The sequence below is a fragment of the Ornithorhynchus anatinus genome, unplaced genomic scaffold, assembly GCF_004115215.2.
Source record: "Ornithorhynchus anatinus isolate Pmale09 unplaced genomic scaffold, mOrnAna1.pri.v4 scaffold_80_arrow_ctg1, whole genome shotgun sequence".
Lineage (NCBI taxonomy): Eukaryota > Metazoa > Chordata > Mammalia > Monotremata > Ornithorhynchidae > Ornithorhynchus > Ornithorhynchus anatinus.
The window spans coordinates 477,339-548,992 of NW_024396936.1; the positions used below are offsets into that span (position 1 = coordinate 477,339).

General features: G+C 46.6%; 2 protein-coding genes and 1 pseudogene across 2 annotated transcripts; 2 read left to right on the forward strand and 1 right to left on the reverse strand.

Annotated features, from left to right (window-relative positions):
- Positions 1-1,211: 1,211 nt before the first annotated feature.
- On the forward strand, positions 1,212-2,222 carry LOC114808967 (vomeronasal type-1 receptor 40-like). The gene has a single exon (XM_029057284.1). The coding sequence runs from the start codon at positions 1,212-1,214 to the stop codon at positions 2,220-2,222; it is 1,011 nt and encodes a 336-aa protein (XP_028913117.1).
- ORNANAV1R-PS3339 (vomeronasal 1 receptor ornAnaV1R-ps3339 pseudogene) lies at positions 10,641-11,304 on the reverse strand (annotated as a pseudogene).
- LOC100086511 (E3 ubiquitin-protein ligase TRIM58-like) lies at positions 26,591-29,623 on the forward strand. The gene is made up of 6 exons (XM_039911067.1): positions 26,591-26,647; positions 27,390-27,620; positions 28,662-28,684; positions 28,771-28,871; positions 29,150-29,190; positions 29,345-29,623. The coding sequence occupies exons 1-6, from the start codon at positions 26,591-26,593 to the stop codon at positions 29,621-29,623; spliced, it is 732 nt and encodes a 243-aa protein (XP_039767001.1).
- Positions 29,624-71,654: the final 42,031 nt, after the last annotated feature.

The following is a 71,654-nucleotide window of genomic DNA, read 5'->3' on the forward strand; positions in this document are numbered from 1 at the left end:
CCAGTGCCCATCTACCTCCTCATCAAACAAAAACTCAACACTGAATTTAAAGCACCCAACCACCTTGCCCCCATTACCTCACCTCACTACTCTCCTACTACAATCCAGTCCACACACTTTGCTCCTCTAAATGCCAACCTAATCACTCTACCTCCATCTCATCTATCTCAGCACTGACCTCTTGCCCACATCCAGCCTCTGGTCTGGAATGCCCTCCTTCCTCAAAACTGATAGCTAATTAATGTCCCCCCACTTCAAAGCCTTATTGAAGGCACAACTGAGCAACACACACACAGGGCCTTCCCTGATTAAGCCTCACTTTCCTATTCTCCCCCTCCCTTCTGCATTGCCCTGACTTGTTCCCTTTATTCATTCCCTGCTCCCAGTCCCACAACACTTATATACATATTTGTAACTAATTAATTTACTTATAGTAATGTCTCTCCCCATCTACACTGTAAGCTCACTGTGGGCAGGGAATGTGTCTGTTTATTGTTATATTGTACTTTCCCAAGGATTTAGTACAGTGCTTTGCACACAGTAAGTGCTTGATAAATATAATTGATTGAATGAATGAATGAATTTCCATTCTCCCCTTTGTGACAACAAAGACAGGAATGATTCTTACCTCTTTCATTCAATATTCATTCAGTAGTATTTATTGAGCACTTACTATGTGCAGAGCACTGTACTAAGCGCTTGGAATGAACAAGTCGGCAACAGATATAGTCCCTGCCGTTTGACGGGCTTACAGTCTAATCGGGGGAGACAGACAGACAAGAACAATGGCAATAAATAGAGTCAAGGGGAAGAACATCCCATAAAAACAATGGCAACTAAATAGAATCAAGATTCTACTCTTCCCAAGTAGAATCCAGGCCTGAGATTTGCACATGATGAAAACTCAATTCTCATAGGTTGAGAGCAAATCCATGTCACAGAGAGCACTGCGATTGTGGCCTTTACTTCTTTTGTACTCTCTTCCTAGTGTCTAGTACATCCTAGTGTTTAGTATAGTCTTCTACATCTAGTAGTAATTCAATAGTACTATTGATTGTTGGCTTTAGCTAGGCTTTTGGATATCAGGAATAACTATTTGGTCGACTGACCGAAATACAATGTTCCATACATCCTACTCCCCTTCATCTTCTGTTTCTTTCTGATGCTATCCAATTCTACCCATAGCTCTTCATCTGAGGGTAGTGATTGGAATGGACTTCAATGACAAGGTGCGGGGCATATGCTTCCTCTTCCAGACAGGAGTGGCAATTATAGGGAACTCTCTTCTCCTTGTCCTCCATGCCTGTGTATTCCTCCTGGGCCAAAGACCTAAGCCCACAGACCTGATCATTGCTCACCTGTCCCTGGTTCATGTCATGATGCTCCTCATTAGGGTGGTCACTGTCACCATGTCATCTCTGGGACTGGACTTAATCCAGACTAATGTTGGCTGCAAGATATTTGCCTACATGTACCGCATCACCCGAAGCCTCTCCTTCAGCACCACCTGCCTCCTCAGTGTGGTCCAGGCCATCACCATGAGCCCCAGCAGCTCCCTCTGGGCCCAGCTCAAGCCTCTAGCCCCAAAGTGTGTCCTGCCAGCCTGTACCTTCTTTTGCATCCTCAACTTGTTGACAGAGACCAACCTTCTCCTCCAATTGTGCTTAGCACATAATGGGACCAGCCGGGAAAGAAGATTCAATGATAACTACTGTTCCACTGTGCCCCTCAGCACTCCCCTCCTCTGGCTGTTTCTCACATTCAAATCTGTCCGTGACGTCTTCACCCTGGGGCTCATGAGTTGCTCTAGCGGCTACATGGTCCTTCTTCTCTACCAACACCGTCAGCAAACACTGCATCTCCACAGCTCCTACCTCTCCCCAAAAAGTTCACCGGAGAGAAGAGCCACTCAAACTATTTTGTTGCTGGTGAGCTTCTTTATTGCCTTTTACTGTGCAGACTTTGTCCTTTTCTTGTTCCTGGGCACCTCCCTGAGAAATGACTTTGTCCTATTGAGTGCAAACATGTTTGTGGTCAATGGCTTTGCTACAGTCAGTCCCCTGGTGTTACTCAGCAGTCACCCCTGGCTCTCTAAATTCTGGATTTCCCTAAATGAGAAGAAAATCCCCCCACCTTGGCCCAGTCCCTGCTGTGGTCCCTGCTTCCACCTGATGTTTGGGGTGTCCAGAAGAGATGTCAGTCTGCCCACTTTGCCAGTCTAGGTGTCAAAACTCATCCTGCTGCATCAGAACAGGGAGAAGAGGCAGCCACAGCTTAGCCACTAGCCCCAGCAGCTTCTCCTCTAATTAAACTTTGGAATATGTGAAGTAGATACCATCCTCCCCTCGACACCATCCTGGGGTTCAAGTCCTGTTCCTTTGTTTCAGGACAGGTAGAGGCAGCAACAGCACCCATATCTAAAGCAACACTTGATCAGAGCAAGTTGTGGCCCTTTAGACTGGCACTGCGTTACTAGGAAGCAGCCCAGGAACCCTGCTTTCAACAGTAATGCTCAGAACCTTTTTATCAGTGTGTACCCATCACAAATCACTCTGCTCCCCATTTTCTCAGATTGTGGGCACCCCTGTTGGTTAGGGACCATATATCCATTAGCATCCTTATCATTTCCCCAGAGCTTATTGGAGTGTTTAGCATAGAGTAGATGCTTAATAAATACTACTGAATGGCTGAGTGAAACTTCTTTACCTTCCAAAGGAGTCTTTGTAATGTAATAATTTGAGAAGAGACCTGTCTAGGAGCTGTACATGAGAATATCATATACATCTGTTGAAGGGCAAATCTGGCTCCAATTCTGAGTATAACCATGGTTTCATTAGGGGCTGGACCTGTTTTAGAAATTGGAAAGTGAACAAAATTAGGCTGAAGATGCTGAGCCTAGATGTCTGTTTTGGGCTGAATCCCCGGGCAGTGGCATTCCCATGCTGAGGAAGATGCTCAGATTTAGAGTGAAGAGGAAATATTTCATGAGTAGAAGCAGTTCAGCTTAGTTTGGGAGATAGCACAGGATTATGTTACTGCAGCATAGTAGGGCTGTCACTAAGACTGGGAACAAAAGGGAGATTGCCAAACCTCTTCCCTGTCCGCCTCCTTTGGTCTTATGCTCGAGCTGCTGAACGCTGCTGGTGAAGGTCTAAGCACCAAGCCACCCTTGTTCACTTTAAATTTATCCTTTCCTGCCTTAACTCTGCCCTCTCCTCTGCCAGGCAAAACTATTTCCTTCCCTCATTGACACCCATGCCTATCAACCCCGCCAACTGATCCAGACATTTAGTTTCCTCCTCAGGCCCCCATTCCTCCCCCTCATCCATCGCTCACCCCCATCGATTGGGCCACCTACTTCATTAGGAAAATTAACATCATCAGGTCTCACCTCCCAAAAGTCACTCCTCCCTTTCTCCATCCCCCCCTCCCGCCACTCTCAACTCCCTTCTCTACTTTCCCATCCTTCCCAGCAGTATCTTCAGAGAGCTCCCTCTTCTCAAGGGCCACCCCCGTCCACCTGCGCTTCAGACTCCATTCCCGTTCATCTTATAAAAACTAACGCTCCTTCCCTCCTCCCCTCCTTAACTCTCATCTTGAACCACTCACTCTACAATGCCTTCTTCCCCTCTGCCTTCAAACATGCCTATATCTCCCCATCCTAAAAAAGACTCTCTCGACCAAACTCTGTCCTCTCCCTGACTTTTCCGTCACTGTGGATGGCACTACCATCTCTCCTGTCTCACAACCCCGCAACCTTGGTATCATCCTTGACTCTGCTCTCTCATTCACCCCACACATCCAATCAGTTACCAAAACCTGCCGGTCTCACCTTCACAGCATCACCATGATCCACCCTTTCCTCTCCATCCAAACTGCTACTTGGTTAGTACAATCTCTCATAATATCCTGTCTGGATTATTGCATCAGCCTCCTCTCTGATCTTCCATCCTCCTGTCTCTCCCTGCTTCAGTTTATACGTTGCTCTGCTACCCGGATTATCTTTCTACAGAAACGCTCTGGGCATGTCATTCCCCTCCTCAAAAACCTCCAGTGGTTGCCTATTAACCTTCACATGAAGCAAAAACTCCTCACTCTTGGTTTCAAAGTTCTCCATCACCTGGTCCCCTCCTACCTCACCTTCCTTCTCTCCATCTACAGCAAACCCTGTACACTCTGCTCCTCAGTGGCTAACCTCCTCACTGTGCCTCTTTCTCACCTATCCCGCTGTCGATCCCTGGCCCACATCCTACCACTGACCTGGAATGCCCTCTCTCCTCCCATCCACCAAACTAATTCTCTTTCCCTCTTCAAAGTCCTACTGAGAGCTCACCTCCTCCAGGAGGCCTTCCCAGACTGAGTCCTCTCTTTTCCTCTGCCCCTCCTCCCCTCCGCATTCCTCCTACTCCATCCCTCTGCTCTACCCCATTCCCCTCCCCACAGCACTTGTATATTTGTATATATGATTTATTACCCTACTCGTTTTATTAAAGATGTCTATATATCTACGATTCTATATATCTATTTTGATGGTATTGATGCCTGACTATTTGTTTTGTTTTACTATTTGTCTCCTCATTTTAGACTGTATTTGGGCAGGGATGGTCTCTATCTCATGCTGAATTGTACATTCCAAGCATTTAGTACGGTGCCCTGCATACAGTAAGCACTCAATAAATACAATTGATTGATTGAATGAATGAATGAATGAATGAATAGGACCTGCAGAAAGGAGCAAACTTCAAATCAATCAAGCGTAAATTCAGGTGGACCCCCTTAATACACAGAGCATTCAATCACTGGCAAAAACAGCCAAGGAAGTGGTAAAGGCTCTCTAACCCAAGACCTCCTGAAGAAAAGAATAGGCACTTTGATCATTTCATTATTGTCCTGTCCAGAAGTAGGGGGTCAGCCCTGATGATCTCCCCAAGTCTTTTCCTAATAATAATAATAATAATAATTATGTTATTTGTTAAGCACTTGCTATGTGCCAAGTGCATAGTTATAGTGCTGGGGTAAAATACAAGGTAGTCAGGTTGTCCCACATGGGCCTCGCAGCCTTAATCCCCGTTTCACAGATGAAGTAACTGAGTCACAGAAAAGTTAGGTGGCTTGGCCAAAATCTGCCAGCAGACAAGGATCCGGGATTAGTACCTCTGTCCTCTGACTTCAAAGCCCGTGCTCTTTCCAGTAAACATAATCATCATTACTCATCATGGTATTTGTTGAATGCTTCTTATGTGCCAAGCACTGTTCTTAGCGCTGAGGTAGATACAAGGTAATCAGGTTGTCTCACTACACCACGCTGCTTAAAGGTTCTACGGGATTCTGAGATTCAAAGACTTTTCCAGACCCTGTTTGACCTTAAAGAGGATTTTTCTTCCCCCCGCCCCCCGACCCCCTCCCCACCACGCCAAGGTTCAAAAATATCTTGGAAAAGTGGCTACGGAAATCTTGTGGTCTCCGTGTATTTTTGTTTCTCCAAGAAAGGAGAGCTGCCTTTCTAGGTGAGGGATGGAAGGGTTGGGTAGGAACAGAGAGAGAGTGAGATAAGCGGTGTGGCTATGAGAAGCAGCATGGCTTATTGGAAAAAGCACTAGGCCATGCTGCTTCTCCCACCGTAATTCGATGGTTGTCACCTCATTATTTCATTATGGTCCAAATGTCTTTGGGGCAGAGAACGCGTCTTGTGCTGCTGCTGTACTTTCTGGGGATACACGTTTTCTTGCCTCTGCTCTCCCGTGCAGTCGAATAAAGTCCCTGACATCCTGAAGGAAGAAAGCTACCCTGTAGGGGACCTAGTGGCAAAAGACTTATCTTATGGACCAGTCCCATTTTACCCGAATAATGTGGGATGTTGAGAACAGGGCGACTCTGTGGCATCCATAAAGAGGCATCTTACAACCCGTGTGTCTTTTCCTTCCGGTGGGTGACACAAGGAAAGCGGCAGGACATTGGAGAGCTGCCTTTCTTGGTGAAGGGAGGAAGGGTTGGGGTGGGACACAGAGAGAGAGTTAGAGAGGGAGAGAGAGAGAGAAAGAAAAGTAGCGTGGCTTAGTGGAAGGAGCACGGGTTTAGGAGTCAGAGGACATGGGTTCTAATTCAGGGTCTGCCACTTGTCGGCTATGTGACCTTGGGCAAGTCACTCAACTTCTCTGTGCCTCATTTACCTCATCTGTAAAATGGGGATTAGGACTGTGAGCCCCACGTGGGACAGCCCGATTACCTTGCATCTACCCCAGCACTTAGAACAGTGCTTGGAACATAGTGAGCGCTTAACAAATGCCATGATTATTATTATTATTATTATTAAAGAGAGTGAGAGAGAAGAGCCCGACATCTCTGAGGAATTCTATCTGGTTCCTATGGAAGACTAGGCTAGATTTCTCTTTCCCAGAGGATAATAATCCAAGGGCATTCATTATCCATCCATCCATCAACATGGAGAAATCAAAATCATTTCAGCTTGCAATGGGCATTCCCGCAAAATTCCAGTATGATCGATATGACCCACTACGCCTCCAGAACCCCAGATACTGTGAAGAGCATCTCCCTCACTCCACTGCCACTTGGGCCAGGTCAAGGGCCATGGTGCCCGCCACGCTGGGGGAGCGTGTCAGCCTCAGACGGGGGTAGCCCAGCGGTGGAAGACATCTCTCCAACAGGTGGGTCGAGTCAGTGGATCTCCTGCATGTATCCTTGGAGAGAGCCTCCGGGAGAGTCGGGGATGGTCCCGTCGGGAAGCTTACGGAGCAGAGCAGACTCCTACTGGGTCCCGCTCTTGGGGATTCTACTCTTTCTCTAGCAAGAATGTCCATCAGCAGAGGGGGCCTCCTGGAACCCCAGCCCATCTCCTGGCTCCTTGCCAGAGATCACCACCCCCAAATGATGCACGCGCATCCACACATGACCTATAGCAGTTTCCCAGGGGGAAAGGACTCAGTGGGGTGGGATATGGGGGTGAACATGAGCAATAGCATAGCCGTTACCGGACTCTCTCTTTCTCCCTCTCTCTCTTTCCCTCCTTCTCTGTGTCCCTGTCTCTTTGTCCAGAAATCTCATTGCTTTGGAAACCACCAATCCCGAGTCCTGCAGGTGATAATCGGACACAGCTCCGAGAAGTGAATACGTTTCCTTGGGCGAAGAAGCAAAAGCTATAATCTTCGCAGAGTCCTTTCATTGAGGTCAGAGGAAGGGACTGGTCCATGCTTTGCCAGGATCCCCATTTCCCAACCGTCCCTGCACGCCCGCAATCCCCTGCCTCTGGGGCTCAGGGACAAAAGGCAGGGGAGACTGGAAGGTTACCCAAACAATATTGGTATTTGTTAAGCGCTTACTATGTGCAGAGCACTGTTCTAAGTGCTGGGGTAGATACAGGGTCATCAGGTTGCCCACGTGAGGCTCACAGTCTAAATGCCCATTTTACAGATGAGGTAACTGAGGCACAGAGAAGTTAAGTGACTTGCCCACAGTCACACAGCTGACAAATTGGCAGAGCAGGGATTCGAACCCATGACCTTTGACTCCCAAGCCCGGGCTCTTTCCACTGAGCAATGCATTTTGGGAATAAAACATTTTGAGAAGATTAGAGATTCGCATTGCTCAAAGAATCCCAGATGTAGAAGTAGTAATGCCAGGTCATTTGCTCCAGCTTGACAGCCCTGCCATTACCTTATCCAGAATGGATATTTGTCTAAAGTTTCATTAATATTTTCTAGGTCAGGGACAAGACTGTGATACTTGATATGGCCAGTGGAACACCAAATGATGGTAAAGCTGAGATGGCTTTCATATTCATTCATTCACTCATTCAATCATATTCATTGAGCACTTACTATTTGCAGAGCACTGTACTAAGCACTCAGGAGAGTACAATACAACAATAAACAGACATATTCCCTGCCCACAATGAACTTACAGACTAGAGCGGTGGAAATAGACATCAATCCAAATATATTACAGATATGTACATAAGTACTGTGGGGCTGGGAGCAAGGAAGAAAAAGACAGCAAGTCAGGGCAGTGCAGAAGAGAGTGGAAGAAGAGGAAAAGGGGGACTTAGTCTGGGAAAGCCTTGGAGGAGACATGCCTTCAGTTAGGCTTTGAAGGTGGGAAAGGTAATTGTCTGTTGGATTTGAGGAGGAGGACTTTCTAGGCCAGAGGCAGGATGCAGGTTAGAGGTCTGCAGTGAGATAGGTGAGAAGTAAGATGGGTGAGAAAGGTGAAATAGCGAGGTAAAGTGAGACTGTTAGCATTAGAGGAGTGTAGCATGCGGGCTAGGTTGTGGTAGGACAGTAGCAAGGTGAGGTAGGAGGGGTCAAGGTAGTGGACTGCTTTAAAGGAGTTTTTGTTTGATGCGGAGGTGGACAGGCAATTACTGGAGTTTTTTGAGGAGTGGGGTGGCATGTCCTGAACGTTTTGATAGAAAAATGATCCAGGCAGCAAAATGAAGTATGGACTGGAGTAGGGAGAGACAGGAGACTGGGAGGTCAGCAAGGATGAGTGATTACATTAACAAGGTAGCAGTTTGGATGGAGAGGAAAGAGTGGATTTTAGCAATGTTGTGAAGGTGGGACTGACAGGATTTAGTGATGGACTGAATATGTGGGTTGAATGAGAGATCTGAATTCATCTGACAGCTGAATTTTATCTACCTGAGGAAATCTAGTTTACATCAGGTTTTAAGGAGGTTGGTAGCAGGGTCCTGTTTGGAGGATGAATTCAGTTCCAGAAGAGAATGATCATGGGTCAGGATCCCTGAATCCTGTTAATAAAAATTCAGACCAAAGATTTGGAAATGATCCTAGGATCCTAGGATTTTCTGTTATGCTTGTTTTACTCTATCAATCAATGGCATTTTTTGAAAGCTTACTGTGTGCAGACCACTGAGCAAAGCACTTGAGAGAGGACAATTCAACAGTGTTAGTAGACACTTTCTCTGCCCTAAAGCAGCTTACTGTTTGGAGCTTGCAGTCTATTCAGAAATGGGAATACTTCCTTCCTGTTTAGCCAGTTTCTTTTTGCTTAGCTAACTCAACTGATAGAGTTCCAAGGACATCCCAAAACTCTTACCTCGGAAACAAGCAGAGAAGCAGCATGGCTTAGGGGATAGAGCAGGGGCCTGAGTGTCAGAAGGTCATGGGTTCTAATTCTAACTCTGCCACATATCTGCTGTGTGACCTTAGGTAAGTCACTTCACTTCTCAGGGTCTCACTTACCTCATCTGCAAAACAGGGATTAAGAGTGTGAGTCTTATGTGAAACAGGGACTGTGCTTAAGCTAACTTGTATCTACCCCAGTACTTAGAACAGTGCTTAGCACATAGTAAGTGCTTAACAAGAACCATAATTCTCCTTCTTATTATTATTCAGTATTGATGTCTGGAGCTAAGAGACACTGGGTAATGTGTCCAAGTAAAATCAAGAAACCATTTTAAAGTGAATGGAGCTCTCTCTACCTCTTCAACCTATTTCCTGTTTGGTTTGCTAAGTGCTTTGCGTCCAGAGAGACCAGAGTGAGATGATGAAAATGTTTGCTTTCAACAGAGAAGCTGGGTTGCCTAAGCTCAGTGAGATGGGTCAAAGAAGGAGTAATTGTGTATGTTTATAGACATAGAAGTGGCCCAGAGAAATCCTAATGGAGCCCACAAGAAACTTGACATTCAGATTGATTTTGAAAATGGTCTGAAAGGCTGAAATATATCCCATTTCAGTCTTTATTTTCAATTTGGATAATTTTGACACTTGGACTTTGTCTCTTTCATTAGCCAAACAATTTTCCCACCAGGCATCTCATTTGGTCCTCACTTTCAGGTAGATATAGATCAACAGGGATCATTATCCCTTCTGCCATATGAGGAAGACAAAACAAGAGGTGCCAAGTGAGCTGGTCAAAGTATGATACAGCTGGTCAAAGGCAGGAGCCAAACCAGTACTAGGATTCAAGTAGCCTGTCTCGGGGCCTTGCTTTTTGCCACTGACATATAGACAGGATCCCTGGCCCCTGAGGGGCTCACAAACTACAAATAAAGAAGAAAAAAGAGGAAAAGGAGAGGCGAGGGGGGCTGGAGGAAGACACGTAAGGAGGGGTGAACAGAAATACAAATGACAAAGCAGACTACAAACATAAAAAGAGCAGCAGGATTTGAGACTCCATTTGAGACAACGCAGACCAAGAGTTAACAGAAGTCATAGCTTTCAGCTACAGAGGTGACCTTCTCAGTGTTCTAAAAGGTGAGAGGAACTCATGCTTTCATTAGTTAAGGAGGCCTTATGGTGCTGGGGTAGGGGTCAGTGATAGCCCTCGAGTCTGAGGAGCCAAGGCTGATCGCTGAGGAGAACCAAGGTGCAAGAGAAGTCAAAACACAAGGCCAGAAATGTGCCAAAATCAAACAACTTCAAGTCATCCAAATCATAGATATCCATATACATGGAATGTCATAAATCCAGGGCATTTGGGGATAATTTTGCCTTTATAAATAATAAACACAGTACTACAGTTGATGTTATTATAATAATCTTGGATTGTTAGCTCCTGGAGGACCAGGGATCCTGGTTAATTCCCATATCTACATTTTTTCCCTGTGCTTACAACAATGCTCTGCACATAGTGAGCACTTAATAACTACTATTACTACTACAAAAGGGAAACAGCAGTTGAATCACTGGGGAGGCTTTGTGGCTTAGCCTGGATCTATGAACATAGTGGTCTTGCTTGCAATGTTGTTGTAGAACTATCACTGGTAGCCACTGGACCAGATAATGACAAACAGGAAGAAGGCATCTTGGAATGTTTTGGCATTTATAATTGTGACAGTGTTTAAACCAGTTACTGGGTAACAATTTGCTGCTGACACTGTTGGTGGCATTCTTGAGGCTTTATTTATTTGACGTTTATAATATCTATGAAAAAGGGGAATGAAGGCAAAATAGATTTGGAGATGCTGGGTTTGAGATGGGCCCTGTGGGAATTGCTGGAACTGATGGTAATGGCCAGGAGCAAACTCAGGAGATAAGTAGAACAGATGGAAAAGCCAATGACAATTCTTGTGATAACAGGATGTTCTGCTCCCCCAGCCACATCAAACTATTCTCTCACCTAAAGGCCATAATAACCCCAAAGGTAGCCTGAATGAGAAGCATCAATGTGCTGGCTGTAGTGGGTTAAAATCACATCTATGGACTTCTGGTGAGATTAGAAAACAAAGACATTGACATTCAGAATAAACAGTACTAAATTCTCCAAGAGCCCGATCCCAAACTGACACTGGAAGAAAATGTAGAAAACCAAGTTATTCAAAATCATGTTCTTGATATCTTCAGAACTGAAGACTTTGGTGTACCTTATAAAGATTAACACAGTGGGGTTCATTAGAGTTGCAACCTCAAGTGAAATAATTTGAGGTATAATAATAATAATAGTATTAGTTAAGTGTTTACTATGTGCCAAGCACTGTTCCCAGCACTTGGGGTAGATACAAGGTAATCAAGTTGTCCGACTTGGGTTTACAGTCTTAATCCCCATTTTATAGATGAGGTAACTGAGGCAAAGAGAAGTGAAATGACTTGCCCAAGGCCATTACAGCAGACAAGTTGAGTTGCCAGGATTAGAACCCATTACTTTCTGATTCCTAGGCCCCTGCTCTATTCATTACACCATGATGCTTCTCTGTATTTAAGGACGGGGTTAGACTGCTTCTGTCATCAACACAGACCAGTCCACTTAGGTTCGTTTCTAGTAGAACAGTGGAAAATAATTGGTCCTGCCAGTTGTTGTTCTATGGAAGAGCCATTTAATAAACCTTCCAAGAAAATCTCAAGTTGCAGTGTTTTGGTTTGTAAGCCTTTACAACTGCCTCTCTATTTTGTCAGTAACCAAAACCTCACAATGTGGAGATGAAATACTTGCACTGATAGTTGATCTACCCTAGTTATTGGACCAAAGTTCTGACAGAAATTCATGGTCCTGGAGGCTGCACATCAACCAAGCAATCAATCAGTGGAAGCAGCATGACCTACTGGCAAGAGCACAGGCTTAGGAGTTAGAGGACGTGGGTTCTAATTCCGGCTCTGACACTTGTCTTCTGGGTGACCTTGGGCAAGTCATTCACTTCTTTGTGCCTCAGTTACCTCATCTGTAAAATAGGGATTAAGACTGTGAGCCCCACATAGAACAACTTGACTACCTTGTATCTACAGTGTACAGTATCTACAGAACAGTGCTTGGCAAACACTGAATGGATACCATAATTAATATTATTATTATTTATTGAGTGCTTACAGTGTGCAGAGCACTGTAGTAAGAGCTTTGGAGAGTACAGTATAACAGAGATGGTAGTCACATCTCTGCCCACCATCAGCTTACAGTATAGAGGAGACAGACATGAATATAAATAAATAAATTATAAAATGTTCATAAAGTGCTGTGGGGCTGAGAGTGGGGTGAATATGAAGTGCCCAAAGGGTACATACATATCCATATCCATTTTTCACCAAAAAAGAAAATGGGCCAGTCTCATTACCTGGCATTTTGAATGTCCTAAATCCGGGACATTTGGGAATAATTTTGCTTTCTAGGAAATGCAGTTCTCTAATTGAGATTTTCCTACCTTCCCTCAATCCCTTGGCTCCATTTCCAAAAGAAGCCGCATAATGCAACACCTAATCCTATCAATCAGTCAGTCAGTCAATGGTATTTACTGAGTGGTAAATAGATACAGAGCACTGTACTTAATGGATGCAGAGCACAGAGTTGGTAGACAACACTCCTGCCCATGAGGAATTAGGGAGAATGGCAGGGTGTAAGCATATGTACAAAAGTGCTGTGGGGCTGAGGTAACTATCAAACTGCTTAAGGGGAACACAGCCAAGTGCACTGTCAGTGTAGAGGGAAGGGTGGAAAAACAAGAGCTTATTCAGGAAAGGCCGCTTGAAGGATATGTGATTTTAGGAGGGTTTTGAAGGTAGGAAGAGTGATGGCCTGTTGGATATGAAGTGGGAGGAAGTTGTAGGCCTTAGAGAGGACATGGGCAAGGAGTCGGTGGTGGGATAGATGGAGGTACAGAGAACATGTTGGTGTTAGTGGGGCAAACTATGCCTGTGGGGTTTTGTAAGACATTAGTGAGGTAAGACAGGAGGGAGAGAACTTATTGAGCTCTTTCAAGCTGATGGTAAATAATAAACATTCCAAGAAAATCTCAAGTTGCAGTGTTTTGGTTTGTAAACCTTTACAATTGTCTCACTGTTTTGTCAGTAACCAAAGACTCACAATGTGGAGATGAAATACTTGCACTGATAGTTTATCTACCCTAGTTATTGGACCAAAGTCTTGACAGAAATTCATGGTCCTGGAGGCTGCACATCAATCAAGCAATTAATCAGTGGAAACAGCATGACCTATTGGCAAGAGCACAGGCTTGGGAGTCAGAGAACGTGGATTCTAATTCTGGTTCTTGGAAGCTTTATTAATCAAGCTGATGGCTGCTTGACGCAACCTCCATGAAGCCATCTTCCCACCCAAAACCTGTCCTCCCCCTGATTTTTCCATCACTGTAGATGGCACCACCACCCTTCCTGTCTCACAAGCCCATAACCCTGGCATTATCCTTAACTTCTCTCTCTCATTCAACCCACACATTCAATCCATAACTGAATCCTGTTGGTCCCACCTTCACAACATCGCCAAAATCCTCCCTTTCTTCTCCATCCAAACTGCTACCATGTAAATACAATCACTCATCCTATCCTCCCTAGATTACTGCATCAGCCTCCTTGCTGACCTCCCAGTCTCCTGTCTCTACCTACTCCAGTCCATACTTCACTCTGCTGCCCGGATCATTTTTCTACAAAAACATCCAGGACATGTCACCCCACTCCTCAAAAAAACTCCAGTGATTGCCCATCCACCTCCACATCAAACAAAATTTCCTTACCATTGGCTTTAAAATACTCCACCACTTTGCCCCTTCCTAGGTCACCTCTCTACTCTCCTTTTACAACTCAGCGGACATGCTTCACTCTAGTGCTAAGCTTCTCACTGTTCCTCGTTCTAACCTATTTTGCTGCCAACCTCTAGCCCACGCCCTGCTTCTGCCCTGGAACACCCTCTCTCCTCAAATCTGAGAAGGCACGTCTTCTCCGAGAGGCCTTCCCACACTAAGCCCCCTTTCCTCTTCTCCCACTTCTTTCTGCAACACAATGACTTGCTCTTTGTTCTTCCCTCCTCGTGACCCCACAATACTTATGTACATATCTGTAATTTATTTATTTGTATTGATGTCTGTCGCCCCCGTCTAGACTGTAAGTTTGTTGTGGGCAGGGAATGTGTCTGTTCATTGTTGTATTGTACTTCTTCCAAACACTTAGTACAGTGCTCTTCACACAGTAAGCACTCAATGAATATGATTGAATAAATTGAATGAGTGAATAATAATAGTTATGGTATTTGTTAAGCACTTACTAAGTGCCAAGCACTGTTCTGAGCGCTGAACTTTGTCTATGCCCTTACTTTACCCCAAGTACTCTAACCTTTGGGGTTGGCTTTTGAGAGGTATTGTTATCATATTCTAAAATGATCTAGAAGAGAGAGTCGGCAATAAAATGCCCAAGGTGGTAAAATGCACAAAATTCTTCTCGATGATGAAATACAATGGACAGGCAGGCACACTAAGTACTTACAAGGTGTCAAAATTATTACCATGAGAAAATTTTAAACTAAGAAAGTAACGAAGAATAGCAGAAAGGTACATTTTGTTCCCCTTGCCGTCTTCAGGTTTGGGCTCCGTGGCAGAGATCTAAAAGCCAGGCTGTTTCTAACACGGAGCCCCGCACCAAAAGTCTCTGCTTCTGTGGCGGTTTTCCCTGCTGCTCCTTTCTTTTCCCGACTTCAAACCACAGGCACAGTTGAGTTCCGCCTCGGTGAGGGAGGGAGATTCAGGCTTCAGTGTTACCGCCCTAGTCCAAGGTGTCCCAGCAGCACACAGAGGGAGCTCCCACTTGCCGCCGCCACCCAGCCTCTCTTATCTGCTGCGATCATAGAGGGCCTGAACCCCTCTGAACCCCTGAGCCCCTCTGTATCACCTCCGTGGGCTGCAGCAGGGGTTTCTGTGTCTGCCCGCAGCACCCTCCACCCTTTACTGGGCCTGGGGCCTGACTCTCCTGTGTGACCGGCTCCAGAGGCCCAGGACCACTGCTCCTTCCCCACCCAACCCCCTGACACACCCCAACGTTGAGGGTCCCAGCACTAGCACTATTATTTGTTACTTTCTTAGTTTAACATTTTTTCATGGTCATAATTTTGACACCTTTCAGCATTTACTCGTTGTGCATACTTGACCATTGTATTTCAGCATCTAGAAGAGTTTAGCGCATTTTACCAACTTGGGCATTTCATTGCCCACTCTCTCTTCTAGATCATTTTAGAACACGGAGGTCATTTTAGAACACGGAGGCTCCCAGAGCCCAGGAGTTCAGAGTATAGAGAGTGCCTTAGTTTAACTAGCAGTAGTAAAGTATGTGAATTGTGTTTAGTTGACCCTGCCTCCATTTAGTCCTGTAGATAGGGAGATTTGGTTTGATGTTGACACCTGATAAATGGTCACTTCTTAGGGTGTCAAATAGAAGTTCTTATTTCAGTTTGTTGCAATTTTATTGTTACTGAAGTCAAGAGTTAGGGAATGCATTTGTCCAAGTGAATGTGATATCCTCTTATTTGTCACATCCTCAAAATAATCTCTAGATTTCCTCCAACATTTTAATTTCCATTTTCCAATACTTTATTTATGCAACTCCTACTTGAGAAAGCCAGCAATGCTTTACAAACAGCCTGCAATGACTGGTATTTTAATGTGCAATGCCCAGGGGGAAAATATGCCAGAGAGAAAAGTTATAAAATATAATAGAAAGGATTGTAAAAATGGGTTTTAACTAGGGTCACTCACACTTCCGACTCCCCAGCCAGCCTTTACCTCACTGTCCAAGAGGCTGCTTCAGTGGAAGGGTTGGATTCAAGAGAGAAGTCAACACTTTCCTCCCCTTCTTCTGTTTGTTTACCTTGACGGTGTTTAGTCACACAGTGCAACGTCGTGAACCAAGAGCCACCTCCGCCCCATTTCCTGGTCCGGATCTTGTATATAGGAATATATTTATAATTCTATTCTATTGATGATATGTATATACCTATAATTGTATTTATATTGATGCTATTGATGCTTGTTTACTTGCTTTGTTTTGTTGTCTGTCTTCCCCTTTCTAGACTGTGAGTCCATTGTTGAGTAGGGGCTGTCTCTATGGGTTGCCCAGTTGTACTTTCCAAGCGCTTAGTAGTGTGCTCCTCACATAGTAAGAACTCAATACATATGATTTAATGAATGAATGAATTGAATGAGTTCAGGAGCCCAGGGCAGCTCCTGAACCAGCTGCCTCTGGCAGGACATCTCCAACCCCTGCCTTATCACAGTTTGGGATTGACTCTAGCAGCCCATGTTTCCCCAGTGCTTTGGTATTTTGGGGGCACCCCTGCTTCCCTCTCCCCTACCATATCGCTCCAAGATGGCAATTTGGGCCAAGAGTTGGAGATCAACTGACAGTTGAAGGAGGGACTAAGAGGGATGAATGGATACCATTGGAGACCAAGGTATGCCGATTTCCTGCTCCACCACCCACCAGAAGCCCTGGAATATGACTGACAGCCCAAGGAGATTTATATATATATATGTATATATATATGTACATAGTGGTATTTGTTAAGGGCTTACTATGTGCCAGGCACTGCATTAAGTGCTGGGGTGGATACAAGCAAATTGGGTTGGACACAATCCTTGTCCCATGTGGTGCTCACAGTCTCAACCCTCTTTTTACAGATTAGGCAACTGAAAGACTATCAAAAGGAAATAAATCAGCATGTGGTTTATTAATTAGAGTAGGGCCTTTGACTGCATGGATCATGGGAAACTCTGGAGCACATTAGGGAAAATGGGCATACCGGACCACTTAATTGCAGTAATAGGGAATTTGTATGACTAACAGGAGGCTACAATAAAAACAGAATGTGGAGAAACAGATTGGTTTCCCATTAGTAAGGGTGTAAGACAAGGATGTAGCTTATCCCCTTATCTGTTCATCCTTGACACCGAATACCTAATGAAAGAAGCCGGATTGAATGAAGATGAATGGGGAGTAAACATTGGAGGGAGGAATATAAACAACCTTCATTATGCTGATGATACAACTCTACTAGCAGAAAGTGAAGAAGACTTGAAGGGCTTATTATTAAAATGTAAGGAACAGAGCAAAAAGTGGGGCCTATATTTGAATATAAAGAAAACAAAGATCATGGCAACTGGAAGTTTTAACACATTTGTAGTGGACAGAGAGAAGATTGAAATAGTTGAGAATTTTCCTCTCCTGGGATAGATAATCAATAATAAAGGAACTAGTAGCTAAGAAATACACTGAAGATTAGTGTTAGGAAGACTTGCTATGAAGAGTCTGAAAAAAGTTATGGAATGTGCTAATGTAGCTATTGCCACAAAAACACAAATTGTCAACTCTGTGGTGTTTCCAGTGACAATGTATGGCTCTGAAAGCTCGACAGTAAAAAAGCAGGATGGAAAGAACATCACTTCTTTTGAAATGTGGTACTGGAGAAAGCTTATACGAATACAATGGACTGCCCAAAAAACAAACAAGGGATTTTGGAGCAAATTAAACCAAAGTGGTCTTTGGAAGGCCAAATGACTCGACTTAGAGTAGCATATTTTGGACACATAATCAAGGTGACTAATTCTCTGGAGAAGACACTAATGCTAGGAATAGTCCAGGGAAAATGTGGAAGAGGCAGACCAGCAGCTAGATGGATAGAGATCATAACAATGATAACAGAAGAACCATTAGAAATGTTGTGGATTATGGCAGCAGACAGGACCTTCTGGAGAAAGTATATCCATGGAGTCACTATGAATCAGAAATGACTCGATGGCACTTAGTAACTGAGGCACAGAGAAGTTGTTATATAGGTCACACGGTAAACAAGTGGTGGAGTTGGGATTAGAACCCATAACCTTCTGAGTCCCAGACCTGTGCTCTATCCATTACACCAGGGTTCACTCCCATGGGCTCCTCTTCGGGAGGGCCAAGAAGCACCAGGATTGGGATTATGTAAATGAAAGGGTGTGTTAAAACCTTGGCTGTATAAACAGCTAGTGCTCAGTACATGGACCCCTCAGTGCCTGATCAGGTGGTTGTGTGCTGAGCTGCCCTGGGAGGGAGTGGAATTGAATTGCCTGATTTCGGTTCACTATGCTAAACCTCACTGGGTATGGTAGCACATTTCAAAACGATCAAATGCAAAGTGATGCATCCAGGGGAAAAATGTTACCCAGATTATATGTAATTGCAGGCATTGAGGTCTAGTCACTACTCATTTAAGATCATTCCATAATCAACTGGTCCCAAGAAAGAGTTATCAAAGTCAATTCTAATTTTTAAGTCACAAAGACAGTGTACCATGGGAATTTAAGCATGAACACAATATTAGATATCATAAAAAAGAGAGGTTTTATATAGTTCTCCCTCTATAGAACCACAGTAAACTAAGGACAAATCCAGTTATGGAAGGAAACTAGAGAAACAGCATGGACTATTGCATTAGAGCATGGGTATGAGAGTCAGAAGGACCTGTGTTCTAAGCCTGGCTCTGCCAGGTGTCTGCTGGCTGACCTTGGTCAAGTCATTTAGCTTCTCTGTGCCTTAAGTAACTCCTATGTAAAATGAAGATTGAGATTGTGAGTCCCATGTGGGACATAGACTGTGTCCGACCTGATTAGCTTGTATCCATCTCAGCGCTTAGCAAAGTGCCTGGCATATAGTAACCACTTAAATACATTTTTTTTTAAAAAAAAAGGAAGAGAAAATCATTTAGAAAGTCAGTGAGATCAAGAATCAATGTGTGAAACTAGAGAAAACTTTCATAAGAGTTGACATAAACTATCTGCAACCCCTTGATCAGTGGAAAAGGAGTGAAAAAATGCCTGGGGGTGAGCAGAAATAGTAATGGACATTTGAAGAGCTAACCCATGTGTTTTCCTTTGGTTCATTTATTTTTCAATTCTTAGCTGCCAGAAATATGCAGAGTAAATGCCGTGTATCAATATCTAGATATTCTCTTTGATTTTCTTAGTTCACAAACTTTTATGAACTAGAGGCTAAGTGCCCCTCATTTAACTCTATCTCCTCAGTCCCTGAGCCAATTGGAGCACTTTCAGAAGAGAGGATGATGGGGTAACAAAGATCTGGTTGCCTTGGTGTCCAGGCCTGGACAAATTTCATCCTTAAGATGATAACATCCATTCATTCTTTTGGCCACGCTATGATGTAGGCAAAGATCAAAGGTGGACTCAGGATGGCACCTTTTTATTTGTTATGTAGAAGATGGCTTCCATGATCAAGACCTAGTCTTTGTATTCTGGATTAAAGCCATATTAAACATGAGGAGTGGGTAGGGTTCAGAAAACACTCCAAAGGCAACTACAGGCCACAGGTGAGAATATGACTGGTATCAGAATCTTGCTAAACTGATATGCCCTGTGAGAGGCTTTACCTTCAAGGCATAAGATGGTGGCAATGATTCACGAAAACAATTTTGGGGTACACTAGCTAGCAACACCCTTGCCCTAGTAGAGAAGTCTGAGAACTTCAGTTTGGAGAAAGTTCAGCCACAGGATAGCTTCAGGTGCTGGGGAAATTTTGACTGTAGTGTCCTGGCTGTGTTCTGGTTTGCCAGATGTAGAGCAGGGTAGAGAGGCTCTATAACCAACTGTCACTTGCAGCAGCAGCGGCAGCAGCAGCAGCAGCAGCAGCAAATTGGTGTCCTAGGTGACCACTCTTAGCTCTGAAGGCTATGAGAACCACCACTTAATGATAGCAACATTGCTCTGCACAGCTGGATTTGATTTTACTCTCTCTGACCCCCTTCATATCCAACAGTCCACCACTCTCCTCATCTTCCAAACCCTCTTAAAATCTTCTCCAAGAGACCTTGCCAAACCAAATCCTTTATTTCTCCTATCTGCTCTCCCACTCTGTGTCTACTATGAACTTGCTTGTGTTCTACTTAAGCACTTTGATTCTCATCCCAGCCCCACAATGTTTATGCAAACATACTTATAGTCCTACCCCTAATCTATTTTGATCTCTCTCTCTCTCCCTGGATTGTTGGCTCCTGTGGGCAAGAATCATGTCTATGAACTTGGTTATATTGTACTTTCCCAAGTGCTTAGTACAGTGCTGTGCAGATCGTAAGCACTCAATAAATACATCTGCTTGATAATAATGATAATAATAATAATGATGGTATTTGTTAAGCGCTTACTATGTGCAGAGCACTGTTCTAAGCGCTGGGGTAGACACAGGGGAATCAGGTTGTCCCACGTGGGGCTCACAGTCTTCATCCCCATTTTACAGATGAGGTAACAGGCACAGAGAAGTGAAGCGACTTGTCCACAGTCACACAGCTGGCAAGTGGCAGAGCCGGGATTTGAACTCATGACCTCTGACTCCAAAGCCTGGGCTCTTTCCACTGAGCCACGCTGCTTCTCTATGGTGTACTGATGTAATCTTATCTAATGTGAACTTTTCCAACACCTACTACAGTTTTGTTTTTTAACTTAATTCTTATTACCTGAAACTTTCATCAAAATATTTTAATATCTCCTTTTATTTAAAGTAGGAAAGGCTTCAGATACCCATGCCATATTGGAATCCGATGAAGAGTCCTTTGGGAACAGCGGATAAACTTTTGTCCAGAGATTCAGGAACAAGGGCCTGTGAGATGAAATTGACTTTTATGGTGGTGGTGGTTAGCACTCTCTCATCCTTGTCAGTAGGGATCATACTGAGGCAAAGAGTGAAACAAGTGAGTACACAGGTAGGGAGCAGCATATGATGAAATGCACACAAAAGATATTTACACAAAAGTATCATTTAAATCATGATATGACGATAGCTATTTAACTTCTGGTCACTCTGTTCTAATTGCTCCCACCCCACTCCTCAACTCAAGAGCGGTGGGTTCAGGTTCAAATTTTACAGACACCACCGAGAAGAGCACAAGCCACACAGAGACAGTATAGCAATACTACAGAGCTTTGCTAGAGAGCTTATGCATGCATAGATGAATACCCATTGTTGGGTAGGGATTGTCTCTATTTGTTGCCAAATTGTACTTTCCAAGCACTTAGTATAGTGCTCTGCACACAGAAAGTGCTCAATAAATACAACTGAATGAATGAATGAATGAATGAATGAATACAGATGGGCGTAGAATATTACAGAGAGGCATAGAGAAATATTATCCAATCAGCACCCATTTTGCAATAGGATACTCCCGTACCATGGAGGCATACTCGATGGTCATTCGGCACTGATCACAGTCCTTGATCAAGGGAGAAGTCCACTATTTGCAAACGGTTTTTGAAGGCTGACACCCCAATTTTTGGTGGTTCTAATTAGCATGATAACTCTGGCCCTCCGGACGTAGGGATAGTGTTTCTGATTTCATATTACCAGGGCAAACTGACGTCCAGGAAGCAGAGACTGAAGAAAGCTTAATACCAAGTCCATCATCATGCTACAGAAATATGAAAACATTTGTGAATTTAGAATTTAGTGCATGGGAAAGTCTAGGGCAGGGAAAGGAACTGGTGATTGGATTTACTTTAAACTGTTTTGACTAAGTACAGCTAATATTTCATCTGATGCTAGGCTATTAAATGCTGATGGTTGCGGGTCAAATAGGAAACCTTGATGAATTACTGTGGGTAGTGGAGATGATTAAGTAATCTCACAGCTGGAGCAGAGAAACTACTTACCATCAGCTTGGAAGCACTGCCAGCTTGCCCCTTCCCACCTCACCTCACTGAACTCCTACTAAAGCCCAGCCCGTGCACTTTGCTTCTCAAGTGCTATCCTCCTCACCATGCCCCTACCTCATGTATCTTTCCACTAAGCCATTTCCCACATCCTCTCCCTAGCCTGGAACACCCTCCCCTTCCACATACACCAGTTCACTACTCACCTCACCTTCGAGGTCACTTCTCCTCCAAGCGGCCTTCCCAGATAAATCTCTCTTTTCCCCAGCTCCCTCTGTATTCTGAGATATCTATGCATTTGCATCTGTGACTTTTGGTCACTTGATATTCACCCCACCCTCAACCACAGAGATCTTATATACAAATCTTTACATTTTATGTATTGCTTTATTTATTTATATTAATGTTTGTCTCCCCCTCTAGACTGCAAGGTTATTGTGGATAGGGAATGTGTCCACGAACCCTGTGGTATTGTACCAGCCCAAACACTTGGTACATTAGAAAGTGAATCGTTGAAAATGGAAGTCAGGGAGGGCATGGTTTCTTTGATAAGCTGAGAAGCGATGGAGTCAGAAGCATAGATGTAGAAAGTAGATTTTAAGATGAGGCAGAAGATCTCCTCTTGAGATACTGCCGAGAAGGATGGGAGAGTAGGAGAGAGGGATGGAGTAGGGAGGGATGGGGAAAGTGCAGAGATTTTGGCAAGACCATGCCTAATATTTTCAATTTGATCAACAGAGTCTATGGCCTAGTTACTGGGGGACAGGTATGGGAGGCTGGGGAGACAGGGAAATTTAGGGGGGAATTAAATTCAGAAACAGTGGAAACAGGGAATGATCATGGGAATCAGTAAGGATGGAGAAATATTTTTGCATAGTGGATGAGAATGCATAACTAAAACAGGTGAGAATGAATTTGAGATGGATGTGATTAGCCAGTTTTCTAGATTTCTGCCAGAAGCACTCTGCAGCTCATGTCCAAGAACAGAGGAAGTGTACTGTGAAGGTGATTCAGGGCTGTGAGTTGGTTGTACACTATCAGTAGATAAAAAGTGGAGCGAGGGAATTGAGTGCAGTTCAGATGGGTGTGTGGAGGGTGTGGATTTGGGTGTCAAGAGAAGTAGAGTAAGCCAAACCATAAAGGAGACTAGATGTCTTTAGAAGATTTGAAGGTGGTCAAAAGATCAGTTCTCTCAATTATGGTACAGGACAGATTTACAGGGAAGAGTTGTATGGGAAGGAATGCAGATCATGAAATTGTAGTTAAGGAGTAGATATGTTGAGGTTTGTACACCAAAGATGAAAAGATGAAGAGCTGCCAGCCAGAAATGCATGTAGAGCTGTCCTAAAGGCAGGAGGAAATGCTAGCAGTCAGAGGAGAGAAGTTGGGACTAGAGAGGTATACTTGGGAATCCTCCATGTAGAGATGGTAGTTGAAGACATGGGAGTGAACGTGTGCAGATGGAGAGTAGACCTGAGCCTTGGGAGATTTCCACATTTAGGGTGTGGGAGGCAAAGGAAAAGTTAGTGAAAGAAATTGAGAAGGAGCAGCCAAAGAAACAGGAGGAGAATCATGAAAGGCTATTGTCAGGGAAGCCAATGTAGGTTTATCCTGGAGCAAGCGATGGTCCATAATGTCAAAGGCAGCTGAGAAATCTAGAAGGATTAAGAAATAGTAGCGGCCATTTGATTTGGCAAGATGTAGGTCAGTGGTGACTGGAGAAGACTGTTTCCACAGAGTGCTGGGGGTGAAAGTCAGATTGCAGGGAGTTGAAGATAGACTTGGAGGAGAGGAGATAGAGGTAGCTGTTTTAATGAACTTGCTCAGGGAAGTTGGAAAGAAATGGTAAAAGGGAGATGGAGTCATAAGTAGAGAGCACAGTAGAGCAAAGGGAAGGTTATATTAGGTCATGGACATATTTGAAAGGTTTGAATGGTAAGGGGCCTTTGGAAAATGAATGGTTGAAGATGGTGGTCAGGGTGGAAAGGAGGGAATTACCAAGTGTTTTAATCAAGCAGCATGGCTTAGTGGAAAGGGCACGGGTTTGGGAGTCAGAAGACGTGGGTTCTAATCCCAGCTCCACCACTTGTCTGCTATGTGACGTTGGGCAAGCCACTTAATGTCTCTATGCCTCAGTTACCTCATCTGTAAAATGGGGATTAAGACTGTGAGCCCCACATGGGACAACCTGATTGCCTTGTATCTACCCCAGATCCTAGAACACTGCTTGGCACATAGTAAGTGCTTAACAAATACCATAATAATAATTAGTATTATTGTTATTAATCAGGTGCAAGGGGATAGGGTTGGAGCTGCAGGCATAGGGTGTAATTTTGACAGGAGGCAGAGGTAATACTCTTGGAAAAGTGTTGGGAAGGATGGGGGGCAGGAGGAAGATGAGCAGGGGAGGGGAGTCTTGTTCCCTGTGATTGGGTTGCAAGAGATTGGAGTCCTAGAGTTATAGATCTCCGATCCCTTCTAGTCTGCAAACTCATTGTTGGCAGGAATTGTCACTGTTTATTATTGTATTGTACTTTACCAAGCGCTTAGCTCAGTGCTCTGCACACAGTAAGTCCTTGCATCCGTGTATCTCAGTCGATCTCGTACCACAAGCTTGCAGCCCTGGATCATCTCAGCAGTACATTTCCTCCATTCTTGTGCTTAAGCCGCAGAACACTCCTGGAGGAAATCCAGACACCAAGGTGACCTCGTTCAGCTCAGGGGAGATGAGAAGCAGCATGGAGTAGTGGATACAGTATAGGCTGGGAGTCAGAAAGTCATGAGTTCTAATTTTGGCTCCATCACATGCCAGCTTTGTGACCTTGGGCAACGCACTTAACTTCTCTGTGCCTCAGTTACCTCATCTGTAAAATGGGGATCGAGACTGTGAGCCCCACTTGGGAGAGAGATTGTGTCCGACCCAATTTGCTTGTATCCACCCCAGCGCTGAGTAAAGTGCCTGGCACATAGTAGGTGCTATGCAAATACCGTTATTATTATTATTATTATTATTACCATATTTTAGGGAGTTCAACCCTGATGCTTTCAATTTTATTGATAAAATAGATATAAAGGTCATTGGGGCAAGAGTTGAGGGAGGCTGGGAGATAGAGGCTTTAAGGAGGGAATTAAATGTCTGAAACAACTGGTGCAGGCAATGGGCAGCCCAAAAGCACGTATGTACATATCTGTAATTTATTTCTATTAATGTCGGTCTCCACCTCAAGACTCTAAGCTCTTTGTGGACAAGGGACATGTCTACCAACTCTGTTGTACTGTAAGCACCAAGTGCCTAGTACAGTGCTCTACACATAGTAAGCCCTGAATAAATATGATTTATCGACTGATTGAAGAGAGGAGAGGTAATGTTCCTGAGCTAAGGAGAATGGAGAATTAAAATAGGTGAGGATGAGTCTAAGATGAACGAGGTCATTCTGGTGTCTGGAGTTCCCCCAGGAATGCTCTGCAGCTCAAGCACAAGAATGGAGGAAACACTGCGGAGGTGATAGAGGGCTGCAGGGTTGTGGTACGAAATCGACAGAGATACAAATGCAAGGAAATTTAGTTCATTCATTAAGTCGTATTTATTAATAAGGGCTTACTGTGTGCACAGCACACTCAAGTTTCAGGCCTCTTCCCTCCCCTTTCCCTATGCGCCTCCTCCGGGAGCCATCATGCAATCATCCTGACCAGTGAGGAAATACAGGGCCCAGGTCAGGGTTCCCCCTTCCCGTCACTCCGTCGACCTCACTGGCAGTATATGGATGGGGCTGGGATAAAAGCTTCTTATGGATCCCGAGAGCAAGAGGTGTAAACAGAGGTCTTACCATGTGAACCTCAATGCCACTTCCACTCCTGAGCAGGTGCGAACTCTCCCAGAGAGGTGAGAAGCCAGAAGATGGTCCTGGAGGATTTAAGGGACCCAGAACCTGAGGATTCCTGAGATCGTGGAGGAGCTGAGCGCTGAGATCGGAGCAGGATGAAAACAGCTGGCACTCTGACCCAATTCTCGGGCAGGAGTAGAAAGAATCCCGGGGACCACGACCCTGCCAACGGGAACAAAGGGAATTCTTAGGGAGTTAGGACTGGGGTCCATACCAGCAGTTTGAAGGATTTCCTTTGCTCCCAGGCCTGATCCAGCTCCCATGCCTTCGCTTAGAATCATGGATGTGAGTCAGAGCCTTCTGGAAGAGCTGCAGTGTTCTGTCTGTCTGGAATACTTCAGATAGCTTTTGCCAAGCGTGCCTCGTCTGGAGCTGGGAAGGGGCCAAGAACCCCTTCCCCTGTCCTGAGTGCCACAAACGCTCTGAGCCGCGGGATTTCTTCCCCAATAGGCGGTTGGAGAAACTGGTGGCCATCGCCTAGTGGGCTGGGCCCCACAAGTTGCTGAGACAGGGGGAGGAGGAGTGTCTCTGTGAGCAACATCAACAGATGCTGAAACTTTTCTGCCAATATGATGAGACGCCCCTGTGCGTAGCCTGTCTCAGTCAGCCAGAACACAACATGCACAACATTAGCCCGGTGCAGGAAGCTGCTGAGGAATATAAGGTGAGGAGTGGAGGATCCTGGATCGGGGATCCCTGTGGATGCATAGCCCAACAGAACCTAAGCCCTGGTTCATCTCCTCCCTGGGCCCCCGCTGTCTCCCCGAACAAAATATATTTGACCTAAATTTTTATCTTGCAGGTGAAGCTTCAAGACGCTGTGGAGAAATGATGGGAAGGCATGCAAAAAGTTCATAAGTTGATGGCCTTGGAGAAGATTCAAACTGAGCTGTTGAAGGTTAGTGATGTCCGCTGCCCCCAAGGGGTTTGATCTGTCGAGGATGGGAAAGGGGTGTGTGAGCCAATGTCATGAACTATCTTGGAGGTACAGATCATGAGCTTCCTTTAATGATAATAATAATTTTGGTATTTGTTAAGTGCTTACTACATGCCAACCACTGTTCTAAGCGCTGGGCAGATACAAGGTAATTAGGTTGTCCCATGTGGGGCTCACAGTCTTAATCCCCATTTTACAGATGAGGTAACTGAGGCACAGAGAAGTTAAGTGAGTTTCCCAAAGTCACACAGCTGATAAGTGGCAGAGCCAGGATTAGAACACCTGTTCTCTGACTCCCAAGCCCATGCTCTTTCCACTGAGTCACCTGACAACATTCCCCACCCATGGATCCAAAGACTTGCTTGTTGAGTGACCTTAGACAAAATTACTTAATTTCTCTGTGCCTATTTCCTCATCTGTGAAATGGAGACTAGGTACCTCTTCTCCCTCCTCCTTTGACTGTGAGAGACATGTGAGTCAGGGGCTCTCTGACCTGATTAACTGGTACCCACAGCAACGTGTAGTAAAGTGTTTGGCAAATTGTAAGAGTTTAACCAATAACAACATTATTATTATAAAGTATCTCCTTTGCTCTTCAAAAATCAGCATACCAACAGTGGTTTGTCCATTGTAAAAGCTTTCACATCTATTGATGGGGATGGCTGGGTTCAAGTTCCTCATAGACCATCATATGTTTCCATAGGAGAAAGTGCAGCAGAGGAGACAGACCATCTTGTCCAAATTTGAAAAGATGCGGGAATTCCAGGCTGAAGAGGAGGCCCAGCAACTCCATAACCTGGCATTGGAAGAAGAGAAGGTGCTTCGGAAATTGGAGGAAATGAAGAGCCAAGTTTCTCAGCAGGGCACCATCCTGAAGGAGTTGATCGGGCGCCTGGAGGAGAAGTGTGAGAAACTGGCACTGGAGTTGCTGCAGGTGAAACGGGGGGAAAGTAAGCTCGAGGAACCTTGGAGAAGAGGGAGGGGGATGGACAGCTCTGATTATTTTGGGGATTGCAATATTTCCTGCTGTCACAATCACTATTACTATTTATAATAATGTTGGTATTTGTTAAGTGCTTACTATGTACCGAGCACTGTTCTAAGCGCTGGGGTAGATACAGGGTAATCAGGTTGTCCCATGTGAGGCTCCCAGTTAATCCCCTTTTTACAGATGAGGTAACTGAGGCACAGAGAAGTTAAGTGACTTGCCCAGTCACACAGCTGACAAGTGGCAGAGCTGGGATTTGAATTTATGACACTAGGTGCAATGAACTGCTCAGGGAGCTGGAGACAGGCCTAAGAACAACCCTTCAGACATGGCCACTAGCCTGCAGGAAGTCCCAAATTTATCTGCCTTCTGCCTATGTGCTGTCTACCACCTGTTACTGCACTATCTCAAGTACTCTGCACACAGTAACCATTTAATAAATACCAGTGATTGACTGTATTGAGCTCAATAAGGATGGGCTGTGCTAGCCCATCAATGTCACCAGTAAACATTTAAAAGCTTTGCAAGTGCTTATCCCTATTCCATATTTCTTTAAAAATATAGTCTCTGCCCATATGTTGTTCACTGTCTTTGGGTACATAAAGTAGACATCTATAGATGTAGTCACAGAATATACAACTGCTTCTCTTCGAATTAGAAAGTTTGGCTGTTTTGGCTTTCTTTTTTGTTTATTTTTTTGTGTATTAGGTTTTGTTTTTGTCTCCCCTTGATCTGTAGAAGTTTCTCTGAATTTTTGTCAGAAATTGCTGCACATATTTGCAGGGTGAGAACAGGCTGAAGAAAGGAATATGAGCTAGGTGGCTGAAGTTGGAGTCCTGATCCTCAGTAGAACCTCAATAGATTTTCAGAATTTCAGGAATTTCAAAAAAATTCACATTTGTATTTAGGGGTTGGAGGGTAAAACTGAACACGTAACTGGGCAGAGACACAATATTTACTCTTTTTTTCTCATTTCTTCCTCTGCAGGATGTTGAAACCTTATTGAGTAGGTATGTGTCTGTTTTGGATCTCCAGAAGGGTGGGGCAGATGAAGTCTTTCTTGATCAGCAAAGAGATGTAATGCCTTTATTCTCAGGTGTGAAGCTGCAGAGCTGCAGGTGTCCTGGGACGTGTCTGTGGAACTGAGGAGTGTGTGCCACGTGTTTGGAATGAGGGAGATGCTGTGCAAATTCCAAGGTAAGAGGGAACTGGCTGGATGGTGTGGCTTAAGTACTGGCATTCAGAAGCAATTCTACCTTGATGGGAAGGGGCTCCTCAACTTGCACTGCTTTGTGTAAACTATCTCTATATCTTGGGTGAGTGCAGAATAGAGAGACAGAAAGGGAGGAATGCATTAAACCTGTTTGTTTATGTTCTCTTGAATTCCTCTGAAATTGAAGTTTCCTGTGAACCCAAGATGGGCTAATTCCAACTCAGCCTCCCATCCTTAACTCGAGGTCTTTTTCTCTATTTAGCTCCGATGAGGTTGGATGAAGACGCAGCAAATCCCAGCCTGGTTCTGTTCAATGAGTGGCAGAGTCTTAAGTAAATTCCCGATCAGCAAAATCTCCTTAATAATCCTGAACAATTCAGTCTCATTCCCTTTGTGCTGGGCTCCCAGCGGTTCAACTCCAGAAGGCACTACTGGGAAGTAACGGTAGAACACACAGATGAGTGAATCCTTGGAGTCTGCAAAGAAGCAACACACAGGAAAGGATTTGCGGCCCAAACACGGATTTTGGACAATAGCCATGAAGAATGACAATTTCTATGCTGGAAAGATTTGTTTCCCTGTGAGGGGTTCCCCGAAAATGGTGGGAGTCTATGTGAACTATGAGGTGAGAACAGTGTCATTTTATAATCTGACCAACAGAATTCACATATATAGTTATCAGGGCTCCAATTTCTCTGGTTCACTTTGTCCCATATTTCTCAGTGTGTCCAGATAGTGGAAAATGGGGTAGGTCCTCTTACTCTTTTCCCAGGGATTAGGGATTAGGATTTCCTGAGGCAATCCCTAGTTAACATCCATGTGTATGTGTCATATATATAGGTCAGTCCTGCTATAAATACTTTTATAATATTAGAAACTCAATACAATACAAGAAAATACTATTTTCTGGGAACCCCACACGGGGAAATGAATAGAATAGAAATTACCATTCTTCAAGGCAATTGTCCCAAATCTGTGTTCGGGATGCAAATGAATCAATCCTTTCCTGCAGTAGAGAGTAGTTTATAATACTACTACTAGTTTAAATACATTTTGGAGGATTTGGGAGGGGAGATAGTCCTATGCAGCAGCAAAAAATACTTCTTGCCTGAGCATGGACTAAAACTTTGGACCCTCATATTAGAAGGCTGACGCTGAACCAAACTATTCAGGCTGTGGAGTTTTGAGAGAGGATCATGTCCTTGAAACTGTTAGGTCAAGATTTCATATATTCATTAAATTTTAGTTTGAATCCATATTTAGGGCTATGGCCTCATTGCCTTCAAAATGATGACAATAGTGAGGTGAAGATTGTATTGGAAATATAGTCTTCTTTTTGGGTTGATATATTTCTCCTAAGATCCATAACAGTTTGGGTGCTAATCCATAACAAGGCACTGGACTTTTAGGGATAATTTCCAGTGAATAGTCAAATGAGATGTTTGGCCCTTTGGGGATCTTAAGGTGAAGAGACAGCCTAAGATGGAGTGTGGAAAAGGCAGCTGTGGAGAGTTGGTGCCCTGTATTTGGTTTGTACCCATCATCTCAAGGTCAAGTGGTACCTTGTGATTGACCGAATCAGCAAAGTGGAACTTGGCAGTGCAGGTGGGATACCCTTTCCCACAACCAAAGTGCTAGACTGACAGTCCCAATCGGGAAGAGAGAAGGTGTCCCTCACACTGTGCCAATCAAATTAGGTATGGAGGAGCGGGGAGGGTTGGAGATTGGATAAACTGAGGCCAAAAGCTGGAATGGCCTAGGAGCTAGCCACCTCATCACGTGCGAACAAACCATAAATGGGGGGGATCTGGGTGTTTTTGCCACCTGCGAGTAACATATTCACATTCCTCCCAAAAGGGAAGCTTTCATATAATTAAATAGTCATATTCCTCCCAAAAGGGAGGTTCAGTTCATCGCATTCAAAATAAAAATAACTCAATTCACTGCATCCAAAATAATCAAATAATTCAGTTCACCTCGTGGAATAAATTTTGTGTAAAACTCAGCCTTTCCATTCCTGGTCTCTGTCTCTTTTACCGTGCTGATTCCCGAACAAACCTGTCCCCGGGTGATGGATGACAAGCTCACAGTCTCAATCCCCATTTTACAGATGAAGTAACTGAGGCACCGAAAAGTGAAGTGATTTGCCCAAGATCACAGAGCAGGCAAGTAATGGAGCCTGGATTAGAACCGTCATTATCAGTCTCTTTCACGGGCTTCTCCTCTGCCACCCTTTTCTTAACTCTGGGAGTCCCTCGAGTTCTGGGTTCCCTTCTATTTTCCATCTACACCCTCTCTCTTGGAGAACTCATTCGCTCACACGACTTCAATTACCACCTCTACACTGATGACACCCAAATCTACATCTCCAGCACTGATCTCGCTCCCTCTCTGCTGTCTCGCATTTCCTCCTTCCTTCAAGACATCTACTCTGTCCTGTCACCTCAAACTTAATATGGCTGAAACTGAACTTATTTTTTTCCCACCTAAACTCTGTCCTCCTACTCACTTTCCCATCACTGTTGATGGCATTGTCATCCTTCCTGTCTCCCAAGCATGTAACCTTGGTATTATCCTTGACTCCTCTCTCATTTAACTCATATTCAAGTCATCACTAAATCTTGGCGGTTCCATCTTCACAAACTTCACTAAAATCCACCCATTTCTCCCTATCCAAATTGCTACCACGTTAATACAATCATTCATTCCATCTCTCCTGGATTTCTGCATCAGTCTGCTTGCAGACTGCCCAGGCTCTTGTCTGTCCCCACTTATCACTCTGCGGCCCTTATCATTTTTCTATAAAAATGTTCAGGACATGTCTATCAAGAAAACCCAGTGGTTGTCCATCCACTTTTGCATCAAACAGAAACTCCTCACCTGAGCTTTAAAAAGCATTTAATCACCTTGACCCCCTCCTATCTCACCTCATTACTCTCCTACCCCTATTGTGGACAGGAAATGTGTCTGCTTTGCATATAGTAAGCACTCAATAAATAAATGAATGAGCCCATGATCTTCTGACTCCCAGTCTTGTGCTCTATCCACTATAACATTCTGCTTATCCTCGGCCCCACCCACCAGTTTTCTCTCATTATCCTCAGCACCAATCACAGGTCCAGAATTGACATGCCTGTCCCTCATTTTTCTCAGTAAACACCTGCTGGTCCCTGGATATAATCCTCAACTCATTATTGTCCCCAGGTGCAGCCCCAGTCCTTCATTATCCTCGGCCCCACCCACCGGGCCCCAGATGTAACCTCTCTCCCTCGGCATTCTCGCTCCCACAGACCAGTTCCCATGTGTAACCCATCTCCCTCATTATCCTCTGCCCCATCCACAGGTCCCCAGCTGTAGGCCCTCTCCCTCATTATCCTTAGTCCCACCTACCGATCCCCAGTTGTGATTCATCTCCCTCAGCATCTTCGTCCCCAAGAATCTATCCCAGACATAACTCCCCTCCCTTAGCGTTCATCCCCTTGATTCTATTTATTTCTATTGTCCTTGTTCTTGTCTGTCTGTCTCCCCCAATTAGACTGTAAGCACATCAAAGGGCAGGGACTGTCTCTATCCATTACAGAGTTGCACATTCCAAGCGCTTAGTACAGTGCTCTGCACATAGTAGGCGCTCAATAAATACTATTGAATGAATGAATGAATGAATGAATCCCCAGCCCTAACTGCTAGTCCCCCAGCATAATGCCTCTACCTCATTATCCTTGGGCTCAACCACGTATCATCAGCTGTAGACCCTCTCTCCTTCATTGTCCTCAGACCCAACTACTTGTCCCCTGGCAAAATACCTCTTCCTCTCCCTATATTGGTGAGGAATATAACAACTCCCTATTTTTCCTATCTTGAGCACCAACAACCGGTCCACAACTATAACGCCTCACCCTATATTCCTTGTTTAAACCTACCTATTCCCAGCTATAACACCTCTCTCAGCAACCTCCAGTCCCGAGATACAACCCCACCCCCTCATTGTCCTCGAACCCACCTAACAATCCCCAGTGTGAGCCCTCTCCATCATTATCCTCAGCCCTAAACACCAGTCCCCAGGTATATACCCTCTCTCTCGGCATTGTTCCCTCCAGCCACTGGTCCTCAGCTGTAACCCCTCATCCTCCATATCTTCTGACCCAGACAGAGGTTCCCAGCAATAATACCTCTCCCTCATTATCCTCGGGCCCTTCCACAGGTCCCCAGCTGTAATCTATCTCCCACAGCATCTTCGACCCCATGTATCGAACCCAGCTGTAACTTCTCTTCCTCAGGATCCTCATCCCCAACGATTGGTCCTCAGCTGCAGCCCCGCATACTCATTATAATAATGATGGCATTTGTTAAGCACTTACTATGTACAAAGTACTGTTCTAAGCACTGGGGAGGGGGGGTAGAAGGTGAACAGGTTGTCCCTCTTGGGGCTCACAGTCTTAATCCCCATTTTATAGATGAGGTAACTGAGGCCCAGAGAAGTTAAGTGACTTGCCCAAAGTCACACAGTTGAGATGTGGTGGATGTGGGATTAGAACCCACGACCTCTGACTCCCAAGCCCGGACTCTTTCCACTAAACTACACTGCTTCTCATCCTTAGCCTCATCCACTGGTCCCCAGTGCTATCCCCTCTCTCATTATCTTTTCCCCACCCACTAGTCAGCAGCTGTAACCCCTCTCCCTCCCCGCCCTCGGACCCAATCACCGTTCCACGACTGTAATACCTCTCAGAATCTTCGACCCCAAACACAGGTCCCAAGTTATAACTCCACCTCCTCATTATCCTCCATCCCAACCAACAATCCCCAGTGTAACCACTCTCCTCAATATGCTCAGCCACAACCGCTGATGTATCCCTGCTCTGCATCCTTTGCCCCAACCACTGGTTCACAGCTGCAATGCTTTTCTCAGCATGCTTGACCACAGCCACCGTTCCTGAGCTTTAACCTCTCTCTCTCATTATCCTCCATTCCATTCAAGCAAACCGACTACAACCCATCTCCTTCATTATCCTCGAGCCCACCCACAGATCCTCAGCTGTTTTTCCTCTCCCTCGTTATCCTCATCCCCACCCACCGGTCCCCAGTTGTAACCCCTCTCTGTTATTTTCCTCAGCCCCAACCACCGATTCCCAGGTTTAGCCCCTCTCACTCAGCTTCCTTAGATCCACCCTTCAATCCCCAGCTGTAACCCCCTCTCTAAGCATCATCAACTGGAACCATAGCTATAACACTCCCTCATTATCTTCGGCTCTATCCACCTGTTTCCAGCTGTAATCCCTTTCCCTCACTGTCCTCTGCCTCACCCAATGGTTCCCAGATGCATCCCTTTCCTTCATTACCCTCGGCCTTGCCCAATGATCCTCACCTCTCCCTCATTATCTTAGGCCCCACCCATTGATCATGCCTTCATGGCTACATGGCCTCAACTACCACCTCTATGTGTGTGATACCCAAATCTACATCTCCAGCCCAGATTTCTCTCCCTCTCTGCCATCTAGCATTTCCTCCTGTCTTCAAGATATCTCTAATAATAATAATAATCATAATTATGGTATTGGCAAGTGCTTACTATGTGCCAAGCACTGTTCTAAACACTGGGGTATATACAAGGTAACCAGGTTGTCCCACGTGGGGCTCACAGTCTTAATCCCCATTTTCAGATGACATAACTGAGGCCCAGAAAGTTAGGTGGCTTGCCCAAGGTCACACAGGAGACAAGTGGAAAAGTCAGGATTAGAACCCACAACCTCTGGCTCCCAAGCCCGTACTCTTTTCCATTAAGTCACGCTGTTTCTGGTCGCTACACGCTTCATGCTGCCACATGCTCTACTTAGCTATCCTCCCTCACTACAAACGTAACATGCCTAAAACAGAACTTCTTATCTTCCCGCCCAAATCCTATCCTACCCTGACTTTCTCATCACTGTAGATGGCGCCACCATCCTTTCTATCTCACAAGCCCATAACCTTGTCGTTATCCTTGTCTCCTCTCATTCAACGTACATATTCAGTCCGTCACTAAATCTTGTTGGTTTGACCTTCACAACACCGCTAAAATCCACTCTTTCCTCTCCATCCAAACTGGTGCCTCGTTAATAATTATAATAATAATAATGGTATTTGTTAAGCACTTACTATGTGCCAGGCCTGTTCTAAGCACTGGGGTAGCTGAAAGGTAATTAGTTTGTCCCAAATGAGGTTCACAGTCTTAATCCACATTGAGGTGACTGAGGCACAGATAAATGAAGTGGCTTGCCCAAGGTCATATAGCAGACTAGTGGCAGAGCTGGGATTAGAACCCACCTTCTCTGACTCCCAAACCCATGCTCTTTTCACTAATCTATGCTGCTTCTCTAATAATTCTGGTATTTGTTAAGCACTTACTATGTGCCAGCACTGTCCTAAGCACTGGGGTGGATACGAGGTAATGAGGTTGTCCCACGAGGGGTTCACTGTCTCAATCCCCGTTTTTCAGATGAGGGAACTGAGGCACAGAGAAATGAAGTGACTTGCCAAGGTCAGACAGCAGACAAGTGGCAGAGACTGGATTAGAACCCATGACCTCTGACTCCCAGATCCTGTGCTTTTATCACTAGGCCATCAAATCACTTAACCTCTCCCACTTGGATTGCTTAGCAGCCTCCTACAGACATCCCTGCCTCTTGTCTCACCTTACTCCAGTCCATACTTCATACTGCCATTGTTTTTCTACAGAAATGTTCAGGACAAGTTTCCCCACTCTTCAAGGACCTCCAGTAGTTGCTCCTCTATCTACATAACAAACAGAAACTCCTTACCTTGTGCTTTAAAACACTCAATCACCTGCCCCCTCCTACGTCTCCTCGCTACTCTCCTATTACAACTCAGAGCTCACATTCTCTCCTCTAATGTTAATCTCACTATATCTTGATCTCCTCTAGCTTCACGTCGACCTCTTGTGCACATCCTGTCTCTGGCCTGAAACACCCTCCCTTCACGTATGTGACAGAAAACTACTCTCCCTGCCTTCAAAGACTTACTGAAGGCACAGCTCCTCCAATAGGCCTTCCCCGAGTAAGTCCTCCTTCCCACTTCCTTTTATTTATTCATTCATAGGTATTGAGCACAGAGCACTATATTAAGCGCTTAGGAGGGTACAATATAACAATGAACAGACACATTCCCTGCCCACTCTGTGTTCCCCTATTAATCCCCCCTCCCAGCCCCACAACACCTATGTACATATGTGTAATTTTATTTATTTATATTAATGTCTGTCTTCCCCTCTAGACTGTAAACTCGTCGTGGGCAGGGAATGTTATATTTATTATTATATTGAACTCTCCCAAGCGCTTAATACAGTGCTCTGAACACAGTAAGCACTCAATAAATACAATTGACTGTTTGAGTGACTAATCCTCAGCTGTAAACAATGTCCCTCAGCATCCTCATCCCCAATCACTGGTTCTCAGCAGCAACCCTACTCCCTCATTATCCTCACTGTAACCAATCAGCCTTGGCATTCTCGGCCCCCACTACCAGTCCGCAGGTGCAACGCCTCTCCCTTATCCTCAATCCTAACAACTGGTCATTAGCTATAAACTTTCTCGTGATTATCCTCAGCCCCACCTTCTGATCCCTACCTACATCCCGCAGCAAAACTTTCTCTCAGCATCCTAGGCCCCAACTAACAGTCCACAGCTTTAATTCCTCTTCCTTTATTTCTCAGCCACACCCGCTAGTCCCCCACAGAAACCCCTCTCTCACTTCATGCTCTGCACCACCCACCGGCCCCCAGCTTTAACCCCTTTCGATCAGCATCCTCGGGCCCAAACATGGGTCTCCAGCTGTAAAACCTATCTCTCAGCAACTTCGGATCTACCTCCCACCCCCCATCCTGGTCCCAAATTACAACACTACCCTCTCCTCATCTTAGACCCCACCAACCCATTCCCAGTGTAAAGGCCCTCCCTCGTTATACTCAGCCCCAAACACCAGTCCTCAGATGTATCATCGCTCCCCCGTATCCACCCACTGCCCCCACAACCCTCTCCTCTACTTTCCCATCCTTCCCAGCAGTATCTTCAGAGGAGATCTCCTCCCTCCTCGCAAGTGTTACTCCTTCCACCTGTGCTGTGGACCCCATTCCCACTCATTTTATAAAACTTCTAACCCCCTCCCTCCTCCCCTCCGTAACTACCATCTGCAACTGCTCACTCTCCAATGACTTCTTCCCCTCTGCCTCCAAACAAGCCCACGTCTCCCCCATCCTAAAAAAACCCTCTCTTGATCCACTTCCCTATCCAATTATTGTCCCATCTCCCTCCTACCCTTTCTTTCCAAACTCCTAGAGTGAGTAGTCTACACTCATTGCTTCGAGGTCCTCAACTCCAACTCTCTCCTGGATCCCCTCCAATCTGGCTTCTGTCTCCTCCACTCCACCGAAACTGCCCTCTCAAAGGTCACCCATGACCTCTTTCTTGCCAAATCCAATGGCTCCTACTTTATCCTAATCCTCCTCGACCTCTCAACTGCCTTTGACACTGTGGACCATCTCCTCCTCCTCAACACATTATTCAACCTTGGCTTGATGGACTCCTCCCTCTCCTGGTTCTCCTCTTACCTCTTTGGCCATTCATTCTTGGTCCCCTTACCGGGCTCCTCCTCCCCCTCCCATCCACTAACTGTAGGGGTTCCTCAAGAGTCCCCTTCTGTTCTCCACCTATACTCACTTCCTTGGTGAACCCATTTGCACCCACAGCTTCAACTATCATCTCTAAGCAGATGACATGCAAATCTATATCTCCTCCTTTGTTCTCTCTCCCTCCCTCCAGGCTTCTATCTCCTGCCTTCAGGGCATCTCCACCTGGATATCTGCCCACCACCTAAAACTCAACATGTCCAAGACTGAGTTCCTTATCTTCCCTCCCAAACTCTGTCCTCTCCCTGACTTTTCCATCACTGTGGATGGCACTACCATCTCACAAGCCTGCAACCTCGGTGTCATCCTTGACTCTGCTCTCTTATTCACCCCACACATCCAATCTGTCACCAAAACCTGCCGGTCTCACCTTCACAACATCGCCAAGATCCACCCTTTTCTCTCCATCCAAATTGCTACCTTGCTGGTACAATATCCCGACTGGACTACTGCATCAACCTCCTTTCTTATATCCCATCCTCCTGTCTCTCCCTGCTTCAGTCTATACTTCACTTGGCTGCCTGGATTATTTTTCTGCAGAAACGCTCTAGGCATGTCACTCCCCTCCTCAGAAACCTCCAGCGGTTGCCAAATCAACCTTCGTATGAAGGAAAAACTCCTCACCATTGACTTCAAAGCTCTCCATCACCTTGTCCGCTCCAACCTCCCCTCCCTTCTCTCCTCCTACAGCCCAGCCCGCACACTCCTCCCTTCTGCCTCTAACCTCCTCACTGTTACTCTTTCCTGCCTGTCCCGCCGTTGACCCCCAACCCACGTCTTTACCTCTAACCTGGAATGCCCTCGCTCCTTACATCCACCAACCTCTCTTCCCCTCTTAAAAGCCCTACTGAGAGCTCACCTCCTCCAAGAGGCTGTCCCAGAATGAGCCTTCCCTTTCCCTCTGCTCCTCCTCCCCTCTCCATTGCCCCTACTCCCTCCCTCTGCTCCACCCCCTTCCCCCCCCCCACAGCACTTGTACATATTTGTATTCATTTATTGCTTTACTTATTTTATTAATGAGGTGCATTTATCTATGGTTCTATTCATCTATTTTGGTGGTAGTGATGCCTGTCTACTTGTTCTTTTGTGTGTGTATCTCCCCCTTCTAGACTGTGAGTTCATTGTTGGGTAGGGATTGTCTCTATCTCTTATCGAATTGTACTTTCCAAGCGCTTAGTACAGTGCTTTGCACACAGTAAGCACTCAATAAATACGATTGACTGAATGAATCCCTTCTTTCTCATTTTCCTTGGCACCAACCATAGATCCCCAGCTGTAGCTCCTCTCCCTCAACATCCTTCATCCCACCAACAGGACCCCAGCTGTAACCTTGCTCTCTTTGCATTCTCTTCCCCAATCACAAATCCACAGCTGTATCATCTCTCCTTCATCGTCCTCATCCCCAACTAACCAACCCCGTTTTAACTCCTCTCCCTCAGGATTTTAGGCCCCACACATCTGTCATTCATTCAATTCAATCATATTTATTAAGCGCTTACTGTGTGCAGAGCACTGTACTAAGTGCTATGTACAATAGACAGTAACATTCCGTGCTCACAATAAGATCACAGTCTAGAGCTGGGGAGACAGACATCAATACAAGTAAATAAAAATTACAGATAAATACATAAGTAGTTGCGGGGCTGGGAGAGGGGAAGAGCAAAGGGAGCAAATTAGGGCAACACAGAAAGGAATGGGAGATGAGGAAAAGTGGGGCTTAGTCTGGGAAGCCCTCTTGGAGGAGATGTGCCTTCAATAAGACTTTGAAAGAGGGTAGAGAAACTGTCTGTTGGATTTCAGGAGGGATGGCATTCCAGCCAGAGGCAGGACGTGGGCCAGGGATCAGCGGTGAACCAGGTGAGATCAAGGCAAAATGGGAAGGTTAGCAGCAGAGGAGCGAAATAATGCAGGGTGGCTTGTAGGAGAGAGATGAGGTCAGATAGGAGGGGGCAAAATGATGGATTGCTTTAAAACCAACGATAAGGAGTTTTTGCATGACATGGAGGTGGATGAGCAACCACAGGAGATTTTTGAATAGGGAGGTGACATGGCCTTAAACTTTTTGAAGAAAGATGATGGGGGCAGCAGAGTGAAGTATGGACTAGAGATTTTTGAATAGGGAGGTGACATGGCCTTAAACATTTCGAAGAAAGATGATGGGGGCAGCAGACTGAAGTATGGGGAGAGACAGAAGATTGGGAGGTGAGCAAGAAGGCTCTTTGCAGTAATCTAGCTGGGTTAGGATGAATGTAGGTGTAACCTGTCTCCCTAATTATCTTTAGCTTCAACCACAGTTTCCCAGCTGTAACCTCTCTTCCTCGTTTCATTCATTCAGTAGTATTTATTGAGCGCTTACTATGTGCAGAGCCTGTACTAAGTGCTTGGAATGTACAATTCAGCAACAGATAGAGACAATCCCTGCCCATTGATGGGCTTACAGTCTAATCGGGGGAGACAGACGGACAAAAAACAAGACAATTTAATCACGATAAATAGAATCAAGGGGATGTACACCTCATTAACAAAATAAATAGAGTAATAAAAATATATACAAATGAGCACAGTGTTGAGGAGAGGGGAAGGGATGGGGGGAGAAGCAGAGGGAAAGGGGGGGAAGGGGGCTTTGCTGAGGGGAGGTGAAAGGGGAGCAGACAGAGAGCAGAGGGAGCAGAGGGAAAAGGGGAAGCTCAGTCTGAGAAGGCCTCTTGGAGGAGGTGAGCTCTCAGTAGGGCTTTGAAGAGGGGAAGAGAGTGAGTTTGGCGGAGGTGAGGAGGGAAGGCATTCCAAGACAGCAGTAGAACATGGGCCAGAGGTCAACGGTGGGATAGGCGTGAACGGGGGACGGTGAGGAGGTGAGCGGCACAGGAGCAGAGCGTGTGGGGTGGGCAGTAGAAAGAGAGAAGGGAGGAGAGGTAGGAGGGGGCAAGGTGATGGAGAGCCTTGAAGCCCAGAGTAAGAAGTTTTTGTTTCGTGTGGAGGTTGATAGGCAACCACTGGAGGATTTTAAGGAGGCGAGTGACATGCCCAGAGAGTTTCTGCAGGAAGATGATCAGGGCAGCGGAATGAAGAATAGACTGGAGCGGGGAGAGACAGGAGGAAGGGAGATCAGAGAGAATGCTGACACAATAATCCAGTCGGAATATTATGAGAGCTTGTACGAAAGTAAGATAGCCGTTTGGATGGAGAGGAAAGGGCAGATCTTGGCAATATTGTAAAGGTGAGACCGGCAGGCATTGGTGACAGATTGGATGTGTGGGGTGAATGAGAGAGCTGAGCCAAGGATGATGCCAAGGTTGCTGGTTTGAGAGACGGAAAGGATGGTCGTATTATCCACAGTGACAGAGAAGTCAGGAAGAGGATAGGGCTTGGGAGGGAAGATAAGAGCTCAGTCTTTGATGTCCGTCTCTCCCTTTCTAGACTGTGAGCCAGTTGTGGGCAGGGATTTTCTCCCTTTGCTGAATTTTACTTTTCAAATGCTTAGTACAGTGCTCTGCACACAGTAAGTGCTCAATAAATTCGACTGAATGAATGAATTATCCTTAGCCCCACCTAATCCCAAGCATTCACCCTAGCTGTAAAAACTCTTCCTCAGTACCCTCGTCACCAACCACCGGTCCTTAGTTGTAACCCCTCGCCCAAACCATCTTCAACCCTAAGCATTCATCCCAACTATAACTCCTCTCCCTCAGCATCCTCATCACCAACCTCTGGTCCCCAGCCTGGTTGATCTGAAACAGGGGTCTGAGCTGAGCTCTTACCTTACTGTGCTTATTTTCCTACAACCAAACTTGTACATTTCACTCCTCTAATGCCAATTTACTCAATGTACCCATGCAAATAGTCTCGCAACCCCTATCAGTCCCAGGGCTCGGCTTCACTGCCAGACCAGCTCTAATAACTCAGGACTGCTGCCCCTTTCCACACACACCCCGATGCTGCAGGTCACAGTGCATCCCCCAACTCCTGGCCTGAAATGCAGTCCTTGGCATCTCCTCGAGCTGCTGTCACTGCAGGACACCTCCAAACCCATCAAATCACAGCTTGGGATTGAGCCCTAGCACCCAATGTTTTCCCAACACCTTTGAATTTTAGGCATTTTCCCTGACCCTCTCAACTCTGGACCATCTGACCCGTGCAGATAAGAGCACAAGATGAAGAGCAACAGGAACTTTGGAGGAGGGGCCAAGAGTGATTCATTCGTTCATTCAATAAATCTTATTTATTGAGTGTTTACTGTTTGCAGAGCACTGTACTAAGCACTTGGGAAATTGGGAATGTACAATGCAACAGTAAACAGACACATTCTCTGCCTACAACAAACTTACAGTCAAAACGGGGGAGACAGATATTACTATGAATAAATAAATTACAGACATGTACATAAACGTTGTGAGACTAGGAGAGGTGATGAACAAGGAGAAAGTCAAGGAGATGAAGAAGGGAGTGGGAGAAGAGGAAAGTGGGGCTGAGTCAGGGAAGGTCTCTTGAAGAAGATGTGCCTTCAATGGGCTTTGAAGGATGGGATAGTACTTGTCTGTAGGATTTGAGGAGGGAGGGTAGTCCAGGCCAGAGGCAGGATGAGGACCACCGGTTGGCGGAAAGATAGAGACACTGTGATAGTTAGCATTAGAGGAGTGAAATGTGTGGTCTAGGTAGGAGAGTATCAAGGTGAAGTAGGAGATGGCAAGGCGATTTAGTGCTTTAAAGCCAATGGTGAGGAGTTTTTGTTTGATGCAGAGGTAGATGGACACCACTAGAGTGTCTTGAGGTGTTTGGAAATGTGTGCTGAATATTCTGTAGAAAAATGATCTGGGTAGCAGAGTGAAACATGGACTAGAGTGGGGAGAGACAGGAATCTGGGAAGTAAGCAAGGAGGCTGATGCTGTAATCAAGGTGGGATAGGATAAATGATTATATTAATGTGGTAGCATCTTGGAGAGGAAAGAGTGGATTTTAGCAATCTGTGAAGGTGGGACCAACAGGATTTAGTGATGGATTGAGTATGTGGGTTGAATAAGAGAGAGGAGACAAGGCCAAGGTTACAGGCTTGTGAGACAGGAAAGATGGTGGTGCCTTCCTCTACTCCTCCCACCAAAGTAGCAAGACCGAGTGGAGATGGTCTAGTGGATAGACCCCGGGCCTGGGAGTCAGGAGGTCATGTGTTCTAAACAGGCTCCACCATTTGTCTGCTGTGTGACCTTGGGCAAGTCACTTAACTTCTCTGTGCCTCGGCTACATCATCTGTAAAATGGGGATTAAGGTTGTGAGCCCGACGTGGGACAACCTGATTACCTTGTATTTACCCCAGTGCTTAGAACAGTGCTTGGCTAGTAATCACTTCATAAATACTATTATTACTATTATTACCAGAAAAGGAAATGAGGAGCTACCTTTGTGGATGCAGAAGTAAAGAGCACAGAGAAGGAGCTCTGGCCATTCTGAGCTGGAGAAGGGGTGTGGGAATCCAGTGATGGTGTGGGGATGCTTGAGACAGTATTGAGTCAGACTTACTGGCACCAATTATAAATTGACTAGGCACCCTGCCAGGATGTAGGCGGAGGTGACCACCTCTTACCTGATCTGTGCCCTTGCTATAACATTCAAATGTGCACGGTGGCAAAGATGGTGATTTTTACATGGAGAGAAACTAATTTGAATGATCATGCCAAGTGTATTTATCATGTCAGCTCATACTAAATCTGTACACTAGAAATGTGGGTGGAAAAGGAAGTGATTAAGATCAGTTTACCCTCTGAGCGGTACTAACATGAGTCAAGTGAGATAAAAATGTGTTCCTCAGAGCCAGACAGGGGCCTTTTTGTTCATGGGTGCAGTTGTGCTTGTGGTGCTTTTTGCCTCCAGAGGCAAAAAGTTGACCATCTTTGTCACTGGAGTCTGGGTACCAGGACTCGGGATTCTAGGCTCCTAGATCTATTTTTTGGTCTTTGTATCTTTTCATTCAGTTGTATTTATTGAGCACTCACTGTGTGCAGAGCACTGTACTAAGTGCTGGAGAGAGTACATTACAACACTAAAAGAAACATTCCCTGCCCACAAACGAGCTCTAGAGGAGGGGAGAAGTACAGTAATATAAGTGAATAAATTACAGATATGGGCATAGGTGCTGTGGTGCTGGGAGAGGGGATAAAAAAAAGGAGCAAGTCAGAGATATGCAGAAGAGGGTGGGAGAAGAGGAAAGGGGGACTTAGGGAAGACCTCTTGTAGGAAATCTGTCTGCAACAAAGCTTTGAAAAGGGGGAGAGTAATTGTCAGTAGAATTTGAAGAAGGAGGGTGTTCCAGGCCAGAGGCAGGATGTAGGCAAGGGGTCAGAGGTGAGATGGGCGAGATTGAGGCATAATGAGAAGGTTAAGCATTAGAGGAACAAAGTGTGTAAGCTGGGTTGTTGTAGGAGAGTAGTGAGGTGAGGTAGAAGGGGGCAAGGTGACTGAGTGCTTTAATGCCAAAGTGAGGAGTTTATGTTTCATGTGGAGGCAGTTGGACAACCACTGGCCTTTCTTGAGGAATCAGGAAACCTGTCCTGAAAGTGTTCGTAGAAAACTGATCTGGGCAGCAGACTGAAGTATGGACTGAAGTGGAGATAGGCAGGAGGCTGGGAGGTGAGCAAAGAGGCTGATGTAATAATCCAGGTGGGAAGGGATGAGTAACTGTATTAACATGGTAGCAGTTTGATTGGAGAGGAAAGGACAGATTTTAACAAAGTTGAGCAGGTGGGACCTACAGGACTTAGTGATGGATTGAACATGTGTGTTGAATGAGAGAGAGGAATCAAGGGTATTGCCAAAGTTATGGGTTTGTGAGACAGAAAAGATGGTGGTGCAACCTAATAATAATAATTTTGGTATTAAGTGACAAGAATTGACAAAGAATGTGACAAGAATTGTTCTAAATGCTGGGGTAGATACAAGATAGTCAGGTTGTCCCATGTGAGTCTCACAGTCATAATCTCCATTTAGCAGGTGTGGTAACTGAGACACAGAGAGGTTCAGTGACTCGCCTAAGGTCACACAGCAGAGAAGTGGCAGAGGTGGGATTAGAAGCCACCACCTCTGACTCCCAAGCCCATGCTTTTTCCACTAAGCCACACTGCTACAGTGATAAGAAGGTCGGGGAGAGCAGGGTTTGGGTGGAAAGATAAGGAGTTTTGTTTTGGACATGTTAAGCTTGAGGTGATTGGGGGGGGGGGCATCCAAGTAGAGATGTCTTGAAGGGCAGGATGAAATGTGAGACTGCAGAGAGAGGGATAGATCAGGGCTAGAGATGTAGATTTTTGCATCATTGCAAAGAGGTGGTAGTTGAAGCTATGGGAGCGAATGAGTTCTCCAAGGGAGTGCATGTAGATGGAGAATGGAAGGGGACCCAGAACTGAACCTTGAGGGACCCCCACAATAGAAGGTGGGAGGCAAAGGAGGAGGCTGTGAGGGAGACTGAGAATGAATGGCCAGAGAGATGAGGAGAACAGGGAGAGGGCAGAGTCAGTGAAGCCAAGGTTAGATAACATTTCCAGGAGAAGGGGGTGGTCAACAATGTCGAAGGCAGCTGAGAGGTTGAGGAAGATGAGGATGGAGTAGACACCACTGGATTTGGCAAACAGGAGATCATTGGTGACCTTTGAGAGGGCAGTTTCTGTGAGGTGAAGGAGACAGAAGCCAGGTTGGAGTAGATCAAGGAGAGACTTGAAGGAGAGAAATTTGAGACAGTGGGTGCATATGACTCGCTCAAGAAGTTTGGAGAGAAATGGTAGGAGGGAGAGAGGGTGATAAGTGGAGGGAGCCGTGGGTTCAATGGAGGGTTTTTGGTTGTTTTTTTTTTTTTAGAATGGGGAGACATGGATTTATTTGAAAGAAGCGAGGAAAAAGCCATTGGAGAGTAAACATTTGAAGATGGCTTTTAGGGATGGAGGAAGGGAGGGGGCAAGTGTTTTGGTAAGATGCAAATGAATGGAGTCAGATGGGCAGGTGGAGGGGGTGGATTTTGAGAGGAGGCAGGAGACCTCGTCTAGAGATCCTGCTGGGAAGGATGGGAGAGTTGTAGAGGGGGCCAGAAGAGGGAGGCACTGAGGAGAGGCAGGGATGATCACTCCTCATAGTGTCAATTTTCTTAATAAAGTATTTGACCAGGTCATTGGGGAAGGGATGGAAGAGGCAGGGGAACAGGGATCCTGAGGAGGGAGTTATATGACTGGAACAACTGTTAAGGGCGATTAGCAGGCGTGTCAAAAAAGGTGGAGAAATATTTTTTTCCAATCAGAGGACAGGATAGAGTTAAAACATGTAAGGTTAAACATGAAGTGGACGAAATCAGCCTGATATTTAGATCTCCAACAGCGTGCTCTGTGGTTCATGCACAAGAGCGGAGGAGCCAGACTGTGAAGGTAATCCAGGGTATGAGATTAACGAAGGGATAGGGGAACAGTGAATTGAGTTTAGTAGAGAAGATGGTCTTGAGAGCATCTCTTTGGTCATCAAGGGAGGGTAGCTTGGGTATGGAGGCTAAATGGGGCATGATGAGTTAAGAAAATTGAATGGGTTCAAAAGATCGGAGGTCTCCGTGGGGGAATAGTAATAATAATGATGGTATGTGTTAAGCACTTACTATGTGCCAAGCACTGTTCTAAGCACTGGGATAGATATAAAGATAGTTTGTCCCATGTGAGGCTCACAGTCTTAATCCCCATTTTACAGATGATGTAACTGAGACACAGAGAAGTTAGGTGACTTACCCAAAGTCACACAGTTGACAAGTGGTGGATACGAGATTAGAGGCCACAACCTCAGACTCCCAATCCTGTGCCCTTTCCACCAAGCCATGCTGCTTCTGGAACAGTACAGACCTATGGGGAGGAGTTGTATGAGAGAGGAGGCATGTGAGGACCTTGTGATCAGAGAGATGAATTTTAGAGTTGGTGAGGTAGAGATTGTGCAGAAGTTAGAGATGATGAGATTGCGGATGTGTCCAAGTTGGTGAGTGGGCAAGGTGGTGTACTGGAGGGGGTCAGCAGAGTTGAGGAGTGATAGAAGGCAATCAGCAGAAGGGTCATCAGGAACATCTTTGTGGTTATTGAAGTCCCCAAGGATCAATGTGGGCATGAAGAAAGAGAGAATGAATGTGAGAAAGGTATCAAAATGATTAAATAAGTAGGAGGTGAGTCCTGAGAGGCAGTGGTTGACAGTTACTAGAATCTGGAGTAGGTGGTAGAGGTAGTAGAGGTAGATGATATGAGCTTCAAAGGAAGGGGAGGTGGATTGGTGCCAAAGTGGCTTTTAGGCATGAGAAGGAGGGCAACACCTCTCCTTCCCCAGTGAGTTTGGGAGAGTGGGAGAAGATGAGGTCCCCTCTGGAGAGAGCAGCAGGGAAGACTGTGTCCTCTGGGGAGACCCAGGTTTCAATAATGGTGAAGTCAAGTGACTGAGTCAGAAACAGGTCAAGGATGTAGAGAAGTTTCCTCATGATGGAGTCAGACCAATTGGAAGAAGTATTTGAGAGGAATTGGGAAGTCTCCTCTTGGGATATTGCTGGGAAAGATGGTGGAGTCCAAGAGAGGGAAGAAGGATGGTGGCCATGGAGAGGAACAGGGGAGATTTTATGGAGGTCATGCCTAATGGTTTCAATTTTATGAAAAAAGATATTTCCCAAACCTTTCCAACAAATATCGAAAGATATCCCACTGAAATAGATGGCCTAAAGCGAACTTCATGACTTCATGGAGCTCTCTGTACTGTAAGGTCAGTGTCGGTAGGGAATATGTCTGCTAATTCTATTGCATTGTACTCTCCCGAGTGCTTAATACTTAGTAAATGCTCAATAAATGCCTTTGATCGATTGATTGAAACCTTGCAGGTAATAGTGGAAGAGTCTACATTGTGATGTTTCTTGAGTATGTGATAGGCCAGATGACATTCAAGGTGCCAGGCTTCGAAGATTTTGACTGAATCCCTTTGATCCATGGGAAATGGTTTCCAAACCCAAGACAACAGCTTTCTCAGTCAGAGCAAGAGCCTCAAAGGCAATTTTGTGACCAGGCAGGGAAGGACAGTAAGTGGTTCCTAGAGCCCAATATGGATGGGGATCCCCAAGTTCGAGGACCCAGCCAAATTTGGAGGCTAAATTCCCCCAGGATCTAACCTGTGCTGACTCTCTACAGGGTGCACAGATCTTTCCCCAACCCAATCTTCACAATTTTTGTAATCCCCAGGCTCTCAGACTTCCATGTCCCTTTGGAAGATATTTCTCAACTAGACCTTTGTGATTTCCTGATGAATACCACTAGCATGGCTTAGTGGAAAGAGCCCGGGCTTGGGAGTTAGAGGTCAAGAGTTCTACTTCCAGCTCTTCCAGTTGTCAGCTGTGTGACTTTGGACAAGTCACTTCTCTGTGCCTCAGATACCTTATCTGCGAAATGGGGATTAAGACTGTGAGTCCCACGTGGGACAACCTGAAAACCTTCTATCTATCACAGTGTTTAGAACAGTACTTGGCACATAGTAAGCGCTTAACAAATACCATAATTATATGAGAAGCAGAGTGGCTTAGTGGAAAGAGCAGGGGCCTGGAAGTCAGAGGTCGTGGTTTCTAATCCCTGCTCTGCCACTAATCAGCATTGTGACTTTGGGCAAGTCACTTAACCTCTCTGTACCTCAATTACCTCATCTGTAAAATGGGGATTAAGACTGTGAGCCCCACGTGGGACAAGCTGATCACAAGCTGAGAAGCAGCGTGGCTCAGTGGAAAGAGCATGGGCTTTGGAGTCAGGGGTCATGAGTTCGAATCCCAGCTCTGCCACTTGTCAGCTGTGTGACTGTGGGCAAGTCACTTCACTTCTCTGTGCCTCAGTTACCTCATCTGTAAAATGGGGATTAAGACTGTGAGCCCCACGTGGGACAACCTGATTCCCCTGTGTCTACCCCAGCGCTTAGAACAGTGCTCTGCACATAGTAAGCGCTTAACAAATACCAACATTATTATTATTATTATTATTATCACCTCTCTATCAACCCCAATCCTCAGAACAGTGTTTGGAACGTAGTAAGCAGCTAAACAAATTCCATAATTATTATTAATTATTATTATCATTGTTACAAACTGGTCACTTAAATTTTAGTTCCCTGAACTAGCACAGAAACTTAGACAGAGTTTCCTAACTGTCCTTCAGCCATCAGCATTTAGTGGTTTTACATCTAATAAGACAACAACACTACAAAGTCAAGAAACAAAACATACAATTAAATTTGGCTACAGCAAATATGATAATCCTTGTCCTAGCCTTTCCCCTGTACTTCCCCTGGGTTTAAAATGGAAGGAGGATGTGTATCCCTGCCATGGTCAGCAATTCCCTTCCCTGATGTTGCCGCTAGCCTGTAGAGTGGCTGTTGGAAAGAGAAAATGAGTTAAAAGGAAATAACCTACTGATACCGTCGTTCCCTTCAAATATTTCCTGCCACTCCCTGAACAGAGTGATGAGGACAATACAAGCAGGATGGGGACTGTGGCAAAGAGCATCTCTGGTCAAGCATGAGCCAAGGGGAGAGAGGACCAACACTCCATTCATTCATTCAATAGTATTTATTGAGTGCTTACTATGTGCAGAGCACTGTACTAAGCGCTTGGGATGAACAAGTCGGCAACAGATAGAGACAGTCCCTGCCGTTTGACGGCAGTCAATCTACAGTCTAATCGGGGGAGATGGACGGACAAGAACAATGGCAATAAATAGAGTCGAGGGGAAGAACATCTCGTAAAAACAATGGCAACTAAATAGAATCAAGGCGATGTACAATTCATTAACAAAATAAATAGGGTAATGAAAATATATACAGTAGAGCAGACGAGTACAGTGCTTGTGGGGATGGGGAGGGAGAGGTGGAGGAGCAGAGGGAAAAGGGGAAAAAGAGGGTTTAGCTGCGGAGAGGTAAAAGGGGGGGTGGCAGAGGGAGTAGAGGGAGAAGAGGAGCACAGTCTGGGAAGGCCTCTTGGAGGAGGTGAGTTTTAAGTAGGGTTTTGAAGAGGGAAAGAGAATCAGTTTGGCGGAGGTGAGGAGGGAGGGCGTTCCGGGACCGCGGGAGGACGTGACCCAGGGGTCGACGGCGGGATAGGCGAGACCGAGGGACGGTGAGGAGGTGGGCGGCAGAGGAGCGGAGCGTGCGGGGTGGGTGGTAGAAAGAGAGAAGGGAGGAGAGGTAGGAAGGGGCAAGGTGATGGAGAGCCTTGAAGCCTAGAGTGAGGAGTTTTTGTTTGGAGCGGAGGTCGATAGGCAACCACTGGAGTTGTTTAAGAAGGGGAGTGACATGCCCAGATCGTTTCTGCGGGAAGATGAGCCGGGCAGCGGAGTGAAGAATAGACTGGAGCGGGGCGAGAGAGGAGGAAGGGAGGTCAGAGAGAAGGCTGACACAGTAGTCTAGCCGGGATATAAAGAGAGCCCGTAACAGTAAGGTAGCCGTTTGGGTGGAGAGGAAAGGGCGGATCTTGGCGATATTGTAGAGTAGCACTCTAGAGTAGCAGGATTAGCTCTTGACAGAGTTCAGTCGTGGAGAGAGTTGGGCTATACTTGGAACTGCAGGGTATGTCATATTGCCATTTATCTCTAAAGGTATTGTTGATGGGACTCAGCACTTACCAAGAAATAATTGGCGGGTGTTCTGTGCTCATCTGGGTTTAGGGTTTTGTGGTTTAGAAGATCAGAGAAGGGAGTTCCAGGGATTTCCAGTCAGCAGGCTCAGTGATTCACTCATTCACACAGGTGCTAATCATCTCCTGGGGAGAGGTGAGATGAGAAAAGCAGCTGATAAAATGCTACCTCAGCATCATTCTCGCAGTCTGACTGTCAGTGAGCTGCCTTCCTTGAGAGCATAAGCAACAGAGAAGGGCGAGTAGGATAAAGCCATCTCTCAATCAGAGGTGTTTCTGAAGCAATTGTCTGGTGGGTTCGCCAGAGTTTCTTACTGGGTATTTAGGTAGACTGTGGTAGCTCTCACTCCAAGAGCAATCTTCTCCTAATTCTTTTCCTTGTTCCCATTCACAGGAGCTTTGGAGCAGAAGGCCCTCCACATTAGACTGAATCACCTGCCTGAGGCTTCTTAAAGAGTATATTTTAGTTTTGTTATGTAAAAGGCATATGAGAAGCAGTGTAGTCTAGTGGAAAGAGCACAGGCCTGGGAGCCAGACGACCTGGTTTCTAAACCTGGTTCTGCCAAGTATCTGCTATTTGACTTTGGGAAAGTCCACTAACAGCTCTGTGCCTCAGTTACCTCATCAGTAAAATGGGGATTAAATGCTACTCCTTCCTACTTTAAACTGTGAACCCCTTGTGGCAAGGGACTGTGTCTAACCTGATTAACTTGCATCTAAATCATCTATATATGCCCAATTGCTTAAAACACTCTGTGAGAAGCAGGGTGGCCTAGTGCATAGAACATGGGCCTTGAAGTCAGAAGGACCTGGGTTCTAATCCTGGCTCTGCCACTTGACTGCTATGTGACCTTGGCTAAATCACTTAACTTCTCTGTGCCTCACTTCCCTCATCTGTAAAATGGGGAATAAGACTGTGAGCCCCATATGGACTTTGTCCAAATTGATTATCTTGTACCTACCCAGTACTTAGTACAGTGCTTGGCACATAGGAAGCACTTAACTAATACAATACAAAACAGTGTTTGGCACATAGTAAATGCTTACTAAGTGCCATTAAAAAATATAAAATAAGGCAAAATACCACATTTTGGCATTGGTTAGACTAGAAGCTTCCTGGGAGTAACTATCAAGAGAGGCCTGAATCAGAGAGAGTGCTTTCCCAGAAGCATACATCTCTCTATGGAAAACAGGGCTGAAATAAAATCTGCAGGCTAGATATGAGATATATATTATATAGCTACGTTTTAGAACTCAAAGCTGGAATTAAGGAAAAGAACACAGAATTGAAAATGATGAACAATGACTATGAAATCCCTATCAAATACCAAGAGGCATTTCAGCAAATGCAAAGCACCTCCTGGGGGTAAATGGTCTCAATTTTGACAGTCAAACACAAACTGGAATCCAGTTAAGAATCTCAGACAACTAAAAGTTAATTCCTTTGAAAAACAAATGATAAAGTACCTTTGTAAGCAGTGAGGAACAATGAGTAGATGGCAGCACCCAGAAGCACAGAACACTGGGGACCCTGAACACATAGGAATCTGTAGCTTTAGTGTTGAAGTTAATGGCATTATCAAATAATTTTCCTGTGCTAAGGCATGATTTTCATTAATGAGCTCTTCCACTCCAACATGAGAACATTAGATCATATTCTCTTGGGTTCTGATGACTCACTGATAAAGATTTGGCCCCAGGAATTCCATATCTCCTCAAACATAATAATAATAATAATAATGTTGGTATTTGTTAAGCGCTTACTATGTGCAGAGCACTGTTCTAAGCGCTGGGGTAGACATAGGGGAATCAGGTTGTCCCACGTGGGGCTCACAGTCTTAATCCCCATTTTACAGATGAGGGAACTGAGGCACAGAGAAGTGAAGTGACTTGCCCACAGTCACACAGCTGACAAGTGGCAGAGCTGGGATTCGAACTCATGAGCCCTGACTCCAAAGCCCATGCTCTTTCCACTGAGCCACGCTGCAAACATCTGTCCAGTTGAGTAGATTGGGTAAATCCAGGGAGACGCTCCCCTCTCATAGAAATGCTCGAGCCACTGACACTTAGTTCTTGATTTTAGAGCTGGAAAAGCCTTTATCAGCTTTGTGGGAGCATAATTGGAATTTACCTTTGCCAGGGATTCATTGGTTGGGGAGTGATGCAATTCCTATGGTGAAACAGACTGGGATTGGAGAGGTGAGTCCTGGTCCTTTCCATTTCCTTGGTAGCCCATAACTTTGTTCCTACAGAATCAGGGAGGCTCTGGAATACAGTCAAGTGCTCTGAGGGAGGGATCAGATGCTTGCTGCTGGGATGCTGGACAAGCAAAACTACTTACTAGTTTCCACAGTACTTGGGTCTGTTAGAGGGAACTAGAGAGAGAGAGAAATAAAGGTCATTTCCTCTTTCCTGTCCTCACTAGGGAGTCTGGATTTCATTCTGTAAAGAAGAATTATCTGGATTTAAAGAGAACACAGGAGTGTCCCTCAGTCCAAAGAAGGGTGATTAGCTCTGGATTCCTAAAGGAGGGTTGTGATTTGTCATTGGGAGCCTGAGATAAGCAAGACTAAAAGTTAAGAGCCAGAATGAGTCATTAAATAATCACAACATTGCTGGGTTGGGGTTTGTGCCAAGGAAAAATGCAAGTGTTAGGATATTTTTGTTTTAATGGTATGTGTTAAGCACTTACTATGTTCAAGACACCGTATGCTGGGGTCTATACAAGCTAATTAGGTTGAACACAGTCCATGTCCGCAGTGGGGCTCACAGTCTTAACATCCATTTTACAGATGACATAAGTGAGTCACAGAGAAATTAAGTCACTTGCCTAAGGTCACATAGGAGACTAGTAGCAGAGCTAGGATTAGGGTGTAGGTCCTCCAACTCCCAGGTCTTTTCTCTTTCCACTAAGTGGCACTTCTCATTGTGGGTACTGTTGCTGCTGCTGACCTTAGGGGAAACTCAGGAACATCTTTTCTGGCGTCTCAAGACCAACAATTTCCTTGTGCCTCGAAGTTCACCTAGCCTTCCTTCTGCAGTCATGTCTTCTGTGGTGGCAGGGCTACAGTCAATCAATGGTAAGAGCAGAGCACTGAACTATACATTAGAGTTGGTCGAGTTGTCCTCAGGGAGTTTACAGGCTTAGGACAATGACAAATCAAAGATGGTGGTCCTGGAGAAGATATTTCCTGTTCCTTCTCAGTCACCCACCAGGCATCCATTGACACAGCAACAATCCCACATCCCACAGAAGCAGGGCTTGTTTGGTGGACCGGCACAGAAAAGCTATTGGAGGTGGAAGCAACAGGAAGCAGAGCACCAAAAGCAAGAGCTTTGATCTTCCTATCTGTTTCCATCTCCCCTCCAGGGTCTACTCCCTCTTCATTCAGTTCTCCAGCCCACTTTCCCCTCTTCTACTCTGCATTCCTTCTGAAACTCCCCCTTCACAGAAGGTCTTGAATCACAGAATCAGCTGATTCTGCCTTTTATCCCCAGTTCTAGTATGGGAAACTCAGACCAGGGCAGAGGGGATGCGGATGTGGGGCTGCAGGGGGGTGGAAGGCCTTTTCTTTATAACTAAAGTCCCAACAGTGGCTTGGTGCAGAGTTGGCCTGAGAGCACTGACCTGCTCACGGTGCTTTCTGTCTTTATCATCATCATCATCAACATCAAGAATGGTATTTACTGAGCTCCTACCATGCAAATAAGAACTCTTACTCTTTCATCTGAAAGCATTGCCCAGTGAATAGTGGTCTTTGTTTCAGTGTCCATGTGTCCCAAGGTACAGAACAAGGGTAGACCCAACCAGTGGCTGGAGATACAGCCATCAGGACATGGCCTGTGGAAATATCGTTCAATCCCAGATAAGAACTGAAAGTTTCCACAGGAATAAAGAGCTGGGATCTATACTCATCCTGTTTATTTTATATTGAACTATTGGAAGTAACATGTACTGGTTGCCCTATTCTGGGGAGAGAGATGATTCCTCCAGGCTTGCTGCAGCTAACCTGGTTGGGGAAGATCACTGGCTGGGTCCCGAATAATCCTCTTGCTTTTGGGGGGCCTTATTTGAAATCCAAGGGGTAGTAGTAGTGGTGGCGTACTGGGTGAGGATTAGGGTTCTTTTGGTGGAGGTCCCAACTTCTGCCTATTGCTGGAAGTGAAAATTCTGGGGACTCTAGAACCCTGCAGATACCAACTGGTTGACTGAGCTCTACTTCAGTCGCTCCGCCATCTTCCTAGGCCAGGAGGAGGGCTGAGGAAACCGTAGTCTATCACATTCACTCATGCTACCTTTCCTGTGTCTGTCCCACTGCCTATGAGGATCATGATCCCAGTCTGAATATTAATGGTCAAGAATGGTTTCAGCCTCCATGAAAAGGTCCATCAGACTCTGGGTCCTGATTTCATAGACCTTAAGCTCACTGTGGCTGGGGAATATGTCTCAGAATTCTCTTAAATGGGATTTTTTGGATTCAGTATATTGGATTGGAGAAGCAGTGTGGCTTAGTGGAAAGAGAACAGGCTTGGGAGTCAGAGATCATAGGTTCTAATCCTAGCTCTGCCACTTCTCAGCATTGTGACTTCGGGTAAATCACTTAACTTCTCTGTGCCTCAGTTACCTCCTCTGTAAAATGAGGATTAAGACTGTGACCCCCACGTGGGACAATCTGGTTACCTTATATTTACCCCAGTGCTTAGAACAGTGCTTGACACATAGTAAGTGCTTAACAAATACCATCATTATTATTCTCCCAAGCACTTAGTACAGTGCTCTGCACACAGTAAGTGTTCAATAAATTCTACTGATAGATAATGAATTGTAAAGAATCAATTTCTTGACTGGAGCTTCCTTAATGGAAGCATCACCGGTATGGACCAATGGTCAGAAAGGAGGGTGGTGAGTGTTCAGTGAAATATGTTAGTCAGAACCCCAGGAGTTCTTTGGCTAGCACCCTGTTTGCCCATGGTGCCTTTGGTTTTGGGCCTGAGCATGAAGCCGATCAATTCAATTCATGAATCCAACAAATCCTCCACTGATTCCCCATCAGGAAGAGAAATGAATAATGTGAACAGAGCAGAGTTTATTGCTTTGGTCCTTCTCCAAGGACCTTTCCACAGATTGACCCCTATGCAGACCATTCTCTGCAAAAAAGCCCCCCAAAACCAACAACCCTGTTACACAGCTGGGCTCCCATGGTTTGCCTGAACCCTGCCCATAGGGTGGAGGAATGTCAGTCCCTTTACCACCCACAGAGTTTATTGTGTAGGCTTAGTCTGTGCCCGTATGTTATGTACCCAGGGATAATCACACAAATGAATCTCTTGCTTCTGCTCATGTTCAGTCATGAGAGTGAGACCAAGAGTAAACTGCAGGTAGTCCATTTCACCAAAATCTCAACGGGACTTTGGGTTAGTTTCCAACTGGCTTTAGAGGGGCGTTCCTTCCTGCAACTGGCATTACACACAGCACACTTTACTGCCATGACCTTGTCCTGCAGAGGCAGCACAGGCGGGTCCAGCACCTTCATGGGCCCAATCACTCTCCTAGGACGATGCCTGAGGTCAGAGCAACCAAGAGGGTCATTGCCCTGGCGACTTTCTAAGTCCTTCTCTATGGGTGGCAGTCCCTCATGTTGAGCATTTTACTAAGCATTAAAGAAAAATCTCCTCTCCTGGCAAATAGCAATTTGATTTTTATACTCACTTTGTCTGCCATTAGTCCATTCCTAATCATTCACAGTGACAGAAGAATGAGAACATTCTGTAAAAAAGCATCTCCTGTTCCCAACGTGGATTCCTTCCAAGTTCTCAGGGAAGCTGCCTGATCTTCCTCCTAGTGACAATGAGCTAAGCTGACTACATATCCCTATTTGGGCAGCAGTACACTGAGGTTGAGGTTTCTGCTGCCACAGATCTCTGTGGCAGCCCTCCCTAATCACAGTTCTCTCTGTGCCTAAAATGAGGCTTGTGGACTATACAATCTATCATGAGGAAACACCCCTCATCCTCAACATGTCCCTGATCCAGGCACTGCTCCACCTTACCATCACAGATTCCTGGCTCACTCACATGACAATGTCTTACTCCATTGCTCTCTCCTGAACAGGCCTTCTCCCACTCCCCAAGACTCATTGGAAAAGGAGAAGTTTACATGTATCTTTTTTTAAGAAAAATTCTGGCATTTGTTAAGTGCTTGCCGTCTGTCAAGTGCTATTCTAAGTGGTGGGGTAGATACAATTAATCAGGTTGGACATAGTCCCTCTCCTGCATGAGGCTTACAGTCTAATTAGGAGGGAGAACAGGTTTTGAATCCCAATTTTGCAAATGAGGATGCTGAGGCATAGAGAAGTGCCAACAGGCAAGTGGCAGAGCCAGGTTTAGAACCGGGGTCCTCACTCACAGGATGGTACTCTTTCTACTAAAACAGGCTGTTCCTCATGCTCCCCACTGCTGTTTGGGCACCACCCCACACCTTCCATCTCTCTTTTTTTCTTCCTTCACAGTACATATCTTCCATTTACTACATACACCTAATTACTGGCCTCCATCACCTACCCCAGCCCCAAGCCCCTCATTCATTCATTCATTCAATAATATTTATTGAGTGCTTACTATGTGCAGAGCACTGCACTAAGCGCTTGGAATGTACAAATCGGTAACAGATAGAGACAGTCCCTGCCCTCTGATGGGCTTACAGTCTAATCAGGGGAGACAGACAGACGAAAACAATAGCAATAAATAGAATCAAGAGGATGAACTTCTCATTAGAACAATAGCAAATAAATAGAATCAAGGTGATGTACATCTCATTAACAAAATAAATAGGGTAATGAAAATATCAGTTGAGCAGACGAGCACAGTGCTGAGGGGAGGGAAAGGGAGAGGGGGAGAAGCAGAGGGAAAGGGGGGGAAAAGAGGGCTTAGCTGAGGGGAGGCGAGGGTGGGGGTAGAAGGTGAGCAGAAGGAGCAGAGGGAAAAGGGGGAAGCTCAGTCTGGGAAGGCCTATTGGAGGAGGTGAGCTTTAAGTAGGGTTTTGAAGAGGGGAAGATAATTAGTTTGGCGGAGGTGAGGAGCGAGGGCATTCCAGGATCGAGGGAGGACGTGGCCCAGGGGTCAACGGTGAGATAGGCGAGAACGGGGGACGGTGAGGAGGTGCGCGGTGGAGAAACGGATCATACGGGGTGGGCAGTAGAAAGAGAGAAAGGAGCAGAGGTAGGAGGGGGCAAGGTGATGGAGAACCTTTAAGCCTAGAGTGAGAAGTTTTTGTTTCGTGCGGAGGTTGATAGGCAACCACTGGAGATTTTTAAGAAGGGGAGTGACATGCCCAGAGCGTTTTAGCAGGAAGATGAGCCAGGCAGCAGAATGAAGAATAGACTGGAGCAGGGAGAGACAGGAGGAAGGGAGATCAGAGAGAAGGCTGACACAATAATCCAGCCAGGATATTATGAGAGCCTGTAACAGTAAAATAGCCGTTTGGGTGGAGAGGAAAGGGTGGATCTTGGCGATATTATAAAGGTGAGACCAGCAGGTTTTGGTGACGGATTGGATATGTGGGGTGAATGAGAGAGCCGAGTCAAAGATGACTACCGAGGTTGCGGGCCTGAGAGACGGGAAGGATGGTCGTACCATCCACAGTGATAGGGAAGTCAGGAAGAGGACAGGGCTTGGGAGGGAAGATGAGGAGTTCAGTTTTGGCCATGTTGAGTTTTAGGTGGCGGGCCAAAATCCAGGTAGAGACGTCTTGGAGGCAGGAGGAAATACGAGCCTGAAGGGAGGGGGAGAGGACAGGGGCAGAGATGTAGATCTGTGTGTCATCTGCATAGAGATGATAGTTGAAGCCATGAGAGCGAATGAGTTCACGGAGGGAGTGAGTGTATATGGAGAACAGAAGAGGGCCAACAACTGACCCTTGAGGAACCCCAACAGTTGGAGGATGGGAGGGGGAGGAGGAGCCTGCGAAGGAGACTGAAAATGAACGACCAGAGAGATAAGAGGAGAACCAGGAGAGGACGGAGTTCTTGAAGCCAAGGTGAGATAAGGTGTGGAGAAGGGGATGGTCGACAGTGTCAAAGGCAGCTGAGAGGTCAAGGAGGATTATGAAAGAGTAGAAGCCATTGGATTTGGCAAGAAGGAGGTCGTGGGTGACCTTAGAGAAAGCAGTCTCGGTAGAGTGGAGGGGACGGAAGCCAGATTGGAGGGGGTCCAGGAGAGAATTGGAGTTAAGGAATTCTAGGCAGAGAGTGTACATGACTCGTTCTAGGAGCTTGGAAAGGAAGGGTAGTAGGGAGATGGGGCGATAACTGGAAGGGGAAGTGGGGTCGAGAGAAGGTTTTTTTAGGATGGGAGAGACATGGGCATGATTGAAGGCAGAGGGGAAGAAGCCATTGGAGAGTGAGTGGTTAAAGATAGAAGTTAAGGAGGGGAGGAGGGCAGGGGCGATGGTTTTTATAAGGTGAGAAGGAATGGGGTCCGAGGCACAGGTGGTGGGGGTGGCACTTGCGAGGAGGGAGGAAATCTCCTCTGAGGATACTGCAGGGAAGGATAGTAAAGTAGGGGAGAGGGTTCGGGGGGGAGGCAGGAGGGAGAGGGGTGACTTTGGGGAGCTCAGATCTGATTGTGTTAATGTTCGTGATGAAGTAGGTGGCCAGATCATTGTGGGTGAGGGATGGGGGAGGGGGAGGAACAGGAGGTCTAACGAGAGAATTAAAGGTCTGGAACAATTGGCGGGGGTGACGGGCATGGGTGTCAATGAAGGAAGAAAAGAAGATTTGCCTGGCGGAGAAGAGGGCAGAGTTAAGGCAGGAAAGGATAAATTTTCAATGGATAAGGTCGGCTTGGTGCTTGGACATTCGGCAGCAGCGCTCAGCAGCTCGAGCATAGGAACGTAGGAGGCGGACAGAGGCAGTGACCCAGGGCTGTGGGTTAGTGGAGCGAGAGCGGTGGAGGGAAAGCAGGGAGAGAGAGTTGAGATGAGTAGAAAGGGTGGAGTTGCGAGCGGTTACCTGATCATCGAGAGTGGGAAGAGAGGACAGGAGGGCAAGGTGGGGAGAGATGCTTTTGGAGAGATGGATGGGATAAAGAGAGCGGAGGTCTTTGTGGAGGAGTAGTATAGATTTGCAGAGGGAGAGAGTTTGACAGATGAGGCAAGTGAGAAGGTTATGGTCTGAGAGAGAGATTTCAGAGTCGGTGAGGGAGAAGATAGTGCAGGGGTGGGAGATGACGGGATCGAGGGTATGACTGAGTCGGTGAGTGGGCGAGGTATGGTGGAGCAGGAGTCGGCAGAGTCGAGGAGGTGTAGCAGGCAGGCGTCAGAGGAGTCACCGGTTACATCCAGGTGAATGTTGAAGTCTCCGAGGATTAGAGTGGGCCGAGAGAAGGAGAGAAGGAAGGCGAGAAAGGTGTCAAGGTGGTTGAAGAAGTCAGTGGTGGGACCAGGAGGGCGGTAGATGACGGCTTCAAGTATCTGGAGGGGGTGGTAGAGGTGAATGATATGGGCTTCAAAGGCGGGGAAGGAGAGGGAAGGGGGAGGAGGGATAGTGTGGAAGTGGCTTTCAGGTGAGTCTGGGGGAGTGGGAGAAGGAGAGGCCTCCGCTGGAGACAGCAACGGTGGAGACCGTGTCTTCAGGAGTGAGCCAGATCTCCATAAGGGCGAGAAGGAGGAGAGAGCCGGAAAGGAAAAGGTCAAAGATGAAAGGTAGTTTACCTGCAATGGAGCGGGGGTTCCAGCAGCCACACTTGAAAGTAGATGTGGGTGCAAGGGCGGGAGAGGGGGGAGAGCGGGAGGAGGGCAGGGTTTGGATGGGAACGAGGTGGCGTGGCCCTGGATGGGGTGGAGGGAGGGGTGGCGGTGGGACAGGAGGACAGGGATGGGGCGTGGGTAGGGTAGAGGTAAGGGAGGAGGGTGGGAGGTGGGGGTTAGGTGGAGTGGAGCGTAGGGGGAGGGGGAAGAGGGGTGGCGCTGGTAAAGTGGGGTTCTAGGGAGGGGGAGAGGAGGGAGGGAGGAGGCAGAGGAGAGAGTGGGAAAGAGCTGGGCGAGAGAGGGGAAGGGGAAGGAGAGGATTGGGAGGGGCAGATGGGAGGAGTGGGGGTGGAAGGACATGGTGAGGCCAGAGAGGTAGGTGGCAGCACTAAGAACAATTAACCATAACATGCGAAAGCGTAATATAGTAACATGATACAATGAAATATTATTAATAAGCGGGTGATGACCAGGGTCGGGCGTTCACTTAACTAAATAAAGGTCGACCTGATCAAAATCAAAGTCAAAAGGCCAGCGGCAAGGAGAGTCCTGGGGCTCATGTCCAAATGTCTCTGAGGCGGCGGCGGGAGCCCTGAGGATGTCCGGGTTGGGTTGCGGGCGTAGGTGGCGGCTAAGGTAAAGTAACACGGTGAGACATGGACATCGTTGCCCGGGGCGGGGGAGATCAATCACCTCACAGGGGACGAGGGAGCGAGAGCTTCCCAAAATGGCCACTTCCAGGCGGAGTGCGGGGAAGGCGGTTGGGGAGCACAATGTCCCAAGGCCCGGGGTGGGAGGAGCAGGGGAGCACAATGTCCCCGGGCCCGAGCAGGGGAGCACAGTGTCCCTAGGCCCGAACAGGGGAACACAATGTCCCCAGACCCGAGCAAGGGAGCACAATGTCCCCAGGCCCGGGCTTGGCCTCAGCCAACTTTCCTCATCCATCCCTCATCCCACTTTCCCAACTATTTTCATTCATTCATTCATTCATTCATTCATTCAATAGCATTTATTGAGCGCTTACTATGTGCAGAGCACTGTACTAAGCGCTTGGAATGTACAATTCGGCAACAGAGACAATCCCTGCCCATTGACGGGTTTAATGTCTAATCGGGGGAGACAGACAGACAAAAATAATAGCAGTAAATAGAATCAAGGGAATGTACATTTCATTAAACAAAATAAACAGGATAATAAAAATATATACAAATGAGCAAATGAGCACAGTGCTGAAGGGAGAGGGGCAGGAGCAGAGGGAAAGGGGGCTTAGTTGAGGGGAAGTGAAGGGGGGGCAGAGAGGCAGCAGAGGGAAAAAGGGAAGTTCAGTCTGGGAAGGCCTCATGGAGGAGGTGAGCTGTAAGTAGGGCTTTGAAGAGGGGAAGAGAATTAGTTTGGCGGAGGTGAGGAGGGAGGGCATTCCTTCTCACATTCTTCTCTGTCTCTATACTGATCCCCAGATTGTTCCTGATGAACTCCTAGCTGCCCACTTACTCTAATTGCTCAACTCCACTACCTCCTGTTCCACCCCATCTAACCCCCTCACCAGTTGAGTCACAGGCCTGATCTTATTGTCTCCAATAACTATACATTCTCTTACCTCACCAACACCAAATTCTCCTTTCGATCACTGCTTCCTCTCTTGCCTTTTCTCCCACACATCTCCTCCCAGCAAAACTGTTCTGTCCCTCCAAAGAAACTTCCACTCTCTTCACCACTTCCAATTATCCCAAGCCATCACACCCCTTTTAGTCTCCCTACCCTCCCTATGCTCTCTTGATGCACAAATTCATGACATCTACTCTGCCCTCTGCCCTGAACTAAATTCCCTTGCACCTGTGTCCCTCTGTCGATCTCATACCATCAACCTGCAGCCCTGGGTCACCTCTACAGTGCATTTCCTGAATTCCCATGCTTTTGTTGCAAAGCACTGCTCGTGGAAATCCAGACACCACGACGACCTCGTCCAGCTGAAATTCATCCTCACCTAATTTAATCCTGCATCCTCCTTTTCCCAGGAGAACTCTTCAATCCCTCAATTGACTAATGATATTTATTAAGGACTTACAATGGGGAAAGCAGTGTGCTAGGCATGTGGGAAAGTACAATATAACAGTTGGTAGATATGTTTCCTGTCCACAAGGAACTTATTGTCTAGATGGGGAGACAGGCATTGATTAGAATACATTACACATATGTACATAAGTGCTGTGGGGCTGCCCATTGCCTGCACCAGTTTCAGACATTTAACTCCCTCCTTAAAGCCTCTGGTTTCCAGCCTTCCCCAACTCTTTCCCCTAATGACCGTGCTATTTCAACAATAAAATTAAAACCATCAGGATGAACTCATTAAAATCTCCCCTGCACCTCTCCAGTTCCATCCTCCTCCTGTTCCCTCAATGATTCTCCCATTCTTCACAAGAGGAATACCCCTGCCTCTTCTCAAAATTGCACCCTCCACCTATACCTCCGACCCCATAGCTTTGCAACTAATTAAAACATTTGGTGACTCCCTCCTTCTCTCTCTGACTACTATCTTCAACAACTCACCTTTCCAATGGCTCTTTACCCACGGCTTTCAAATATGCCCATTTATACCCTGACCTTAGAAAAACTTTCATTTGCTCTCTTGCACTCTCATCTTAAGGTTCCATCTCCCTTTTACAATTCCTTTTCAAATTTCTTGAGCAAGTTGTTTACACCAGCTGCCTCCACTTCCTCTCCTCTAAGTCTCTCTTCAACCCCCTGCATTCTGACTTTCACTCCCAGACATCTGTGGAAACTGCCCTCTCCAAAGTCACCATTGAAATCCTTGACAAGTCAAATGGTCTCTACTACCTCCTAATCCTCCTACACCTCTCAGCTGCCTTTGAAACTGTGGACCATCCCCTTCTGGAGGATACACTTATATTGGCTTCCCTGACAATAGCCTTTCATGTTTCTCTTCATATCTCCTCCTATTTCGTTGACTGATCCTTCTCAATTTCTTTCACCAGCTACTCCGTTGCCTCCCACCTGCTAACTGTGGAAGATCTTTTAGGTTCAGTTCTGGGTGTCATTCTACTCTCTATCTACACACACTCACTTCCATGCCTTGACCTACATCTCTACTTAGAGATTTCCCAAAAATACCTCTCCAGCCTCAACTTCTCTCTTCTGAATGATAGCATTTCTTCCAGGCTCCAGGACACCTCTACATGGGTTTCTGGCCGACAGTTCACAATTAACATTTCAGAAATCAAACACAGCAAACAAATGGCAGAACTGGAATTAGATCTGACCTCTAGGCCTGTGCTCTTTCCATTAGGCAACAATATTTCTTACATGTTCTATCATCTGAGGCAAACCCCAACCCTGTTATATCCATTACAGCATTCTTATACAGAAATCATTCCTAGCTCACTCTACCTGGGAATTCATTCATTCAATAGTATTTATTGAGCGTTTACTATGTGCAGAGCACTGTACTAAGCACTTGGAATGTACAATTCGGCCACAGATAGAGACAATCCCTGCCCATTGACAGGCTTACAGTCTAATCAGGGGAGACAGACGGACAAAAAACAAGACAACATAAACACGATAAATAGAATCAAGGGGATGTACACCTCATTAACAAAATAAATAAGGTAATAAAATATATACAAATAAGCACAGTGCTAAGGGGAGGGGAAGGGAGAGGAGGAGGAGCAGAGGGAAAGGGGGAAAAGAAGGCTTAGCTGAGGGAAGGTGAAGGGGGAACAGACAGGGTGCAGAGGGAAAAGGAGAAGCTCAGTCTGGGAAGGTCTCTTGGAGGAGGTAAGCTCTCAGTAGGGCTTTGAAGAGTGGAAGAGAGTTAGTTTGGTGGAGGTGAGGAGGGAGGATATTACAAGACATAGGTAGGACGTGGGCCAGAGGTCGACGGCGGGATAGGCATGAACGGGGGACAGTGAGGAAGGTGAGCGGCAGAGGAGTGGAGTGTATGGGGTGAGCAGTAGAAAGAGAGAAGGGAGGTGAGGTAGGAGGGGACAAGGTGATGGACAGCTTTGAAGCCCAGAATGAGAAGTTTTTGTTTCGTGCGGAGGTTGATAGACAACCACTGGAGAATTTTAAGGAGGCGAGTGACATGCCAGAGCGTTTCTGCAGGAAGATGATCAGGGCAGTGGAATGAAGAATAGACTGGAGCAGGGAGAGTCAGGAGGAAGGGAGAGCAGAGAGAAGGTTGACACAATAATCCAGTCGGGACATTGTGAGAGCTTGTACCAGTACGATAATAGTTTGGATGGAGAGCAAAGGGCGGATCTTGACGATACTGTAAAGGTGAGACTGGCAGGGATTGATGACGGATTGGATGTGTGGGGTGAATGAGAGAGCTGAGTCAGTCAAGGATGACACCAAGGTTGCGGGCTTGCGAGACAAGAAGGATGGTCGTGTTGTCCACAGCGACAGGGAAGTCAGGAAGAGGACAGGGTTTGGGAGGGAAGATTAGAAGCTCAGTTTTGGACATGTTGAGTTTGAGGTGACGGGCAGACATCCAGGTGGAGACGTTCTGGAGGCAGGAGAAGATATGAGCCTGAAGGGAGGAGGAGAGAACACGGGAGGAGATGAAGATTTGGGTGTCATCTGCATAGAGAAGATAGTTGAAGCCGTGGGAGCAAATGAGTTCACCAAGTGAGTGAGTGTAGATGGAGAACAGAAGAGGGCCAAGAACTGACCCTTGAGAAAACCCTACAGTTAGAGGATGGGAGGGGGAGGAGGAGCCTGCGAAGGAGATCGAGAATGAATGGGCAGAAAGAGGAGAACCAGGAGAGGATGGAGTCCGTGAAGCCAAGGAGAGATAAGGAGAAGGGGATGGTCCACAGTGTCAAAGGCAGCTGAGAGGTCGAGGAAGATTAGGATAGAGTAGGAGCCAATGGATTTAGCAAGAAGGAGGTCATGGGTGACCTTTGAGAGGTCAGTCGCGGTAGAGTGGAAGGGACTGAATCCAGATTGGAGGAGTTCCAGGAGAGAGTTGGAGTTGAGAAATTCAAGGCAGCTAGTGTAGACGACTCGTTCTAGGAGTTGGGAAAGGAAGGGTAGGAGGGAGATAGGGCGATAACTGGAAGGAGAAGTGGGGTCGAGAGAGGGTTTTTTTAGGATGGGGGAAACATGGGCATGATTGAAGGCAGAGGGGAAGAAGCCATTGGAGAGTGAGTAGTTAAAGATAGAAGTTAAGGAGGGGAGGAGGGAAGGGGCGATGGTTTCTATAAGGTGAACGGGAATGGGGTCCAAAGGACAGGGGGAGAGGGTGGCATTTGCGAGGATGGAGGAAATCTCCTCTGAAGATATTGCAGGGAAGGATGGGAAAGTAGGGGAGAAGGTTGGGGGGGGGCAGGAGGGGGAGAGGTGACCTTGGGGATCTTAGACCTGATTGTGTTAACGTTCGTAATGAAGTCGGTGGCCAGATCGTTGGGGGTGAGGGATGGGGGAGGGGGAGGAACAGGGGGCCTGAGGAGAGAATTAAAAGTCCGGAACAATTGGCGGGAGTGACGGGCATGGGTGTCAATGAGGGAAGAAAAGTAGTTTTGCCTGGCGGAGGAGAGGGCAGAGTTAAGGCAGGAAAGGATAAATTTTCAATGGATAAGGTTGGCTTGGTGCTTGGACCTTCGCCAGTAGTGCTCAGCAGCTCGAGCGTAAGAGCGAAGGAGACGGACAGAAGCAGAAGTCCAGGGATGCGGGATAATGGAGCGAGAGCAGCGGAGGGAAAGGGGGGCGAGTGAGTTGAGATGAGTAGAGAGGGTGGAGTTGAGAGCGAAGACCTGATCATCCAAAGTGGGAAGAGAGGATAGGGAGGCAAGGTGGGGAGAGATGCTTTTGGAGACATGGATGGGATCAAGAGAGCGGAGGTCTCTGTAGGGCAGTAATATAGATTTACAGGGGGAGAGAGTGTGAGAGAGGAGACAGTTGAGAAGGTTACGGGCCAAGAGAGGGATTTCAGAATTGGTTAGAGAGGAGATAGTGCAGGAGTAGGAGATGGCGAGATCGAGGGTGTGACCAAGTTGGTGAGAGGGCGAGGTGTGGTGGAGCAGGAGGTTGGCAGAGTCGAGGAGGGATAGCAGGCAGGCGGCAGAGGAGTCACCGGGCACATCCATGTGGATGTTGAATTCTCCGAGGATTCAGAGTGGGCAGAGAGAAGGAGAGAAAGAAGGCGAGAAAGGGGTCAAGGTGGTTGAAGAAGTCAGTGGTGGGACCAGGAGGGCGGTAGATGACGGTTACAAGTGTCTGGAGGGTCTGGTAGAGGCGAATGATATGGGCTTCAAAGGAGGGGAAGGAAAGGGAAGGGGGAGGAGGGATAATGTGGAAGGGCATTGGGGTGAGAGAAGAAAGCCGATGCCTCCTCCTTTTCCGGTGAATCTGGGGGAGTGGGAGAAGGAGAGTCCTCCGCTGCAGAGAGTAGCAGAAGAGACCGTGTCTTCAGATGTGAGCCAGTCTCCGTAAGGGCGAGGAGAAGGAGAGAGCGGGAAAGGAAAAGGTCAAGGATGAAAGGTAGTTTACCTGTAATGGAGCGGGGAGTCCAAAGGCCACACTTGAAAGTAGCTGTGGGTGTAGGGGAGAGAGGGCGGAGGGAGCGGGGGGAGGGGAGGGTTTTGATAGGAATGAGATGGTGGGGCCCTGGATGGAGAGAGGGGGATGAGGGGTGGCGGTGGGACACGAGGACTGGGATGGGGTGTGGGTGGGGAAGAGGGAAGGGGAGAGGGTGGGAGGAGGGGGGTTGGTGGAGAGGAGCACATGGGGAGGGAGAAGAGGGGTGGCGCTAGTAAAGTGGTGTTCTAGGGTAGGAGAGGGGAGGAGGGAAGGAGGCAGAGGAGAGAGCGGGAAAGAGCTGGGCAAGAGAGGGGAAGGGGAATGTGAGGATTGGGAGGGTCAGATGGGTGGAGGGGGGCTGGAAGGACATGGTGAGGTCAGAAAGGTAGGTGGCAGCACTGAGAAAAATTAACAATAACATGCAAAAGCGGTAATATAGTACCATGATACAATAAGATATTATTAATAAGCGGGTGTTGACCAGATTCAGGTGTTGACTTGACTAAAGGTCGATTGAATCAAAATCAAAAGGCTAGTGGCATGGAGAGTCCTGGGGCTCATGGTCCAAATGTCTCTGAGACGGCGGAGGGAGCCTGAGGATGTCCGATGTAGGTTGTGGGCCCGATGTAGGTTGTGGGCCCAGCTAGCAGCGAAATTAACACAGTGAGAACAAGGGGCATTGTTGCCCGGGGATGGGGGTGGGAAAGTGGGAGCGGGGGAAATCTATCACCTCACAGGAGAGGAGTGAGTGGAGTGAGTGAGGGCTTCCCAAAGGATGGCCACTTTTGGGCGAAGGAGGGGGAGGGCGGTTGGGGATGTAGTGTCCCACGTAACGGGGGCGGTGGCGGGGGTGGGGCGTCAGGGGAGCACACTGTCCCAAGACCCGGTGGTGGGAGGAGCAGGGAAGCACAGTGTCCCACGACTCTGGGGGAGGGAGAAGATGCTGGGGAGAACAGAGTCCTGCGGTTCAGTTTTGCTACCAGGACGGGCTATGAAGGGGTGCAAGACCGGGGGGCGGTTGGGAGTAGGAGGGTCAGGGAAAGTTGAGGGGAGGTCTGGGATCTACTCGTTTATCTGCTCGCTGTGGGGCCTGCGGTGGGGTGGGGGGTGGGGAGTGGGGATCATCAGTGGTGGAGTCCTTGGGTGGGTGTGCAGAAGTCCGGGTTAGAGAACTGACCATAAGCCCGGGGGCAGGTCATTGAAGTCGGATAGCGCGGCTCCAAGGGAGCGGAGGTTCCGAGTCCCCTTAGGGGCGATTAGTGGAGGAGAAAGATTCAGCTGGGAATAAGGGGACCGGCGGTCCAAGGCGCGGCTCCAAAGGAGAGGCGGTCCCGGCATAATTGTGTCAGCGATTGGCAGCCAAAGAGCTAGCCGGGAATAAGGGACGGGTGGTCCAAGGCGCGACTCCAAGGGAGCAGAGATCCTGAGTCCACGTGGCGACGAGCAGGATATATGGGAAACAGTGTGGCTTAGTGGACAGAGCATGGGCCGAAGAGTCAAGAGCACCTGGATTCTAATTCCAGTTCTGCCACATGTCTGCTATGTGACCTTGGGCAAGTCACTTGACTTCTCTGTGCCTCAGTGACCCCATCTGTAAAACAGGGCTAAGGGTATGAGTCCCATGTGGGACAGGGGTTGTGTCCAACCTGATTAACTCGTATCTACCCCAGAGCTTAGAACGGTCCTGTGTACTGTGTACCGGTAAGTGCTTAGCAAGTACCATTATTATCATTATTATATATCATGTCCCTTGCTACTGCCTAATCACAAATGGAAAGATAGATAATATTTTTCAGGAGATTCTCCCCTAAATGCTACCAGCTCTGTCATGGGCATGGTGGAATTTTCTCCCAAGCCTCAGGCTCAGTATATCTGCAGAGGCAAGGATCATGGCCTAGTGGAAAGAACACCAGCCCGGGGGGGTCAGAGGACCTGAGTTCTAATCCTGGGTCCACTACTTACCTGCGGTATGACCTTGGATGATTCACTTAACTTCTCTGTGCCTCACTTTCCTCATCTGTAATCATTCAATTGTATTTATTGAACACTTACTGTATGCAGAGCACTGTACTAATCACTTGGGAGAGTACAATATAACACAGTTGGTAGACAAATTCCTTGCCCACAGTGAGCATATAGTCTAGAGGAAAAGAAAGACATGAATATCAATAAATAGATTTTGGATATGTACATAAGTTCTGTGGGGCTGAGGAAGGGGTGAATAAAGGGAGCAAATCCAAGTGCAGGGGCAATACTGAAGGGAGTGGGAGAAGAGGAAATGAGGGCTTAGTCAGGGAAGGCCTGTGTAAAATGGGGTTAAATTCTCCTCCTTCTGATTTAGACCATGAGGCCTATGTGGAACAGGTACAGTATCCAACTTTATTATCTTGTATCTATCCCAGAGCCTAGATAGAATAGATTCAAGATAATAAGATACCTGTGGATACCTGTATTTGCTACATAGTGAGCAGTTAACAAATAGTGAAAAAAAAAAAGACCAGGATTGCACAGATGGAAAGGGAGAACCAGCAAGTCGTTTCAAACACTGAATTGTAACTGACTCCTGCAACCAAGATAGAGGTTCTGAGAGGTGGTTCTGCAAAGATAAAACAATAAAGTAGCTGAGATATACAGGTTTAAGGTTCCTGGTGCAGGAGGAAGACAAGAAGCCCGTCAATGGGCAGAGACTGTCTCTATCTGTTGCCGATTTGTACACTCCAAGCGCTTAGTACAGTGCTCTGCACATAGTAAGCGCTCAATAAATACTATTGAATGATTGAATGAATAATTTAGCTGGGTGAATGGATTCTACTATAGAACCAAGACTGTAAGCCCCATGGGACTTCTTCTCTCCCCACTCTTCTACTCCTATTTCTCTGGCTGCTCTTTCTAGGCTTCTTTCTTAGATTCCTCCTCTGCCTCCCACCCTGTACCGGTGGTAGTCCCTCAAGGTTCAGTTTGGGTCCCTATCTACACCCACTCTTGGAAAATTCATTTTCTCCCACAGCTTTAGCTACCACCACTATGTGGATGACTCTCCAAACTACCTCTCTAGTCCCAGCCTTTCCCAACAATATCTCTAGAGGAGATCTGCCTTCTGTCAATATCCATCTCCTGCATCTGCACATCCAACCCTATTTCTTTGCACCTTATCAAAACACTTGTTCCCTCCCTTTCTCCCTTCCTAACAGCCATCTTTAACTGCCTGCTCTCCTATGGCTTATTTCCCACTGCTTTTAAACATGCCCATGACTCCCTTATTCCAAAATTACCCTCCCTTGACCCTACAGCTTCCTCCAGTCATTGCCCTATCTCCCTCCTACAATTCCTCTCCAAGCTGCTTGAACATGTCATCTTGTCATCTCAAGTTCTTGTTTTCCAATTCTCTTCTTGATCCTCTCCAATCTGGTTTCCATCCTCTTCACTCCAAAGAAACCACCGTCTGAAAGATCACCAATGATCTCCTTATTATCAAATCCATTGGCCTCTTCTCCATTCTAATCCTCCACGATCTTTCAGCTGTCTTTGACACAGTCGACCATCCCTTTTTCCTGGAAACATTATCCAACCTCAGCTTCACTGACACTGTCCTCTTCTGGTTCTCCTCCTATCTCTCTGGCCTCTCATTCTCATTCTCTTTCACAGGTTCCTCCTCTAGCTCCCACCCCCAACTGTGGGAGTCCCTCAAGGCTCAGTTCTGGGTCCTCTTCTAGTCTCCATCTACATCCAATTCCTTGGAAGACTACCATGACTTCTATTACCACCTCTATGCAGATGATACCCTAATCAACATCTCCAGCCCTGACCCCTTTCACTCTCTTCAGTCTCACATTTCCTCCTGCCGTCAAGCCATCTCTACTTGGGTGTCCTCCTGTCACCTGAAGCTTAATATGTTCAAACCTGAACTCCTTATCTTCTCACCCAAACCCTGTCCTCACCCTCACTTTCCTATCACTGTAGACAGCACCAGCATCCTTCCTGACTCACAAACCCATGATCTTGGCATTATCCTTTATTCCTCTCTCCCATTCAACCCACACATTCAATCCATCACTAAATCCTGTTGGTTCCACCTTTACAGCATCAATAAAATCCTCCCTTTCCTCTCCATCCAAACTGCAACCACATTAACACAATCACTTATCCTATCCTGCCTTGATTACTGTATCAGTCTCCTTGCTGACCTCCTAGCCTCTTGCCTCTCCCTAATCCTGTCCATACTTCACTCTGCTGCCCAGATCATTTTTCTACAGAAACTTTCAGGATATGTTTCCCCACTCCTCAAGAAACTCCAATGGCTGCCCATCCACCTCTGCATCAAACAAAAATTCCTCAATATTGGCTTTAAAATCACTCAATCACCTTGCCCCCTCCTGCCTCACCTTGCTACTCTCCTACTACAACCCATCCCGCACACTTTACTTTTCTAATCCTAACATTCTCACTGTGTCTTGATGTTGCCTATCTCACTGCTATATCTTGTCTCTCACCTAGAACACCTTCCCTCCTCAAATCCATCTGACAATTACTCTCCTCAACTGCAATGGCACATATCCTCCAGGATACCTTCCCAGCTAAGCCCTCCTTTCCTCTTCTCCAACTCTCCCTGCGTTGCCCTGACTTGCTGCCTTTTTTTCAACCCCACTGCCAACCCCACAGCACTTAGGTATATATCTGTAATTTATTTATTTATATCATGTGGCTATATTACCGATTTCGTTTGTTACTGTTGATTGTTGTCAGTGCTGCCACCCACCTCTCTGGCCTCGCCATGTCCCTCCTCCCCCCCCTCCCTCCCGCCCCTTCCTATCCTCCCCTTCCCCTTCCCCTCTCTCGCTCAGCTCTTTCCCGCTCTCTCCTCTGTCTCCTCCCCCCCTCCCCTCCCCCGCCCTAGAACCCCACTTTACCAGCGCTACCCATCTTCCCCCTCCCCCTACTCTTCCCCCCACCAAACCCCTCCTCACCCCCTCCCCCCTTCTCTTTTCCCCACCCACGCCCCATCCCAGTCCTCTTGTTCCACCGCTACCCCTCATCCCCCTCTCCCCGTCCAGGGCCCCGCCATCTCCTTCCCATCCAAACCCTCCCCTCCCCGCGCCCTTCCCCTCCTCCCCCCCTTGCACCCACAGCTATTTTCAAGTGTGGCCTCTGGAACCCCCGCT

What these genes read in the sequence shown, in the direction of transcription:
- LOC114808967 (XM_029057284.1), top strand. Translation starts at nt 1,212, where the DNA reads ATGGACTTCAATGACAAGGTGCGGGGCATATGCTTCCTCTTCCAGACA.
- LOC100086511 (XM_039911067.1), top strand. Translation starts at nt 26,591, where the DNA reads ATGCAAAAAGTTCATAAGTTGATGGCCTTGGAGAAGATTCAAACTGAG. An exon ending in TGGCACTGGAGTTGCTGCAG is followed by an intron (nt 27,621 to 28,661) that starts GTGAAACGGGGG and finishes CTTCCTCTGCAG; the next exon opens with GATGTTGAAACCTTATTGAG. An exon ending in ACGCAGCAAATCCCAGCCTG is followed by an intron (nt 29,191 to 29,344) that starts GTTCTGTTCAAT and finishes TAGAACACACAG; the next exon opens with ATGAGTGAATCCTTGGAGTC.